The 72,089-nt window shown below is 33.3% G+C and overlaps 2 protein-coding genes, 1 long non-coding RNA gene and 1 other non-coding gene across 5 annotated transcripts; 1 reads left to right on the top strand and 3 right to left on the bottom strand.

Moving 5' to 3' along the window:
* Positions 1–27,652: 27,652 nt before the first annotated feature.
* LOC103490533 (uncharacterized) lies at positions 27,653–31,553 on the bottom strand. The gene is made up of 3 exons (XR_007824814.1): positions 30,346–31,553; positions 28,585–29,398; positions 27,653–27,868 (listed from the first exon to the last, which is right to left on the bottom strand). It is a non-coding gene; the product is annotated as an uncharacterized LOC103490533 (long non-coding RNA).
* A 19,252-nt stretch (positions 31,554–50,805) lies between these two features.
* On the top strand, positions 50,806–54,945 carry LOC103490531 (mannan endo-1,4-beta-mannosidase 2). 2 transcript variants are annotated; one of them, XM_051079141.1, is made up of 6 exons: positions 50,806–51,208; positions 51,330–51,688; positions 52,447–52,644; positions 52,892–53,014; positions 54,019–54,230; positions 54,348–54,945. In XM_051079141.1, exons 2-6 carry the CDS (start codon positions 51,332–51,334, stop codon positions 54,751–54,753), a joined length of 1,296 nt encoding a protein of 431 aa, XP_050935098.1. In that variant the 5' UTR covers positions 50,806–51,208; positions 51,330–51,331; the 3' UTR covers positions 54,754–54,945. The 2 variants fall into 2 exon arrangements, with proteins under 2 accessions (XP_050935098.1, XP_008448293.2); XM_008450071.3 differs by having other exon boundaries at positions 50,807–51,688.
* A 518-nt stretch (positions 54,946–55,463) lies between these two features.
* On the bottom strand, positions 55,464–61,514 carry LOC103490530 (callose synthase 12-like). The gene is made up of 2 exons (XM_008450070.3): positions 55,941–61,514; positions 55,464–55,842 (listed from the first exon to the last, which is right to left on the bottom strand). The coding sequence occupies exon 1, from the start codon at positions 61,243–61,245 to the stop codon at positions 55,942–55,944; it is 5,304 nt and encodes a 1,767-aa protein (XP_008448292.1). The 5' UTR covers positions 61,246–61,514; the 3' UTR covers positions 55,464–55,842; position 55,941.
* Positions 58,221–58,301, bottom strand: LOC127144115 (small nucleolar RNA J33). The gene has a single exon (XR_007815736.1). It is a non-coding gene; the product is annotated as a small nucleolar RNA J33 (small nucleolar RNA).
* Positions 61,515–72,089: the final 10,575 nt, after the last annotated feature.

Below are 72,089 nucleotides of genomic sequence, written 5' to 3'. Positions count from 1 at the left end.
CAGTTCCCCATTTTCCATGCACCCAGGTAGTACGAAGATGTATCAGGACCTGAAGCGAGTTTTTTGGTGGCGTAACATGAAGAGGGAAGTAGCAGAATTTGTTAGTAAATGCTTGGTGTGCCAACAGGTTAAGGCACCAAGGCAGAAACCAGCGGGTTTATTACAACCCTTGAGCATACCGGAATGGAAGTGGGAGAACGTGTCCATGGATTTCATTACAGGGCTACCGAGAACTCTGAGGGGTTTTACAGTGATTTGGGTTGTGGTGGACAGACTTACTAAGTCAGCGCACTTTGTTCCGGGTAAATCCACCTATACTGCTAGTAAGTGGGCACAGTTGTACATGTCTGAGATAGTGAGATTACATGGAGTGCCAGTGTCGATTGTTTCTGATAGAGATGCCCGTTTCACTTCCAAATTTTGGAAGGGTTTGCAGACTGCTATGGGCACGAGGTTGGACTTTAGTACGGCTTTCCATCCACAGACTGACGGTCAGACTGAGCGTCTGAACCAGGTTTTAGAGGATATGTTGCGGGCGTGTGCATTGGAATTTCCAGGTAGCTGGGACTCCCACTTGCATTTGATGGAGTTTGCTTATAATAACAGTTATCAGGCTACTATTGGCATGGCACCGTTTGAGGCCCTGTACGGCAGATGTTGTAGATCCCCGGTTTGCTGGGGTGAGGTGGGTGAGCAGAGATTGATGGGTCCTGAGTTAGTTCAGTCTACTAACGAAGCAATTCAGAAGATTAGATCACGCATGCATACCGCTCAGAGTAGACAGAAGAGTTATGCAGATGTGAGGCGGAAGGACCTTGAGTTTGAGATAGGGGATAAGGTGTTCTTAAAGGTAGCACCTATGAAAGGTGTCTTGCGTTTTGAAAGGAGGGGAAAGTTGAGTCCCCGTTTTGTTGGGCCATTTGAGATTCTGGAGCGGATTGGCCCTGTAGCTTACCGCTTGGCGTTGCCTCCATCACTCTCGACAGTTCATGATGTGTTTCACGTTTCTATGTTGAGGGAGTACGTGCCAGATCCATCCCATGTAGTGGATTACGAGCCATTAGAGATTGATGAAAACTTGAGTTATGTTGAACAACCTGTTGAGGTGCTTGCTAGAGAGGTGAAGACGTTGAGGAATAAACAAATTCCCCTAGTTAAAGTCTTATGGCGGAATCACCGGGTAGAAGAGGCTACATGGGAGCGTGAAGACGACATGAGATCCCGTTATCCCGAACTGTTCGAGGAATAAAACTTTCGAGGACGAAAGTTCCCTAAGGAGGGAAGAATGTAACGCCCCGAAAATTTAAGGTAAAATTTTTCTCGTTTTATGTAAAATGCAAGTCGATATAATAATAATATAATATTAATTATATTATTATTATTAATGTTTATTTTATTGGTTATAATATTAATATTATAAATATTATTATTATTGATATTTATTTTAATTGTTATAATATTAATATTATAAATATTATTCTAAATTAATATTAAAGAAATAGTGATATTTCTAAAAGAATAAAATAAATTATCATTTATCTAATATTAATATTATAAATATATTATTATTATTACTTTATTATTATTAATATTATTTATATTGTTATATATATATTATTATTTAAATTATTAATATTATATATTTATTAAGATTTATATATATATATATATAATAAATTTTTTTTAAAATCAAAAACCCTAAAAACGCGCCGCCCCTCCCCCCTCCGTTTTCGCGTTCTCCCTTGCGCAGCCGCCTGAAGCCCGAGCCCCTTCCACCTTCTTCTTCGTTTCGACGGCCGGCGCCGCAGCCATCTCTCTCTCCCTCCCTTTTCGTTTCAGTTTCAGCGCCGCCACCATCCTCAATCTTCTCCTTCTTCTTCCTTACAGCCCTCACCGACGACAGCAAACACCCAGCCCGCCGCATCTTCTTCTTCTTCTTTTTCCTTCACCGCCTTCAACACCAAACAGCCGCCGGCTTCATCTCCGCCACCAGCATCGACGTGAGGGCAAGCCATCGGCCTTCGTACCGCCGTCGTTCGCCGGAAGAGAGAACTCTCAAACCGCGGCTACCATTTTCTTCGTCCAACCCGACCCGGCTCCAAGTCGGCTGTTCAAGCCGAGCCGCCAGCCGCTTCAAGCCGAGCCGCCAGCCGCTTCAAGCCGAGCCGCCAGCCGCTTCAAGCCGAGCCGCCAGCCGCTTCAAGCCGAGCCGCCAGCCGCTTCAAGCCGAGCCGCCAGCCGAGTGAGCCGAGCCGCGAGCCGAGTGAGCCGAGCCGCGAGCCGAGTGAGCCGAGCCGCGAGCCGAGTGAGCCGAGCCGCGAGCCGAACCAAGCCGAGCCGAGCCGAGCCGAGCCGAGCCGAGCCACCTAAGCCTTCTTTCCTCCACTTCGGTTCACGGTGAGTCTTCGGTAAGGATTGTTTTGATGAATTCCCTAATGTTACCTCGTCCGATTTGAGTTTGAATGTTGATTTAAGTTATGGCCCTACTTTTCTCCCTTGAAGGTAGTGCAGAGTTGACGCTTAAGTTCTCGGGTTCCGCGGCAGACCTGATTGGAGATAGCTTCCTTTCCTTGGGTAAGTCAACGGATGACCTTGTGAATCAACTGCTACTAAGGCCATCCACTAAAACCTTCGTGTTTCGTTTAGGTGGATCTGTGGAGCGTAGTTTTCAATCGAGGGGCATAACCGAATTTCAGGTAAGGGTTTTCCTACTACTGGACCCCGAGTCCAGGCTAAAACCGTAGTAATCCACAGGGGATTACACGTTAGTGACTGTACTGAATATCTGTATGCGTGTTGACTGTTAAGTACTGATATTATATTGTGTCTGATGAAAATATTCTGTGACTGCTGTTTGTGGATTGAAATTATATGTTGATGGACCTTAAAGTTACGGTTTAGTATGTATTAAACACTAGGCTGGATGTGGTTCATGGAGTTTGGACGGGAAAGGACAGTGAGTCCGGTTTTGGTTGGTTAGTCGATGGGACCTAGGGTTTCCCTATTGGTGTACGAATCGGTAATACATATAGCAACTGAGGGTTGTAGATGTTTAAACCTATACTATCTGACTGACAAAGCCTATGGCGGGACTGTAATATGAATGCCGTTGAGATGTGACTGATGTAGACAGTTTGGTAAGGGCTGAGGGGTAACGGTTAGCTTCATCTATGGGGTAGTGTACCTTACGGATATGTGCATCCTTCGGGAGCACTAGACTGATATGTGCATCCTTCGGGAGCACTAGACTGATATGTGCATCCTTCGGGAGCACTAGACTGATATGTGCATCCTTCGGGAGCACTAGACTGATATGTGCATCCTTCGGGAGCACTAGACTGATATGTGCATCCTTCGGGGGCACTAGACTGATATGTGCATCCTTCGGGAGCACTAGACTGATATGTGCGTTCTACGGAACCACTAGACTGTTATGTAGGGTACCCCCGAATAGGAAGTTAACTGTTGCTCCCTAACGGGCCCAGTAGTGGGTCCCTTACTGGGTATGTTTATACTCACCCTTTCCTTTCTTTAACTTTTCAGGTAGGGGTACAGCGAGGGGCAGACCGACGAGAGGCAGGAAGGATGCGTGAAGGCCATATGGACGCGTCTGATTTTCTTTCGCTTCCGCTATGTATTTTGTCAGAATATTTTGATTGTGATTTTTGGACTGGTGACTTGACATTTTATTTTGTGACTTTTTGAATTATTTAAAATAGGGCCCGAAACTGTCTCTTGTAAGGTTTATAATGTTTTAATGAATCGTATCTGGTCTGTTTTAAATTTTATTTTGAATGGTCGAGTTTTGGTATTTGGTAGTGACCTCAGCTTAGTCCGGAAAAGTTGGGTCGTTACATATTATTTCGGACACACTAAAACTAAAGCAACTGTTTGATTCATTGAAAAACTCATCAAAATAGACTGCAATTTTGGCCATCCTACCAAAAAATATTAGAACTATATGTCACTAAAAATTTATGTTGTAAATAAGAAAAGGTATCTATATACTAAATCACATAACAAACATATTATATTTTTCGGGTATATTATAGTATATATTGTTCACTTAAAAAATATATGACAAATAGAAGGTATATAATACGAAGTGAGAATATGTATGTATGATATTCACACTGCATATTATAGATACATTGGGAATGTGTATTCTACTGTTTTAGTAGTATTTACTATATAAATATACATTTTAAATACTAATTATTACGAAATATGTAGTTTTCTACATGTAGTTTACAACATATTTAAGATATAAATGTTTGTATGACTAACAACATAATATTACTATATGATAAAAAAAAAAAAACAAAGAACATGACTGAGGTGAAATATTTTTTGTTACTGTATGTCATTATATATGTCTTATCTATGAAGTGGTATATATTTATAAGCAATATTACGGAATCAAAAGTTAAAACATTCTAGGTAAAGTATGATGAAATGGAGTGACAAAAAAATATGAGGAATTGAGGAAAACAACTAACCGAAAGTTTGAGGAGAATGAAAGGACGAAATAAACTGAAAAATTGATGGACGAAATCGGAAACAGTGAAGAACGAAATATATATACTTGAGATTTATCGGCGACGGAATCGGGCTTGCTTGAAGATACGGAAATTGATTGAATAAACTACCGAAATTGATGAAGCAACTCGTTGTCGGCGCCGAATGAAAATTGATGATGTTTTACGTGGCGATGAAAATAATATTGATGATTTATTATATAGTTATATTTAATTAATAAATTATTTCCATATTAGAAGAGATTTTATTTGATAATAATTGCAAATCTACAGTAAATGATAACGTAATTTTGAATATAATTAAAATTGTATATTAATTAATAGCATAAATAAGGAAGTTATAAATTACACAATAAATTCAATATAATGTAAATAATGAAATATTTTGTATTTAATTTCAGAAATCATATAGAATTAATAATTATGATAATGTTATAATTGTTCTAATAATATACAAAATCCTAGTCAAGATAATAAATTTTATTTTAAAACATTTGTGAAATTTCCTAGTAAAACTATGCCTTTTCTCTAGGTAATTCTTATTTATTTTTGTGAGAAGAAAGTAGAATTTTGAGGCCCATGGGCCGATGGCCAACGAAGGCCCTCAGATAGTCAACCAACAAAATGAGTAAGTACATTACATTAGGAACAACTCCTTTCCGATCCACCCAGTTCATCAACCACATCATTCTCATGTTTAAGCACAAGTAATCGTTTATGAACATTGACTAATTAGTATGGTTAAGGTTCCCAATTATATTTGAAATGTCTTTGATTATTTATCATCGGGATACAAGGGAAATCTTTGTATGCCACATCAACATATCCATACTCTAAATGACTACTCAACTGAAGAAATAAAAAAAAATATCAGTCATATAACTTAGGCTCAATTACATAACAAATTTAAAATTACCCTTTTTTTACATAAAAAGAACGTTGAGCTTCAAATTTAACAAAAATAACGTCCAAATGACGAACAGTATCCATATTTATGATTAATATTATTAAAAAAGTGAAAGAATTTTGTAATGACATAAATATGAAACAAAAATGAAAATAATTCCCTTACTGAGTTAATCTCAAATTTGACTTTAAGTAATTATTATTCATTTTAGTTTTGAGGATTTAGTGTGAGATAATACATATATATTTTATTAATTGTATGAGATTCAATTAATTTTAAATATTTGGTTTGTTTTTTATTTCTCATATAAATTCTACTTATCTTCATTTTTTTTTTTTTTTGTCATTGTTATATGACTTTTTACATGATTTTTTTTCTTTTTTCTCATTTCTATGTTTTTATGTTGCTCGAGTTTAATTTTGTAAAAATGTATGTACGCTTTTTCCATTTTTATTTTTTTATTCAAAAATTCTATAGTTTTTCAAAAACATACCGTTATTTATTTATTGTGTTGGAAAACATATTGAAAAATGATATATTGTAAAATTGTTATATCATGTTTATATCAAATATAATTATAACAATTAGAGATTTTTAGTAAGTTACATATTAGTAAGATATATATTTCAAGTACTTCCTTATATATACACATGTATATTTAATTATTTTGCATATATATCTCATATTATATAATAAACAATTGTAATAATGTTGTACATAAAACCTGAGATATCTTGTTGTAAACATGAGTTGTACCTTGGACAAAAAGTACTACTTTTTAACTTGTGTTTACGTCTGTTTCCAAGTAAATTTCGTTTGCGATGGTCTAAACCATTTGTAGTCAAAAAGATCTTCCCACGTGGTGCTGTGGAGATCACATCGCTAGATGAAAGAAATGTGTTCAAGTTAAATGGGCAAAGTTCAAGGCATACTATGAAGTTGAAGATCGCATTAAAATCTCTATGTGGACATAGCATAAAAAGCCTTTATGTACATTAACTTAAACGCATTGATCCTTTTGTACATTCCATCGTGTTTGAAAACATGTAATGCAAATGTATTGTTTTTGCACATCATTTTATTGCTTTATTTTTTCTTTGTTTCTTTTCACTTTCTTATTTCTTTTATTTCCTTTCTTTTCTTTAAGGTATTCCTTTATCGTTTTATTTACTTCTTTCTTACTTGCTTTCTAGTTAGATTTGTTAGAACTTTTGTGTCTGTAAGGAAAAACGAAGGAAAGTTGTATACGAGCAAGAGAGTGTAACTTGTTAGAAAGGTGCGAGACGCATAATTAGGTGATAAGACAATCAGTTTCTTGCCTAAAATTTAGTATCGCCTAGGGAGTTATGCCTCGCTTGGTGGAATTCAAAGCATTGCATTAAATGCAACAGTCATTTTTGCCTTCGAAGGGACGTGTCGCCTCAATGTCAAACTGCAATCAATGCTCTGAAATCTAATGATGATACAACCGTCACTCCTCCCTAATAAGTAGCAAAGAGAAACCCTACGAAACTTTTATTTGCACCCTTGCGCCTCACATATAATTGCCTTTTTCTCTCAAAGTTCTTCAAGCCTTACTGAAAAACTCATACCCATCACCATAAGCCTCATCAGAATCTTCAAAGTCCTAACCTAAACCCATGGTTGAAAGACAAAAGACCAATCCAGAAACCTGTTTAGTTTACAAATTCCAGAAAAGGAATGATGAACCCTTAAACCCACCATCCACCAAAAAGCCAATCGCCGAAAAAACCCATCCTTACCCCAAAAACGCCCAGAATCTTCTTCATAGAAGCCTAGACTTGAGGGCTCTACGAGGAAGAACACCATCAAGCCCATAACCACTTAATACCCTTCCCTTATTCGCTTTGATAGACTTGGTTCAAAGCAAGCCCAAAGATCTTTAGGTAAATCAATGTACCCATCACATTTGCAAGCGAATGGATAAGGCAGAAGGAGAAAATTTATAGAGGGCTAATTGATTTAGACCATGTAATGAAGGAAAAAGATGACCTGGTAAACCTTCAGTTGAGTTATACTAATCTAAAGGACGATATGGAGAAAGTAATAGTGGTCATTAGAGAAACAGAATAAATGCCTGAAATAATAATGAGAGAAGAAGACTCAGCGAAAGTCTTAAAGTTCATCCAAGACTTGGAGTTGGCATGCCAAGAAGAGACGAAGAAGAAAGAAGAAGAATAGATAAAAAGAATAAGGGAGGATGAGGAAATAAGAAAGAAAGAACGCGCAGATAAGGCACAATTAGTGGAAAAAAGAAGGAAGAGGGAGGAAAACGAGGCGAGGAAGGTCAAAGAAGAGGATGACACCATGCGTCTTCGCCAAACCTTCCAAGAGAAGAAGAAAAATATAGGGTCCCTGGCAGGGACAAAAGAAATATTAATAGAGATCCAAATGACCAGAAAGAGAAAGGAGGAAAAGAAAAATGAAGCCTCATGAAGTTAGGTAAGCAAATTGACACTTTAGCGACAAAGGACAAGGTCGTAGAGGACTAAGAGGTCGATTGCCTAGAAGTGGCAGTGGCAGAACTTGATGAAGAAATAGCAAATATGAGTTCTTTCGAACCAAGGCTCTCGCCTGAAAACCCAAAGTTAAGAGACGTCGCACCACTAAAAAAGAAAACAAAGAATGGACCATTCAAACTTGAGGAGGCCCAACAAGGCAATGAGATGGACGTTCAAGAGATTAAAAAGCCGATCAAAGTGGAGGAAGGGTTATTCCCCTTTAATAGAGTCCTACATGATTTTCTCTATGCACTCATCAAGACATTTGGGTGAAGTACATTCTTTGAGAGAGAAACGAAGGTCAGATTGGGTATTGTAGATATGTTCTATACGGCATAGTACCATCTAATTGACCTCAATACAATGGTGGATGGAGAGAAGATTTCTTTCAGCGTAGAGGTAATAAATAAGTTATGTGGTCTATCCATTGAGGCATAGTACCCTAGACACAAGATGATAAATAATCCAATAAGGGGTATCGCCAAGGAAGTGTTGAAGACCATCGCGTGGCTAGGCACGAACTGAGAAAAGACACCAATTGAGGGGCTTTAACTTTATCCACACCAATTGACCACTAAAGCTAACTTGTGGCTGTTCTTCGTGAAAAAGAAGATCCTTCCAACACGGCACGATAGCACTGTGTCATTTGAATATGCCATGCTGCTATAAAACTATTTACTGACTTTACAGAACAAATCTCACCAACCTTTTTTGAAATAAGCACTTTATTTACATTGAAAATTAAAGAGTAAGATTGTTCTAGTAAGCATTTTACAGAAATCAAGTTCCTTTTGTATAGAATATCCTCACTCTAATGTCTCAACATGAATGATTAGGATCAAATCATTTGTAGCACTTTAGAACAATTGTAACTATAAAGCATGTCGTATTCGTAGTATCATCAGAATAAGGTATCCAACCTTATCCATCTACTACAGACCATTTAGGTTATCACTTAAACATGATCCACTTGTATGTCTCCACATACATGTTTAGGTTACATAAGATAATCTTGGATGTTAGTTTATTGGTTTTGTGGGTTAATGCAACTTAATGTCAAATAAAATAAAACACTTTATTTTATTAGGTAATTAAGATGCTTGTATAATACAATTACAAACTTCAAGATCACAAGATTCATGGCATCAATCCCAACAAACTCTATGTGCTCATGTCAATATAAAGCGTGCCAGACATTGAGTATTTTCCTGTCTAGGCTAGCGCATTGTAATCGGATGCGTGAGTCTGCCAACATTTCTGCTAATTTGTCAAATAACTAATGTTGAACTTGTTTGTCCGTTTTGGTGCTGGCGGCACGAGTTTTCCACTCCTATAGTCCAAGTGTTGAGTATTTTTGACATTCAAGAATGAAGAATGAGTTGAGCTAATATGGTTTTGGCATGAGACCCTAATGTGGTTTTTGAACTTTATATATGTTGTCATTGTATTCCCAAAATATTTTCTAAAAGATGTCATTCATCAGGCTTTTGGCTTATGATTTAAGGGTTTCTTTCCCTAGGTAGCGAAGAGTTTTCAGTTAAGTGTTCTATGAAACTGTTATTGTCATTACCACATAGCTTTCTTAAGTCCTTATAATTTAGAGACAACAACGAATGATAACGAGAGTAAGGTTTCTTATTCTCTACAATTCTAATTTTAATTTTGAAAGCATGCTTAGCCATTAATTTATTTTATAGTAGGTTTATCTTTCTATATTTGTCAATGTATTGGTATTTCTAAATCCTCAATTAAATTAAGTTTAAGGTTCTGTAAAAGTTTCGGCTACTTAAGAGCTTTAATCCCTTCAATAGCACCTCTTGAGCTCGAGAAATTAAGGAAGCAACATAATGAGTTGTTGGATGTTGGATATATCCAACCATTGAAGGCTCTATTTTGTGCATTGGTTTTATTTCAAAGGAAACATGATGGATCACTTCAATTGTATGATGAGTATATCTCATTAAACAAGATCATGATGAAAAATAAGTATCCAATCCCACTATTGCCAACTTATTCGAACAACTTGGAGAAGAAAGATGGTTTTCCATGTTGGACTTGCAGTCACGATACCATCTCAAGTGAGGATAGCTAAAGGAGACATTGTGAAGACTACATGTGTAATGAGGTATGCCTCTTTTCGAATTTTTAGTCATGCTTTTTAGCTTGACCAATGCATGTGGTTTTGTGCACTTATGAACAAAGTGTTCCAACCCTTCTTGGATTACTCTCTCGTGGTGTACTTAGATGATTTTGTGGTATATAGTAATCATTGAAGGCAAGTTTCCCAAGTATTAATGAAATATAAACTTTATGTGAAAAAGAAAAATGCTCATTTGCCAAAAAAGAGGGGTCTTTTCTTTGGGCAAATTGTGGGACAAGGAAAGTTACACATGGATGAAGCAATGATCCCATCCATTAGAGAATGGGAGCCACCGAAGAGAGTTCTAAGGTTGCAATAAAAAAATTTGGTCATTTTCTAGAGTCTATAATATTGACAATTTTTCGTACGTTTTGTGTATTCCATTGGTCTACTCCTAATGAACTCTCTTCACAACCAATAGTTTAGGTAAATGTATTAGGGATCTTTCCAAAGATATGGATACAAGTTTCTAAACCTAGAATCCATATGAATTACCAAGGAAAATGACTAAAGCAAAACAAAAAAACCTTTCCACAACCACTTTGGACCACAAAATAAAAACTAAGTCTGAAGTATCGTTGCTTAGTTTTTTTTTTTTTTTTTGGAAAAAACTTCAATTTTCCAAAAATAGGCTCACTTTCTAACTATGAGCGAATTTTAAGAAGCTCTTGAAACTGGGTAAAAGTTAGTCATTTTCTTAGGCTATATCATCAACAATTTTTCGTATGTGTTGGGTGGTACCTTATTCCATCCCTAATGTGAGCTCCCTTCGTGACCAATAGTTTAGGAAAATGTATCAAAGATCTATATAGAGATATTGATGCAAGTTTCTGAACCCAAAATCTTTGAATTGCCAAGGGGAATGACCAAATTAAAACAAAGAAATCCTTACACTACTACTTTCGACACTAAAATAAAAACTGAGTCTGGTACATCATTGCTTAGTTTTTTGAAAACATAAATATTTAACATTCCACAAAATTGGCCCATTTTCTAACTATGAGTGAATTTTTAGGAGTTTTTTTATACTTCTCAAAACTTGATCATTTTTTTAGGCTATAGCATTGGCAATTTTTCGTACGAGTTATATCTTACCTTGGTCCACACTTAATGAGCTCCCTTTGCGACTTATAGTTTGGTAAATATGCTAGAAACCTTTCCGGGGATATGGACGCAAGTTTCTGGGCCCAAAATCCCTGAAATTACAAAAATGTAATACAAAAGAAAAAACAAAGAAACTGTTGTATTGCCGCTTTGTACCCCAAATAAAACGAAGTTTGAGACATCGTTGCTTAGTTTTTTCTTTTTCATTTTTTTTTAAAAAAACTTCAACATTTACAAAATGGGTCTATTCTCTAACATGGAGTGAGATTTCAAAATTTTGTTGAAACTAACCAAAATTTTGTCATTTTTAAAGCTATAACATTGAAACTTTTTCATACATTTTGGGTGGTACCTTGGTCCACTCCTAATGAGCTCCTTTCCAACTTATAATTTAGATAAATGTATTAGAAACCTATCTACGGATATGGAAGCAAGTTTTTGAACCCCAAATCCCTGAATTATCAAGGTGTAGGGCCAAAACAAAATTAAAAAAATCGTTGGACTACCACTTTAGACGTCAAAATAAAATTTGAGTTTGGGACATCGTTGCTTATTTATTTATTTATTTATTTTAAAGAAACTTCAACATTCCACAAAATGTGCTCATTATTTAACTACAAATGAATTTTATGGATTTTCTAAACTAGCCAAAATTTGGTTATTTTTTGGAGGCTATAACATCGGCAATTTTTCATACGTTGGGGGTGTTTCCTTGGTCCACTCCAAATGGCTTCATGTTAGATTTTATGTCAAAAAACTTATGATTTGTAAATGTTAAACTATCTATTATTCAATAAAGTAGTTATTGAGGCATTGTTCAATAAATTGTCATTGAATAAGAGATTTGCTCTTCATAAATTTAGAATCTAATAAACAAGATTTCTTGACTATAGTATGAGTACATGAACTTTATACAGAGATTTAAACGTAGATCAAGTTCGAGTAATAGTTTATTTAGCCTATAGTATAGGAATAAGGTTGGGCATCTTATTCTAAGGACACTATAGATATAACCTTCTTTATATTTAGTACAGACAATGTGATCATGAATTGTTCAATGGAAGCATGTGAGTGAAAGCGTCATATGTAAAGAGTCTGCATAAGATCTCCTATAAGACATGAGTGATTAGCTTATCAGCGCTAGCCAAATAGACTTCCCATTTTAGGGGTAAAATCGAGTGGATAGTTGAGGAAGTATGGTGCAAGACAAAATTCACCCCTACTCACTCTTAGGATCAGTAGATAAGTTGTTACCACAAGTGTTGCATCCAGGTCTTGAATAAAGGGGCCCCTTCCTCTCATTGGTCCGAGAAAGATTCGGTTTAATAGTAGAACTATAAACCAATTGTTCATTAGAAGATCAATGTAGGCTTGAGGAACAAGATGTAATCTCCGAGGTAGATGATAAATTGACCCATCCGAGATTACGAACAATCTATGACGGATTGAATTACTAATCAGGGTTATATCATGTAGATGAAATATATCTACGGTGAGGAGATGTAACTACGACCTATAGTGGATGGTCCCGATTAGTTAACAAAAGTTGATTAATTCGGTTAAAAGAGTTTAGTCGATTAATCTTATATCGCTGAAGCTCACAATCTGTATGTTATTAGGTCTCTCTACTAGCTCATTGTGGAATTAAACTTAGAACAGTGTTATCGAGAAAATCAAATCGTTTAAAGTGGCTGAGAAAATAAATTGTTAGTAATATTTGATATTATTAACAATTATGAACTGAGAGATAAATAAGATTTTCATATCAGAAAATTTGAATACAAATTCAAATTAAGTCAATAAGATTGATCAGGATTCATGGTGAAAATAATAATATAATGTTTATTAATTAAAATTTTAATTAATATATTATTTTGTTATTATTTAGTTTTAATAATTTCAAATTAATTAATTAGATTAATTAAAAGAAGTATTTAATTCATTTTATTTAAATGATTTTTCAAAATTAAAAAAGGGTTTTTTCAAAAGTATAACAAACAAGTAAAATATTTACACTCTATATAATAATTTCGAAAACAGAGAAAGCCTACAAATCCACAATGAGAAATACCAAAATTACCCCAATCAACAAGTGATTAATCAATCACACGAGCGTGTGAGTAATTTTCTTCTAGACAATTGTGTACTACAATCTAAATGAATGGTCTGAGATCATTTAGATCATGATATATGATCGTGTATTCTTTTTAACAATAGAAAAAAGCTTCAATTTTAAAGGATCGTGTTGACCATGCTAAACGACCGTGTTGACCATGTTAAATGATCATGTTTACTATCGTAAGCAATCATTTAGATCATATCAATACGATCGTGTAGTTCTTTTTAAACAATGTGAAAATGGTTTCAAATTTAAATGACTGTGTTGACCATAGTAAATGATCGTGTTGACAATGGTAAACAATCGTTTAGATCATGTTAAAATGATGTTTAAATGATCTTAATATTCCAAATATGAGGAAGATGAAGTTAAAGAATCATGCCGAAAATGGAAAGATGAAATAGGAGATTTACGATGATTTAACAAAAGAGAAAATCGTTTAAAAATAGAAGAAAAAAATCTAGAAGAAAAGAAATCACAGAAAGAAAGAAGAAAAAGAGAGGGAAGTGACACAAGGGCAAACTTGAAATTATAAAAGTAGTTTGTTTGGCTTCATGGATTTTTGTATTTTGTTAAATAGATGATAAATATTTTTTGGTTTTGTTACATTAATGTAAATTAACAATTAAAAATGTCATTTTTAAAAGTCAAAAGTATTTTGTTAGATTTCTGTTTTTGAGCGGAATGACAATTAAGCTATGTGATTAATGTGTTGTTTGTCGAGAAGTTCAACCACCAAATCCACTAAATTAAATACATGTTAAGTATCAAATTGTGATTTGCAAGTATTTTGGTTATTTAATACACAATTTGATTGGGTTTAGGATTGATCAAACTTTATGAATTTGACCAAAAAAATATTGTTCATAAATACTCTCACTCAAATCTCACCAAATTTATCATAAATTTGATCCCACAATAAATTTTAAATCCCAAGAATAGTAGACAAGTTCCTTGGGGTGGTCAACAAATTGATTGTGCTCAATTCTATCAACCATAGAGATATATAAGTGTTTTTTTTTTTTTAATTCTATTTTTTCCCAAATTTCAACATGTTTTAATTCTAAAAAGTCATGTAGATTAGAGTGTTTTAATAAGATCCACGGCTTTCACTAGCATGTTAATTTATCATTGAATTGGTATCAGAGCATGCATAGAACAGTCAATTGAGTTTTGGCAATTTTTGAACCTTAACTTGTTGCTTAAAATTGTTATTACCAAATTGTAAATTGACTCAAATGTGTAAGAAAGTATATGTAAAAGTTTAGAAGTCATTAGAGGTGTAAGATAGCCGAATTTGAAGCTTGAAAGTTGATACCCATGGCTGCGAAAACAGGGGGAAAATAATTACGGCACAGTTTTTCAGTTTTTGCTTGAAGAAGATGAAGGAGATTGGATTCGTTTCACTTCTTATAGGCTGGTTCTGTGATTTTTTAAGCATTTTAGGTGTGGTTTGAGTTGCTTTAGGTTGGTTTGAAGCTCTTAGAACCCAATTGTTAATTACTATTATAATAATTTTAGTTTTTGCTTCATTAATTTGTCCAAATGGATTCAATTTTAACTTATTTAATTAATTATGCATGGTAAAGGTTAATTTTCATAAATATAACAAAACGTACACTGCCATTTTTTGCAGTCCAGGTAACAAAATAAAAGGGTCAATGATATTTTCATATATTTCAGGTTTGTCTTTGAATATTACCGACAATTTTTCACTTCTTTTTCTTCTTCTTTTCTAGGATTTATTCATCTCCTTTTCATATTATTAATTTCTTTATATTATCAATTTCTTCGTACTATTACTTCTTCATTTCCCACTTATTTTTATTCTTGATTTCTTGATTTCCTCTTCTAGAATCTCTTTCTTCTTCGATTTTTCACTTCTTCAAATTCTTACTTCATAAACAATCTTTGTCATCTCTCATATATTTCCTCTTCTAGATCTAAATGATATTGATTCAATATCGATCGTGTACCAAATATAAAAGACCTTGGTATACACAGTTTTTAACAAGAACCATTTAGCTCTTGGTACACAATCATGTACAAAATGTAAATGATATTAGTACAAGATCGTGTACCAAATATAAGAGATCTTGAACAAAAATTGTTTAGCTCTTGGTACACGATTGTGTACCAATATCTAAATGATTTTGGTTCACGATCATTTAGAAGAAGAATTACACGCGCTCGTGTGGCCAGCGTTGATACTACCTACAGGATCATGTATCATTTCCTACACGATCACGTATCATGATCATTTACAAGAAACATTACATGTGTGCGTGTGTCTGATTAATCGTGTATTGACTATGACATTTTTTTGTATTTTCCATTGTAGGCTTGTGGGCTTTTTTTGTTTTCGAAACTTTTCTATAACAATATAAATATTTTTTCGATTTATTATATTTTTTAAAAACCTCCAATATAAATGTATGGTTTAGTTATCTTTTGTGCATACAGTATGTCTTATAGATTTAAACCCACCATAAGACCAATGTTACATGTAATTATAATTGTTATAACATATGTAGTATGCATGCTTTAAGTTTTCATAAAATATGGATGAAAAAGTTATGAGATAATCAATATATCCTCTAATTAATTCTAAAGTAATTGACTGATGTATTAGCTAGAGGGACAATAGACATAAATAACACAAAATAATTTGGTAACCCAGTTCGGTAAATAGAATCTACGTGTAGGGAGTTGAACATAGATCAGATGAGTAATATTATTTAGATTCATGTAATAGATATACATCAATACAGTAAGTGATATTCGACTCAAGCATGTGACTATTAAATCACTTAATGACTTAAGAGTTCAGGTTCACTTTGAACATATGAGTGAATCTACTTGAAAATGTCTTCATACTCCCCCTAAATTGAAGATGATCTCTTGATCATTACTTCTTCTTTTATATTACTCACCATTTAGTCCATCGCAGATCAACATGTTGAGACCATAGATAGATAAACACTATCTCCTTCCGCTCACAGCTATTGCAATGATAGTTTCAACTAGCAGCACCAAATATTTTTTTCATCAATCGTATCGAAACCCACAAGTTCCGTAGTGTATATGTATATATTTCCTCCAGAATCATCTAAAAAAGATATTGATACAAGATTTATAAAATAAAGGAATAATTTCATTTTTTTTAATTAAATAATTCATTAAATAAAAAAATAATCTCATTAAAACTTTTTAACAAAATCAAAACAGTTTGATATGATTAGTTATATATTTAGTGAATGATGTAAAATTTTATATTTTATTTTTATTTTATTTTATTAAAACTGGTTGAATAAATTAATTAAATGTTGATAGTTAAATTAGGGAAAGTTGAATAAATATTGTAGTTTTGGAAAATAATTATTGATATATTGTAGTTTTGAAAATATTTAGAAGAATGTGGTAGTTTTAGTCTCTCTCTCCAATCTCTTGGGTTGAACCCAAGACATTGCTAATACTTTTTTTAATTTAAATTTCTTGTTTAAATTTCTTGTCTCCCTTTGTATTCATTTTAATAGTTTTGTCAAACAAATTTAAATTTTGTTATTGCTCTTCAATATTTAAATTTATATGAATATTTCTAAATAATTAAATAATTAGATGAACTGTTTTTAATAACGACATGTAATTAAAAAATTAAATGTAAATTAAAATAATATTTAATAACCAAATTACATTTATTTGATTGATAAAAGAAAATCAATGTGTTCCACAATCCAAACGTCGTTGATTTCGAACTGGTTGTCGACTCGACTCCGAACTCTATGTTGTTTTCGGTCCTCTTGGTTCTCTGGTTCTTGTTGGTACTCTTGTTGATCTGATACATCTGCAGGTGCTTCATGATATAAATATTCGTTATGTTCCCCATAGCCACGTCCCTGTCCATGCATTTAAGAAGTTGATAGACTGACATCCAAATCTAAACGATTTTTTTCAAAATTTTGTATATGATCGTTTAGATTTGGTTACACGATCGTTTACATTTGGTATACGATCGTTTAGATTTGCTGTTTTGTTACATTTGTGTAAGTTTCCCTATGATTTAATTATATCACTCATTTAGTATTAAACTATTGTTTGATATAAATTAAAATAAAATAGCATACCGTGAACAAAGTGCTCGTCTAGGTTGTAGATGATCATTTTCATGTATAAGCTGTGGAGCTATTATGGGAAATCGTTTGCAAGCCCATATTTGAAGAAGTATCAATAGACCAGCAATGTCACGAACATCTCGCTTCGATGTTTTGCGTAGTTGCCTATACAACCATGCCAAGCACGCTCCACCCCATGAGTATCGACCTGCCTCATGTAAATCACCCAATAATGGTATGAACATCAGATGCACAAAACTACCTGTTTTATCAGAAAATAGACTTCCACCTATTAATTGTAAAATGTATGCTCTTGCATATCTAATCACGATTTTCTCTTCTACATCGTCATCAGGTCCTAGAAATTGTGACGCCAACCACGTGAGATTTAATCTTGATCCCTTTATTCTATTAGCAGGTGGGGCCACACCAAGTAACATCTGACATAAATTTATCCAGTCTTCATGCACTTGACTGATAACAAGTTCTCCATCGACAGGTATCCCTAACAATACTTTTACGTCCTGCAAGGTGATAGTGCACTCTTCAGTGGGCATATGAAAAGTATGCGTCTCCAATCTCCACCTCTCAACGAGTGCAGTAATAAGGTGTCAATCCAATTGGATGAAACCCAATCTAGCCACCCCATAAAATCTAGATACTTGGAGCAGAGGCAATATGTTACGGTGAAGTGGGATATTGCGTTGGACTACTGCCTCTCTATGTATATAATCCAACTCACCTACCGTTCTATCATTCCACACAATTGAAGATCGATGAAAATATTGATCATATAGAACATTAGAATCAATCGGTCCTGGTTTTAAAGTCATAATCTACATAGAAAATATTAATTAGAAAGTAAACAAGTAGGTATAACAAAAAATGCTACATAATGGATTATATAAAATAAGTTTATCGAACTAGTTGGTACACAAAAAAAAATTAAGTACACAATTTCTTAATTATCAAGTGCTCGTCTCTGTAGCAAAGGACATTTCCTTTGATTATGACCTCGTTGACCACAAAATCCACATTGTACTTGAGAACTCGATTTCCTCCAATCCATCTTTATGATATCGTGAACTCTTCAGTCGATCGGGATTTCTCAACAATGATGGGTCAGGATGTAAGACGGGCATAACAGGTGTGATCTAGTAATCTTCATGTGGTACTAGCTGAAACTGAGGAGAGTAACATGAAACATACGTTGAAAGTTTGTAGTAGTTCTCAATGAAATCTTTGTAGTTCATGTTAAATCGTGAACAAACCACCATAAAATGCGAACATGGTATGCCAACAGCTTACCATTTGTTACATGAACAGTATCATTCTAAAGAATTCAACCTTAATATTTGAATATTTTCTCCTTTCGCATTAAGGCTATGGCGTCTGGTTTTCACATGAAACACGCCTTCATGTTGATCATATGATTGCACCTCATGTTTACTAGATCTTGCAGCTCATTTCAAGATTTTATCAAGTGCGTACCTACAAAGTGACTTCACTTAGTACCGTAGACTTATTCAAAACTAATTGCATGTTATAAATTATTACCGGGTGTATTTATCTCGACGTTCCAATGAAACTCTGATTTCTTCTCTTCTTTTCTCAAAATAATTGACACATTTATAGAATGTTGCTTGAGCAAGAGCATTTATCGGCATCATTCGAGCTCCTTTTAGGACTCCATTCGTGTACTCTGATAGATCTATCGTCATCCATCCATACCTAAATCCACTGTCATGTGCTTGAGTCCATTGCTCAATATCAATGTCGTCAAAAAAGCTCAAATAGTTGCTGTTAATTTGTCTGATATCTTCAATTGCTTTATTAAATTTTCAAATTTGGAATTGACATCCGGCATGATATACATAATTTTTAAATGTATTAAACTTAAACTTTTTATTGAAGTTGCCGACAATATGATGCAAACAAAACCTATGGTGACACTGAGGTTCTGTCTATCCGTTTGTTGGATTGTTTACAGTCGATATAATGTCAACATGTCGATCTGAAACTAAACATACCTCATCATGGAATACAACTTTTTTAAGGTGCTGCAAAAACCACCCTCAGGAATTTGTAGACTCCTCATCTACAATGGCAAACGCAAGTGGGAGAAGATGTTCGTTTGAGTCGACAAATGTCGCTATTAGCAACTTGCCTCGATATTTACCATATAAGTGAGTGCCATCTATCTGAATAATCGGTTGACATCGATTGAAGACTTCTATACAATGACCAAATGCCCAAAATACAGAAATGAGAACAACATGCCCTTCAATGTTTGTGTCACGCATGTTCCAGGATTAGTGTGTTTAACCATATACAGCCATTTGTCAAAAGTTTATATGATTCGTCCTAATCACCGAACACTTTTACCACCGCTTTTCTTTTACCATCCCATGCTCTGTGATAAGGAACATGATATCCAAATTTTGTTTTCATGTCGGACTGTAGTTATGTGATGCTGATTGAAGGTTTTTCTTTTACAGCATCACAAAACTCTCGGGCCATCATTGAAGAATCAAATTGTACATGACTCTGACTGAGTTCGAAATAAAAACACGTGTGTTGCTCATGTAATTTAGTAATCTCGAACATACCATGTGCTTTTTTCTTCGATGCACGAAGCCTCCACATGCACCCTTCTCCCACTTCTTACATTGAATTGCCCAGATAGTCGGTGTTGATTTCACTACCTCATATGGTGCATGATTCTTAATGGCAAAATATTTTACCATATGTTGAAGTGTTTCTTTATCTTGACATGTCATTCCCTTATACAGTTCTGAATTGTCAACAACCACAGGGGCTACAATCGGATCGTGTTCACGAATACTATCTATTACATCTATATCTATCTGAGTGAGTGTATTTGATGGTAATTCATGTTAACGACCATCAAAGTCAAACTCTTCAAACTCATCATCTATTTTTGTTCGAAAGTCCATATATTCATTATTAGCCACCATTTCTTCATCGTCATATACCGACGATGCAACTAGTTCAGAGTCAGGGACAATAACCTGAGTTCGATCTTCGAGCTGACCAAATGGCTTTGAATTTAGGTTTATATCCAAACCCACTCTACTCACATTGACATAGAGATGCACCATGTTCGGGATTGGCATTGCAATTGAAAACATAGTTTTCATTGCTTGTTCATTTGGTATTGGGAATGACATAAACCTTATTAGTCCCGAGGGAGTTAGATTTGGATGTCTATATATAATTTCTATATCACTTATACGTATATCTATACAAGCTTATGGTAAAACCTCCACAAGCTGGTTGGTCATAATTGATTCCATCAATACCATCAATCATATTATCATACATAAACAACATAAATCCCAAAATTTTGTACGTCATTTTCTAATAAAAGAAAAAAAACAAACAATATATTATAAAAATATATAATAACAAAATTATTTTTGATTATTTAACAACAAAATCTAATAAAGTTATGTTTTACAAAATTATGCTTAATAATTAAACATAAATCTAAATCCCTTAAATTTAACAAAATCTAACAAAAATTAAAACAATTATAACAAAATTACCTTTAATTATTTAACCACAAAACTAACCAAATTTAATGTTTAACATAACTAATAAAATTTAACAAAGCTTAATTAATTAAATATAAATATAAACCTTTTTAATTTAACAAAATCTAACAACAATTAAAATAATAATAACTAAATTATCTTTAATTATTTAACAACAAAATCTAACAAAATTATGTTTAATAAAACTAATAAAATTTAACAAAATTATGCTTAATTAATTAATCATAAATCTACTCGTTAGATTTAACAAAATCGAACAACAATTAAAACAATAATAACAAAATTATCTTTAATTATTTAACAACAAAACTAACAAAAATTAATTAAACATAAATCTATAACCATTCCCTCTAACAATAATTAAAATAATAACGATAATAAAATTAAAGAAAAACATATTCTATCACCGATGAGGGAGATCTCGTTCTTTGTTGGAAAGAAAAAGAAGAAGATAAGTAGTTGTTAATCCAGCGGAAGAAAGAAAAGAAAATATGTTGGAGAAGAAGATTGGAAAGAGATGAGAAAATACGTGGGGAAGAAGAAAATTGGAAGGAGATTTAAAGAAAAAAAATGATCACGGGTAATCTTTTTTATGGAATGGCCATAAAAGACCATCATGCAAGCAGAGGCGTGAGATTCGGATTCATTTTTTTTCAACGTAGGTCTGGTCTTGAGACCAGACCTTTGTTTTTTTTTTTTTTTAAATATGGAAAAAAAATCGTTTATACCAAATTTTGAAAAAAAAAAAAAAAGCGAAATGATTGTATATCAAATTTTGAAAAAAAAATAGATTTGGAACCCCAAATTGTCTTTCTTATTTTCTTTTTTTTTTATGCAGATGGTGTATAAAGAATCTTGAAAAAATTGTTTAGACATTAGAGTAACCAAAATTAAAAGATCGTGTATAAAGAATATTGAAAAAAAATCGTTTATACCAAATTTTGAAAAGAAAAAAAAATCGTTTAGATTTGACACCCCAAATCTAAATGATCGTGTAGCCAAATCTAAACGATCGTATACCAAATTTTGAAAAAAAAAATTAGATTTGGAACTCCAAATCTAAACGATCGTGTAGCCAAATGTGAACGAAACAATTGTATACCAAATTTTGAAAAAAAATGGTTTACATTTAGGGTAGGCAAATCTAAATGATCGTGTAGACAAATCTAAACGATCGTGTACCCAAATAATTAAATGATCGTGTACCAAATCGCGTTACCAAATATATTACGCGCATTGTTGACGAGACATTTTTTGTATTTTACACGGTGTCCTTTCCAAGGTCTGGTCTTAGACCAGACTTGTTTTCTTTTTTTTTTTCTTTTTTCTTTTTTTAAATAAAGGAAGGTTTGGTCTTCAGACGAGACCTTTGTTTTTTTTTTTTAAATATAGGTCGGATGTTCGACACCCAACCTATTAAAAACCACAGTATTATAATAAATATTTTTAAAACAACTATATATATCTAAATATTTGTTTTATTTAGTATATTTAAATAAAAGAGAAGAAGAGGAGTAAAAGGGTGTGTTGTGACTTGTGAGTGTTTATTTAAATTAGAAATTTCATATACTAACTTAGAGTATGGAAATGCGGTGGGAACAGCACCGTGTTAGAAAGAGTGGTTCACCTGGCAAAGAGCCCACAAAGGCCCAGAACTCATCCCAATCCAAAAACGAAAAATAGTAGTTTATAAACTTATTGAAACAAAACATCACAAATGTGGTTGAAATTAAGAGTACTTTCTCACAAATATAATAAAGCGGTAAAATATTTACATCATATAAACAATTTTAAAAACGAAAAAACCACACTTGTCATGAAAAATACTAAAAATACCCCGTCAACAATGGGCGTAATATATTTGGTAACACGTGTAATATATTTGGTGTACGATCATTTAGATTTGGCTATTGTTTGGTATACGATCATTTAGATTTGTTTTTTCAATTCTATCGTCTAATTTGGTTACACGATTTAATTAATTGGGTTGTACTATCGTTTAGATTTAGTTACACGATCGTACTTTTTTTTTCAAAATTTAGTACACTATCGCAATATTTTTTTAAAGATTTTTTATACACAATCTTTTAGATTTTGTTACTCTAATCTAAATGGCTAAACGATTTTTTTCAAGATTCTTTATACACGATCTTTTAGAATAGGGTAAGAAAAAAGACGATGCACGATTACTCAAATCTAAACAACGTAAAAAATAAGAGCAAAAAAGAAAGATGAAAGAAATCCCAGTAAAAAAAAAAAGAAGAGTAAAGGAAGAATACCATAAAAAATGGGGAGAGAGGAGAAGAAAGATGAAAAAACAAACTTGAAATATTTAAAAAATGGCTAAATTTAGGAGTCTTATTAGGATCGTAAATATTTTAATAGTTTATTATATTTATGAAAGTTTCCCTTAATTAAATTTATGTTACGTCCCAACAATTCAAAAACATACATTCTCAACTGCTTTAACTACCAATATTACTATTCTTCTTCAAGTGTCAACAAACTTGAAATAATTTGATACATTGTCCTAAAATTTTAATCAAAATGTCATTCTACATTGTCTTTTAAAATAAGGTTTTATATATTTCCTTTTTTTTTCCTTTCCCTCTCAACTTTGGTTCAATTTTTTGCAACAAACTCTCCATGTTTTCTTTCTCTAGATCCTTTCTAGGTTCTTTATTTGTTGTGGGGCGTCTAGGGTGCATGTTTGGAATTAAATGCCTTGGAATTGTTTGTGAGCTTATCTGATGGGATTCTGATACTTGGAAATCATAGATGTCAATGTTTGAGGTGCTGAATTTAAAAATCTGGATTTCTGATGCTTGTGTTTCAGGAGCTAGTTTTGAATTACTAGGTTTAGCTAATCTATTAAGTTTTTCTTTTTTTTCTTTTTCTGATGTACATCCTAAATTTATCATGCATCAAATTTTTAATTGATTTTTTTTCATAATTTGTATCTCTAATTCAATTTCTTGACTCTATTGATCTTCATGACAATAATGTTAAAGTGAGAAATTTTAATATTCAACAACAATTACAATTGCATTAACATGAATGGTCTAATTAGGAATATTACAAACCATTTACAAAATATAATAAGTCAGGTAATTGAAGAGTATACGAAAGTTTCAGTTAAACAATATTAAAAAAGGTCTAATAGGTTTCAAAATGAGCATAACCAAAAGGAACATGTAAAAGTGAAAGTCAAATAGAGTTACATTTAGTCATAGTTATGGTTGTTTTCCTATTATATGCATGGAAGGTATTTAAAGCCACTTTTATCATAAGAGTCAAATAAAAATGTGATTTTTTTACAAACATTTTTTTCTTAGTCAATCCAAATAAGTCTTAAGTCTTCTAGCTAAATTGACCAACGAAAAAAATGAAAAATGTTATTAAACTAAAAAACTGTGTTATATGTGATATAAATTTACAATTTCTAGTATATTACCAATATATTAATATTGGATTTCTACTTAAGATTATAATAGATAGGTCATCAATTTTCACCTAGGAAAAATATAACAAAATAAAGAAAATATCCTAGAACGAAGAAAAGATTAATTTTAAACAAAAAAGAGGAAAGAGATATTTAAAAAAGATATATAATTATAATTATTATTTAAAAAGAACTCCACAAGAAAAGAAAATAGAAGAATGAAAAAATATGTATTCTAAAAATATTATTATGTTTAAATCAAATGCATATCTAGAATGATTTAGTAAAAAAAAATTCAAAATTTTATTTTTATTAATTTTTCAAGGTTTGTAGCAGTTGTTGGAGTTGGTGGCCGAAAGTTCGTTGGCGGAGTTGTGAAAAATGACATCCGATGGTTGGCCGGCAATGGTCACCAAGGGTGGTGTTCGAAGTTGGTCGACGAAATTTCTAGATTGAATTAGAAAAAAAAGTAATCTATGGGCTTGAATAGTGTTTTACTATTCAAACCCAAGGAAAATAGTGTAGGAAACCTTGGGGAAGACGGTTGTTGATCAATAGTGAAAATGGTCAACGGTCAAGGGCCATGGCTATTGGTCATTGACTATCACTACGACCAGGTACGACATCAATAATTAATGACAACAATTGGTCGCTATCAATCAACAAGATGTTCACTCAAGGACAGTGACGTTCAAGGTTGTTGTAGGTCACCAACAATCAAGATGATTGGTCACCGACGATCGATAATCAATGATATCAAGACGATCCAAAGGCGACGATCAAGATGATCTGGAGCCGACAGTTAAGACGATCGATCATCATGACCGTCGATTGATCATGATCGATCGTCATTGTTGATCACGAACTTGGCTTGTTTTGTTGTTAACCATCATCAATGATCGTTGATAAGAGGTTGAAGTGAAAAATTTTCTAAAATATATGACATTCGATTAAAAAAATATATATTCCAAACCTATAGATTTGGTTTCTTAATCCTTGTAATTTTATTTCATTTCAAGTGTCCAAAGAGTTTAGCTTCACATGTCAAACTCTCCTAATTCTGAATCCATGGAGGAAATAGCCCACATACTTTGCCTCCAACAATAGCACACACAACAACGAGGAGAGTTGTTTCTTCTTCCTTAACAACACACAACAATTAATGAAAATAAACAGAGTTTTTCAGACTCCAAAAAACCAAATGAAAAGACAAAACGAGAAAGAGAACTAAAAAGTTTTTTAAAATTAAACCAGAACAATTGCGTATAATAGAAAACGAATCTGATCAAAAAGAGAAAGACTTAATTATAAGTGAAAAAACCATAAAAGTAAAAAAGATATTTCATAAAACAGGAGAGATTAAATTTCATTGTTTTAAAAAAAAAAATTAGGTCTATCCGTACAAAACGCCATCAATCATTATGTTAACAAAGACGTGTGCTCTCATTGTGTGCAACAACGAGTGGTCCAATAACAATTATTATAACTTTATGGACATCAATGCCCATAAACCTCCACTCACTAATTTCACACCACCTTCATCCAAACCCACTATGAAATTACCCTCTCCCTCAAGCCCCACCAAATAATACAACTTATAAGAACAACACCCACCAGCAAAATTAATACAACTTATAAGAACAACACGCACCAGCAAAATTAGAAAAGAATCAAGCTCCTCGTGATCAATGGAAATGGCAGTACACAAAACAAGCCAAAAGGAAGAAAGAACAAAGGAGCCATCTTGGAGATCACCAAAACTATGGCCTCTAGTTCTACTACTTTTGGGTTGTACTTTTGGTGCCATTCTATTTGGTTTAGTGCACCAAAATAGTAGTACTAGTGTGGTTGTAGTTGGTGGCTTGTTGGTTTTGGCTGCGGCGGCGGCGGCGGTAGTGGTTATTGTTGCGGCAGGGTTGGTGACGTGGATCACAGTTATGGTTTTTTTATGGTTAATTGGGAGGTCGAGACGGAGTTTGGTGGCGGAGGGGAGGAAGATTAGTAAAGAGATAATGGTGGGGTTTGCGGTGAGGGTATTGTTGAAGGAAGGCAATGTATTGGGTGCCATTTCAGCTGCTGTTTTTGGTTACGTAGGTCTTTGCATGGGGTCCATTATTATTTCTTCCAACTCCAAATTATTTTGGTTGAAATAAAATGAAACAATATATTTAGGATAATATGAGGATATTGGTTAGTGGATAAGGATCAAGTTTGTTGGCGTTTGGTGGAAGATAAGCTTTCTTCTTCTCTCTGTCCTATCTCCAAAATTATTAGGGTTTGTTGGATAACATTTTCATTTCTTATACTATTTGTATTTCTTTTTTTTTTTTTTTTTTTTTTGAAGAAACAAGCTTATTTGATATATAATTCCTTATGTTTATCTTGTTTCAAAATTATTAGACTTGTTTGGTACCAACAACCTAGATTTTGTTTTATATTTTTCAGATTTATTAAGTTTAATTTAGTGAATTAGGATGTGTTTGGTAGGTTATTTGAATTCTATTTTTAAAAAATGTTTACGATTATATGTTCATAACCTTGTATAGATTTTGAATTTAAAATTTTTAAATCTAGAATTGTTGGCACTTAGTTCATTAAAGCTTCGAAATTAATTTGTTGTTTATTATAATTTATTTATATTCAATATTAAATATATGTCATAGTATATAAATAAAGTTTTAGGTACTCTATTCTAGTGACACTATGGATACGACCCATTTTGCACTACAAAAAAAAAAAAAAAAAGTGCATGATAGCTTACAAAAAATGCTATCATAAATCTTTTATAGCGTTTTACAAAAGGTCGTGACAAACATTATAAAAAATCTGAACTTTTTATAGAATTTCATAAAAACTATAAAATATAATGTTTGGGTTTTTATAGCGTTCTCAAAAAGGTTGTGAAACACCATTTTAAAAGCATCCTTAAAAAGGGTAAGATTGGTATACAGGCTATGAAAGGTTTTGTACTGGTTTTGTATTGCAGAAATAAAAAGTTGTTGATTCCCTATGCATTTACTACCCATATATATATTTACTTAAATCTCTAAATAAAAGTTAAAGTAACCCTGTAATGGTAATATTTTCATCGCATTCATAAATGATATTCAAAATGATGTTCATGGTTTCATGCATTGTTATTGTTAGATAATACAAGTCAAACAACAAACAATAATCCATAAAAATAGGGTATTCGAAACAAAATGTACATTCATGTGAATAAGTATTTACAAAAGATTCATATTGCCCCCATAAAAAGAGATATAGTATCATCAACTTAAACATAAGGTTGATCCAACTTATCATCCATTGGTTACAAAATTTGTTTTGAAGATCTTAAATAACTCAAGCTTTGTTACGTCGTGGCGATGAAATTTCTTGGTTGGAAAGTCATTCTTTTATCGACCTACACAAAGTTGTGGACAAGAAATAAATGAATATAAAAGTATATACATAAAGAATTTAATAGTCAAACAAAGCCATCATATTAAAATAAAAAACTAAACTTAACAAAGTATGAACAAATAACATTAAAACTAACCTTAACAAAAGGAAGAAAGAAAGAAAAAAGACCATCGCACCATGGTATGTTCAATGGTTGCCAATGGTAGAGATAATTTCATATATACAAGTCCCTTGCTTATCTATTTTCCATTAGCGCTGTGTTGTAAAATAATTTAGTTTATGGACGTGCCATTGAATAACAATATAGGCTCAAAACTTTAAATTAGTTTTTCTTTGCAAGAACATACATTTTTTCCCTAAGCAGATTTGTCCTCCCTATATCCAAAACATAATTAGACCATATCAACACCATTTTCCATTTCAAATACTTCGCTCCAAAACTTAACTTCTCTTTTAACCCATATTTTAGGACACTTAAGACCCAACCCGGACAAGGAACTGCTCTAATACATTGGGAATGAAAAAGGATTGTGAAATTCTTGCTTAGAGCAAGATTATTCAAGTGAAGAAATAAAAAAAAACAACCAAAGCATGAATAACAGAAACAAAATTGTCTCATAGAGACTTCATCATTTTTCGAAATCTTGAACAAATTACAGCCTACCTGAGCTCTATTCCTTCAATTTAAAAGTACTGTAGAATCAAATTTAAACTCACCAAGAACGTTTTCCCAGCTTAAACTCCTCCAACAATACCACCATAGAAGCTAGAGCTCTAATAACCCAAACCTTGCTTCTGCAAACGATATATCAAAACCATTTCCCCTGAAACTACATAATCACTCAAATACTTGGCAAAAACGAGAGAATAGATAATCTTGTCTAATGAAAATCAATACCGGTGAAAGACAAAAAAGTGTAACCAAAATCCTCGTTTTCTAAAATTTCACTACTAAACAAAATAAATTGTTGCATCCCCTTCTTTTGCTTATGTTCCAAAGAACAATTAAAAGATGAGTCCAAGGAAACAAGAAAAACTCTCTCCCCCATCTCTAAATAGAAATCAACAAAGTGTCAAAGATGAAAAAGACAGGAGGGGTGAAGATGTCAAAGAACGCAAGAAGATTGATAAACTAATAGATCGCAACACAAGTGGACACAAAAATTGCAATGAACGAAAATGACAATCACCATTAACAAAAGTTTAGAGCCCAAAACTTAAAGCAAAGAGAAAAACTATACATGAAGCTTAAATAATTAGTACAAACTCTAACATTATTGTAAAAAATTCCAACATTACTGACAAAAATGTAGTATGAGATGTCAACAAACCTAACAACTTAAGATGTGTGGTTTTCAATAATTAGTTACTCCCTAATAAATTGCAAAACGGAACATCAAAACTTTTCCTCTAAGTGAGTCTTCAACAACTTAAGAACTCACATTGGCTTAATTTCAATGGTGCAGCAGATGTAGCAAGATCCATTGTCTCCATTTTTTGAAATGTTAAAGTCTATAAAGCACAAATCATTCTAGAAAATACATATGTCACAAAAATTAAAAGATAGAAGTGAAACTTTAATCTTCACAAGAACAAAGAGGACCCAACCACTATTCATAGATAAGAAATGGACACAAGGTTCCACCATACACAATTTGTTTAAGTAGCACAGAAACATGGTTAATAGAAGTTCTTAGTCATTAAGTGAGTTTACTTTACAATGTAAACAATAAAAAAGAGGATTCAACCACTTGATGCATACATAAAAACAAATATCATAATAAGGTGCTTTTCATCAATTTTTTAATCTCACGACAAAATTGTCCCAACAAACATGGGTATATTATCCCAGAAATAGTATAAGATTTATATACAAAGTGCATTAAATATGAACATATTGCAAACGAAAAGCATGTCAAACATGCAAAATAAAAATGTAGCTTCATCCAACCTTTAACTCAAAACCCATTTACTCTTACATTTTATAATCAAATTTAACACACTTAAATTCCAACCCAATATATAAGAACAGCTAAAACGAGGTTATGGTTAAGAAAATAGCCAAAGAAGTGTCCAATTCAAAGAATTTATCATAGTAAAGGCCTCTAATGGGAAAGGTAGAATCATACTTGAACATCATGCAAGATTCAGGATATCTCAATTGAAAGAATAGAATGGCGAACTACAAACAAGAGAAAAAGAACTGTTGTGCAAGATATACAAGAAATGCAAATAGCACGGAGACAACCCTCATTAACCAAATGTTCTTTGGCAAGATCGTACATTAAGTGCTATAAATTGGCCGAGTAATGCAAGAGTGTAATCATAGTCAAAACCATACACTTGAATGTTATCTAAGCTCACATTTTCGTCACATAAATGCCTAGACAATATTGACAATGAAAAAAAAATCAATCAAGTATCATGAGAATACACAATCTAAACGTCAGAAGCATCAGGAAAAGATTAAGAAAAAACCTTCAGGTTCAACTTCAGAACTGCCCTGAGCACCTCAGAAATCTTGAGTAAGCTAAGTTTAGCAGCGTCAAATTCCTGACGAATCTTTTGGAGTTCCTCATGACCGCATTCCACCTAGTTCCCGTGGTAAAGTCCTCCAATTCTCAAACAAAATGGTAATAGGTCTATCTCTTACACTATATTTGACGAAAACAACCGATTAAAGGAGAAAGGGATGCAAATCGAAAAGAAGAAAAGATATACCTTGTGGAGCTCCAAAGCCAAAGTAAAGCAGCCACCAAAAGCAACTTATAATCAATCCATGAAAAAAATTATAGAATCACAAAGAAAAAACAAACCCTCTTTCTGATTCAGTCTCACAACCAGTTTGATTTTTGAAGTGTGGTTCGAAGTTCTACATATTCTCACTCAAAAACAAATACATAAAAAGGGAAGAGAAATGCATGTAGAGACGACTTTTCCATCTTACCCAAACTCTGATAAACACCAATATTCAAGCAAATAAAAACGATCTCATTACTCAATATTGCATAAATGACAAAAGGAACAAGAAAATAGGAGACTTTAAAGAATTATATGAACAAATTTAATGAGAGAAAACCCCGTTGAAGCATAAACCCATCACCAACAAATCTTTGATATTTTAAAAAAGTTAATCTAATTAAATATGTAAAGCTACTTGGGGCTACAAGGATAAATGCAAGAAATTGGAAAAGCTAAATCATAAAAAATGAAAGGATGAATTGAAATAAGTGAATGAAAAAGGAAGTGTGAAGAAGAAATCGGGAAAAGAACAAACCTTCGCTTACTACTAAATCCAAATGGTTATGCTACGGGTCTTGGAGAATAGAAGAAAAGAGGGGGAAATCGGATACAAGGCGAGGTTCCAGACAATGGAGAGAGGCATGACCGGGCGTGGGTCTTGCAACGTCGAAGTTCCAGACGATGGAGAGACACGTGGCCAGTCGTGGGTCTTGCTACGGTGGAGGTTCCTGAAGATTGGACAGAATTTTTGGAAAATTGGCTAAATTAATACACTTTTGGTTTTAGGCTTTAAGAATAACACACTCCTACAAAACCACGTAAATTGTTTTCTCGGCCAACTTCGACACCTAAAATCTGTACAAAGGTTTAAAAGGTGGTTTCTAACATAATTTCTCACTTCATCTCAGTCGGACTCGGCATCAAGATGGAAGGTTTTGTTTTTAAATTTCAAAATAAAAAGTATTCTCAAATGGCCAAAATATACTTGGGAGTCCAAATATTTGATAGTCAAGAACTTGTTTACTTCCAAAATTGAAAAAATTTAACTAATTCTTGCATTCCAAAATTTTAAAAAGTCATCACCATGGCTTAAATCAATGAATTGTTGAATGAGATCCAAGATTTCTTGTGTTTCATTTGCATTTTGTGGGATAATCTCAAGGACGATTTCACCCATGATTGGACCAACATACATCACATAATGCATATAAAACCCTTATCTCGAGGCATCTCAGTGCTCTTGTACGAAATACCATAAATATGATGAATTCATGTTGTTCTCAATCGAGATTGACTCGAGATGGCATCGAGATTTAGAACATATGACTTATTTTTTCTATGATGTGTGTTTTCTATTTTGCAAATGCCTCTTGTCACCAAACTCAATATTAAAGATTTCTTCCTAGCTAATTTGACATGTTGTTCACACTTAGCGAAGACTATCTCAAATATTAAAAATAAGTTAACACCTAGGTAGCTTTATAATTTTGGAAAAACCGTCTATGAACTTAAAATCTAGTCATAAATTATGAATTGTTCAAAGTAAATCGTGTTCATAGATTTAAGCTTGAGAATGACTTTTTGAAATTTTGACATGCAAAAATCAATCAAATCTCTTCAATTTTGGGAGCAAACACATTTCGTTTTAGTCGAAGTGAGCACAAGGTTAAGGGTTTACAAATATCAAACGTTCAGGCTTCCAAGGGTATTTTGTTCAATCGAGAATACCCTTTATTTTGAAATTTAAAAACAAAACCCAAAATCTCGGTGTCGAGTTTGGCCGAAATGGATTGAGAAATTAAGTTGAAATGATTTTTTAAGATTTGAGAAGAATCTTGATATCGAGGTTGGCTGAAATTAACCGAGAAAAACAAATTATGAGTTTTTAAAAAGTATTGTACTTTTCAAATGTAAAATCAAAAGTCTCTTACTTCTTGCCAAATTTTTAGAATTTTGTAGGTCGTGGGTTGCGTACATTTAGATGAAAGTGAAAGAGGAAAAAGAGGCGTGTTTTGGAGATTGATTTTAGGGAAATTTTCTTTTCTCAATAAAAGAAAGAAGGTGTTGAATTTCCCGCATAATAATTCATGGTTTTTAATAACCTTGTGTAAAAAAGGTATTACTCAAAGCAATGGAAAGTCTTATTTGTTGTTGAAGCATTTTGTAGTTGAACAAAAGATTTAAGTTGTTCATATGGAAACATGTGGATAGAGGTATCCTATACAAAGAGTTTGTAAAAGATTGGGCCATGCCAAATATTTAATATCCCTTTATAAATTTGTTAGTTGAAGATGTTAACATTTCAAATGATGATCATATAAAACTCAAATATCTGAATTCTGAATAAGTTATGAACTTTGTCTTTGAGGGCTTATCGTTTAATTTGCATGAGTAAGAAGACCCAAGTGGGATTCAATAAACCTTCCATTTTTTGGGTATTAAACAAAATACGGAGCTAGGAATATAATTTCATAAAATTAGAAATTCACTCCTTCCCACATGGGATAATTAGATAAGTAGTTCTCTTCTCTTAAGTGTTGATCTGAAACTTGAATAGTGCGGCCTCGCTCCCTTACTAAACTGAGAGGGACTTAGTTTATGCATGATTGGATCATAAACATAATTGTCATGCCCTATACCAATTTACTTGGTAAACTTATCTTATTAACTCAAGTCCTTTAACAATCGTTTAGTTTTTCAAACCGATCGTTTAGCTCCTTGGCCTATCGCTTACCCTTTCAACCACGATGGCTTAGTGTCCTGAACCTTATCTGTCTACCCGATCGTTTAACTTTCTAAACAGTCACTTACCTCTTACAACCTAGAGAAGGAAATAAACGTAAGTTTATGACTTAGCGAGTGATATTTTTTAAAACTTTTTGGGAATACAATTCATAAATCATTCTCATTTCATAACATGTATTCAACATTTTATTTTTCATTAGTAACAATCAATAAAACACACATTAGTCATCTACATTCCTTTTCACCAAGAACATGAACCATTCTCGTGCATGGTGATGTCCTTTTCATCAACAACATCCCTGAGAATTTCTCAGTTCATTCCTTGTTGCTCATGCTTCTTGGCGCAATACACATCTTTTATGCATTGTCCCACCTAATTCCACCATGCAGGCTTTTTCTACATGGTTGTCTTTACCCATTGTGATAGAAATATGACTAATGGTTTACTCACAAACATAGCATACAATACAATCAATAAACATGAACTTTAACTTTGAAACATAACATTAAAGCTTTCTTTCAAATCATGCTTTTCTGTAAACATAAACATGCATTATATGACATATGAAACATGAGGCTTGGAAAGAAAAGCTTTGAAAACTATAATCATTTAGAAAAATCACTCACGGTTCTCATTTACACGATCTCTCCTTTTCTCTTAGTAAAATCTCGTAATAATCCCTCTGTCCTTTTGTCCTCTTCTCTTATTAATACTAACCTTAAGTTGAATTTGTCATCCCTTAAACTCCTATAATTTTACCAACTTTTGCTTAATTAAGTTCTGAGTCTTTGCATGCCATGATATTTGGAAACCACCCCACTGAAAATAATGATTATAATGCTTTGGTCGACATAACCTTGAGGACTTCTTCAACCCTCCTATATGATCGTTTAGATTTCCACTTGATCGTCCAACGATCTACACAATCGTTGTTTAACCCCTTATATGATCGTTCAATATGCCCTTTACATGATCGTTTTTTATACAATCGTCTATCTTTCTTATATACACAATCATTTAGTTTCCTACACGATCATTTAACAAAAATATTATTAAAAAAAAAACTTCTATTTAGGCACAGGTCTTACAATAATATTATGCATTAGAGAATCAATGGTACTGAAGGTGCAAGATATAACTACAAAGATGAACATATAGATTTGACATTGACGAAGAGCCCTCCTTAGGACTATATTTTGGGAGTAAAGTATTACTTTGGGTCGGGGTATGCGTAAAACATGCCTTGTGAATGTAAATTACACCCTATGCTCCAAAATCATGTGTAGCATTCATAAATCAATTAATAGCATGCTTCAAAAAGTCAATTAATAATATTTTATATTCAACCTAATATTGAAGGGGTAATGTAGTTGGCGAACTTTGTTGTTTGTTTTTGTCTAGTGTATTTCCTTTATTCGTTTCTTGTGGGGAGAGAAATGAAGTAATGGTTGTGTCTCCGCAATGCATTTAAATGGGTTTGTAAACATGAAGTTCCGTTTGAGTGCTTTTCGAATCGGTGTTTACTAATTAAATATAGGAGCTTCCAAACGTACTCATTTACTTACATTTCAGTCTAACTATATAAAACTAATCTTTTACATTTAACATATTTTTCGGGGTTACGATATTCTTTTTTTATTTATCTATATTTGCAATTTAATAAAAAAATATTTATATATATATATGTAACCCAATCCAAAAATATTTTCATAATTTCCAGATTTGTCCTTGAATATTATTTGCATATGTTTCATCACTTCTCTTTTAGATTTTCTTTTTTCTATTTTTAAATGATTTGTTATTACGTTTAAATTTCCTATTTTATCTTCACCATTTTCGATAACATTCTATGAAGCTACTTCATCTTCTTCGTATTCGAAAATATCAAGATCGTTTAAATATCATTTTGGCATGATCTCAACGATCGTTTACAGTTATCAACACGATTGTTTAAATCTGAAGACAAATCCCATCATTTTGATTTTAAAATTAAGTTTATTTTTTAGAAAATGATTGTTTGTATTTTTCTTCAATTTTAGAGTTGAATTCTTACCCAAAATTTGAAAAACCAATTTTAGTAAAAGAATATTATGCTTCATTCATCCTTAATCATCTCCTTAATTTGTGCCTTTTAATGGTAAATCTAATTATCCCTTAATAGTAAAATTCATTCAAATGTACTTTTATATATATATATATATATATATATATAACTAATTGTAAAATTTGCTATCCATCTTCCTCTAAATTTGTTGTTTTCAAATATCAAGTAAAATTTTAAAAACTAATTTTAAAAAAAAAATAGTTTTTGAGAAACTTGTTTTTTTTCCTTTTAACTTGCTAAGAATCTAACATTTTTTACTTAATAAAGATAAAAGAAAAAAAAAAGTAAACTCATTTACACTTTAAAAAAAAAAAAAAGTCAAAAGTTCAGATCATTACAAACTTTTTAATTTTGAAGTGCATAATGATCTAGACAGTAGAGGGAGGTTTCTCCACCTTCTTTTTTTCAAACTTATTAAGAATCTAAATTTTTTTACTTAATAAAGATAAAAGAAAAACAAGCCGTGATAAAAACAATAGTAGAAAATATATCTAATTTTTAAATAAAAATATAACAAAACAGAATTTTCATTATTTCATTGTGAAATCTAATATAACTTGTTTACACATATTTTAAATAAAAAAAAAAATCAAAAATTCAAACCTTTACATTTTACGGACGATAGAATTCTATACTTTCATTCACGTCAACAATTTAGATGATAGAGGGAGGTTTTTCCATCTTTCACCTAAATCATTGAAAAGAAAAGAAAAAACCTAACATAGAGCTTTTATGTCTTAATTCATAAATATAGAGCTTTTATGTGTTAATTAATTAATGTAATTAAACCAACCATATTATATAGGCAGAGGTAAGAGAGTAGGTCCACTAATTTCAATATTGATTTAACTCCGTGACCTAATTTTGGAAGCAGGGATTTTCATAATTGTAGCCAATAATGCACCTGTGTTTAGGTATATATTAAGATTAAGATCAGGCAACCAAATCTAATAATTGTTTGGTTTAGCATTTTAATATATACATATGAAAGGATTCCCTAAAGTGTTATATTTTAGAATAAAGTTTGGTACAACTTCTATTTTAATTGTACGTACTCCTCTTTGTTATTAGATGTTGTCGGTAGCTTTTTCTTAAAATAACTATCACTTACTTCATTGTTATTCAAAGAAACCAAAATAATCTATTAATTGATTGGTTCTTTCACTTTTACATTATATCAAGGAAAGTTTTTAATTTTTACATATAATATATATATATATATATATATATAGAAATAAAAAAAGATGAATTAGTTTTATGTTCAGTCATCTATTAAAGAGACAATTTTGTTGACTTCAAGATTGGTTTTGACCCTTGGAAAAAAAACATTTAATATATATATATATATATATATATATATTCTTTATATTCTTTATATTTTAAAACACAAAACATTCTCGTAATACCAAACCAATAAACTTATGAAGAAAAAGCGGACAGAAGAGCTAAATTTTAAGTGTTAGATCAATTAAAAAGAGTATAATATTCTTTTATTAAGAAAAAAAAAACCCTTTCAATTTAAATACTTCGAAAGTAAATATAGAAAATAATCATTTTTATTTAAAAAGGTTTTTCTTTTAATGATAATTAAGACTTTATTTGATTTGATATCAAATGAGCTTAATTAATATGACACATTCTTCCGTAAAGACGGTAGGTCTGATTTATGTCTCAATAATTGTGTTAAGAAAAACTACTCTCTTTTGCCACATAAAATAATAACAAAAATATAATAGAAAAATTAAAGAAACCAATAAAAATAAAATAACGGAAACACAAGGATTTACCGGAAAATCTCCCAACTTGGAGAAAAACAACGGCCAATTAGGACAACAAACTCCCGAATATCTCCACAAATATGATATGATATTTCAACTTTAGGTATACATCCTCATAGCTTTGCTTTTGAAATCATCCTAAAAAACATTATACAAGCGAAAATAGTTGTTCTCATTTATATATCCAAGACCATCCCCTTATCTAACCAATATGGGACTCTGATCGGAATCACATCTACTTTTATGGTGGAGTAGGTTATAATTTTGACTTGACAACTATGATTGTCAATGAAGTCAAAGGATGTTGTACAAGTTGTGGGTTCTTCAAAAATATTGCCAAGGTGGAATTTGTTAGGTCTTTTGGCAAAATATTAGAAGTTTGGCTATCCAACATAAAAAAGATGTAGAAAAATCATGGGTTTGTCCTACATTGAAAGAGTTTGGGAAAGTCATAAATTTTTTTCTACATTAAAAATGCTTAGGAAAGACATGAGCCTATAAAAGAAGCTGATGCCTTTGGTTTTTAACTGTCTCGGTAAGAAACACTAAAAGTTTTAGTATGCTAACTCTAATTAAATTTCTTTTGTATTCTTTAGTTGGAGTGCAAGAAAATAGTGTGAGTGGCAAAAAGTTTTGAAAGAGTGTTCTTGTCATTGGGGTCGGAAGAGAGAATTATTCTTTGTGGTTTTGGCAACTTTTTACATAGTAGATTTCTTTCTTGTTCATGGTGTTTCTCAGAGTTTGGAGTTTTTCCCATTAAACTTTGTGCTTTTTAGTTTTTTATTATTTTATTTAACTTCTCTATTATATTTTTGTTTATTGTCTACGGTAGAAATGAGGGTTTTTTCCAACAAATTGTATAGTGTGTCAAAGAAAAATGTTCGATACACTTTCAACTCATTAGTTTTGTATGTTTCCTAATTATTTATAGTTGTGAAAGAAAACCTTGTTTTTTTAGAATTTAATTAAAAATTAAAGTTTTTCTCTCAAAACAATAAAATCATAAATAAAAATTTGAGAGAAAACAAATAGTTTTTTATAAAAGAAATTAAAATGAAATTGTAATAAACCATGACATCAAATAAAATCATCTAAAATTTCACCAAACAATGAATGAGTTGGGGGTGAGAGAATTTGAACTTGGGACTTCTCGTCCTAATTTGAATTACCTGGAATAACCACTTTGGTTCAAGTTTACATGTTCTACGTACCTCTAGCTTTGGGTGTGCCACTAAAGAGATTATCTTTGATCGATCCATTCGGTAAGTAAAGTAACTTCTTCATTACCTTGAATTAGAAAAAAAGAGCTTCAATGACAACTAAAATTAAAGCAACTACTTAAAAGAAATTCCTTTTAGGTCGAGTGTTTTCCTTTCTCAATTGAAGATAGAATATTATGGAAAGAGTTGGAGAAGGAGGACCAAGTTGACTCTAATCGAAACTATGACACTTGAATCGGAACAAATGAGGCTTCAAGACCTAATAAGATGAAAGGGCTTTCCTAAGCAGCTAGACCAAGTAGTTCATCCTACAAGTATAGGTTAGAATCCAACTATAACTAAGAAGCGTCAGTTGGGTTAAAGAAGTTTTTCTACTTAGTTTCATTTGTGAAATGGGTTGAGAATAATCAACAAGTTTATAATAAAAAAAGATGTGCATGGAAACAACTGGGGCACTCAATCAATTTAGTCATCCAAAAAGAATGAAGTGACAGTCTCAGTCCCTTAAAAGAGATGAAAGAGAAACTGAGACTTTCTTCCTCAGGATCGCAATAATCCCCTTTCGATTCTTCTTTCTTTTTCACACTTTAGAATCATATTAGAGAATGAAATCGAGATGAAAATTATACAACATGTCATAATTTCATTGGATTCAATACAGTATTTTGTACAATCAGAGTTATGAGACAAACTCCAAAAAGAGGTAGTAAAGAGGATGAGAGTACGAGAGGGTACACCCACCAACGCATCATATGAAGTAAACAACTACTTAAATCACTCATTGTCTATTAAGTTGGAGGGAAGCCCCTTTTTTGAGCCACTAACCATCTATGTTTCTCTTGTATTAGTTTTTGTTTGTTCAACTATCTCTATTGCCTAAGGCACTTTTCTCTCGATCTTCCTATTTCACTCAAAAATGAGAATGTTGTCTTTTCTGTTATACCTTGATTTTTCCATATCGTATCATAGTTCTAAGGCTAGTCAATCCTACTCACTTGTCGTTCTAGAAAAAAGATGATAGGTGTTAGATGAGCTAAATTTTTATTGGCTAAATAAGAGTTATTTGGGAGTTACAAAAGTAACCAAAAAAAAAATTATAAAAAAATTGTAATTTTAGCAATGGTGTTGTGTCTCTGAGTGGACTCTCCTCTTATTATAAGGGAGATATTTCATCCATCGGCACAAATTTGTTTTAATGAGAGATGTTAAGTTATTGTTTCAAAAAGAAATTTGATTTATCCATTTTTTTTATCATGTCAATTCTACCCTTTTTGGTGGTATCAACAATATATCTTGTATGCTTTATGTTTCCTATATCAGTTAACCAATATAATTTTTATTTGTTATATCATTCAATGATATTCTTTTAGTAGATATATCAATTATACAATTTTTTAATATACCTAGCATAGTACGATTCGAACCGCATGCCTCATGATTATTAATATACTATTATGCTAATTGAGTTAAAGTCAACTATATAATTAGTATATCATATTTACCTTTCATTATACCATTGATGCACGTATACTTCATGTGAGACGAAGAATTCGTATCAAATATCGATACTTTCAAATACTTCTTAGCTATGTATCTAACATGTTGATTTGACGTATCTGTTTCTATATTGTCATACTTGGCATGCGATTTGACATATCTGTTTTTATGTTTTTGACACATGATATGACGTATCTATTTTTATGCTAACTTTTTTCTAAAGAAAAATAAATAAATAAGCAATTCATCTAATATTTTTCAACTCAAACTAAACAACCTGTTTAAAACTTTCATTTCCTCGTCCAAAACTAAAAGGAAAAAAAGTTAAAAATCAAATCTTAAAATCATTTGATTGTCTTCATTGCATTTGAGTTTCCATACAAAACGTATAACCTCTTGAATATCTTTAACAATTTAATTAATGAATGAGCAATCATTTATTTATATTCATAATTTCCTTTAATCTTCTTTTTCTCGGATTAATTTGTGTCTTTTTCTATTGCATTCTATTGACTATTATACTTCAGTATTTTTTATATTGTCTTTTTTGTTATACTTCAGTGTTTATATGGTATTTCGTACTATTGTCGTTCATTTGACACTTCATGATTTTTCATAGATTTAGTGGAATTACATTTAGTATATTTATTTTAAATTTACTTATATCCTAAATTTTTTATAAGAAAAGAAATGTACTTTTAAATTTATCAATATCTTATTTGTTAATAAGAAATTAGCATATTGTTAAGTCTTATCATATTTGTATCTCTATTTGTATTTATGTCTTTGCTTCATAGAATACCAATTTATTTGTTAATAATTGTATGTGTGCCCTTGTTATTATAATAGATTTAATTTAAATATTCTTTGTTTATTTGTTTTACGATATTACTTTTCTAGTACATCAATATCTACTTACAAAGTTTCGAATCCTTTTTTTGTAATCATTCCAAAAAACATACGTCAACAAACTATTGATACACTTGAAAAAATTGAACGATGGACATTATCTATAGATATATTTTCAAGAAGGATGTATTGATATAATAATGATACATCAAAGTCATATTTAAAATAAATTTTGAATAATCATTGATGTACTATTAATATATTATTGAAATCTACTTTAAAATGACTCTAATTGATACACTATTTTTTATAAGGTAATTGATATATTATCGATACATTGGTGCTAGTAAACTTGAAATGAATTTAAAATGAATTGTAATATATATAATACCGACTTATGAATATATACTTGAAATGATTTTAATGATTATTAATTACACAATTTCAAACTATTTATTATTTGTTTGGTAAAAGACACAAAAATAAAGAAAACAAAAAAAAAAAAAAAACAACAATCCAATGTTAATTAATTAATTAATATGTAGTTCCCCTTTTGAGATGTGATTGTGGACATTTTTTTAAAAGAAAAAGTAAATAATAAAATAAAAGATTTATTTTAAGTTTCGTTTCTGAACAAAAACAGTGCTTAATAATTACCCACTCACCCAATTATATCATTTTTGTCGGTTCCTACTTCTCTAAATCGAATCTCATTAATAATTTTAAAAAACAACCACTCAAATCAAATCCATCACAAAATTTAAAAATTTGTCCAAAATAACCCATTTTCGTTTTCACTCTTCACAGGTAGGGCCCTTTATATATATATATATATATCGCTTTATACCCTTCTTCTTCTTAGACAATCTCGAACAAGATCAAGCTCGAGATTTTAATTTAGAAGTTGTAAATTCAAACAACAAATAATGTGAAATGACAAGAAATCCTTTATCTTGTAAGAAAATGTGAGAATATCGATCAATAAGTAATTGATGTGTCGTGATGAACCACTAACTGTGGTGTTAATCGTGACGTTGATTGCTCCCCAAAGTTAACACAACTTTCCAGTTTAGACGTGCACTTATCAGAAACAAGGAATAGAAACAAAACCATATGAAATGCTCAAAACTTTGGGAGAATGCGGAGAAGAGAAGAGAGAGTTGGAATGAATGATTTCAGTGTGTTGAAACTAAATGAATTGCCTCTAATGTATAGAGAACCGAGGATGGCAGGATGTGGCCGAGAGTGATTATTGAAAAAGTAAGGCATAAAGCAATCGTCGGAACAAGATGACACGCACACGTTGAATGAAAGAATCGGGCGGAATAATTGTGTAAGAGGTTGACACTCGTCCAAGTATAGACAATAAAAAATTACATCCTTTTTCGTGCAAGTGTTGTAACCTAAGCTGACGGACGGGCGAATGCAGCAATATGCGTGTGATGACAAGGTTATACTATCACCACCAACTTAGTTTGAAATCCGCTTTGATGCCTTAGGTGTATATACCCACTTTCCACTTCAAAGATTAGCAATGTGGGATAATTATCTTAACTTTGCTATTTGGGCCAAAGCCCACATGTTATTTCTAACAATCCCCCATAAATGACTGTAGCAGCAAAGTTGTTGAGTAGGCGAAGAAGAATGAAATTTCACTCAAATTTGTTCTAAGCATAAATTGGACATTAAGCGTAGACATCAATATCCGAAGATTTGAATTGATGCGTAGTGAAGTAAGGCAATGACCATGTTAAAGAGAGTGAATTGTATCTTGAACTCCCTGTAACATTGGTTGAGACCCTTACGACACGCTTTATCCCTAGTTACGGTTTTGTTTTTGCAATGTAAATTTGTGTCGTTATAGCCATGCACATAGAATGAACCTCGGGTCATCGTGAGAGCTCTAGAAAGAAACCTTTAAACTTTTTCATAGAAGGCGACCCCATCTTCACTATCATGTTACATGTTCCATGAAGTTTGCCAAACCAAACCACTCTAAAAGAGCTATAGAGACTTCATTATTATCCATACCAACTATAGACCACTCAAAGGTTTTTGTATCATCCATCAAGTCCATTTAAGGACTGTCCACACAATGGGCTATGGACCATCAAGTCTATTGCAATAGACCACCCAATACCAAGTGTTATGGATCTCCGAGGGCTTTAGGCCCATGTTCACTAAGGAATCTATAACCACTTTCCTTGTTAGTCCTTTGGCTAAAGGATCAGCTAGGTTCTTCTTAGATCGAACAAACTCTAAGGAAATAGTTCCTTCCTTTAGCAGTTGTTTCACAGCTGCATGCCTAAGACGTATATGTCTTCTTTTGCCATTATAGACACTGCTCTTGGCAATACCTATAGCAGCCTATGAATCACACTGTATGGATACAGACACAGATGCCCCCCACAATGGTACATCTCCTAGTAGGCTTTTGATCCACTCAACCCCTTGTCTTGCCAACTCTAATGCTATAAACTCAAATTCCATAGTGGATCTAGCTATACAAGTCTGTTTCGCAGACTTCCAAGATATTGCTCCACCTCCGAGCAAAAATACATACCCACTAGTAGAGTTAACTTTATCATTGTCTGTGACTCAATTTGCATCATAATATCCTTCTAATACGATAGGAAATTTGTTAATGTGCAAACAATAATTTATCGTCCCTTTAAGATATCTCAATAGATGGTGTAAAGCATCCCAGTGGTATCTATTAGGATTATGTGTATATCTACTCAATCTACTGACATCATATGCAATATCAAGTCTAGTGTAGTTCATTAAATACATAACACTACCTATAATCTTTGCATATTCGGGTTGAGACACACTATCTCTTTTATTCTTATTAAGATGTTTACTAGCATCATAGGAAGTTCTTACTGGAGAAACATCAAAGGAATCAAATTTCTTTAGTATTTTTTCCATGTAGTGAGATTGACACAGGGACAAACCGTTTTTGTTTTTCTTGATTTTAACACCAAGAATTACGTCTGCTTCTCTTAGGTCTTTCATTTCAAAGTGTGATGAAAAGAATAACTTGGTATCATTTATGAAATCCATGTTTGTTCCAAAGATTAACATGTCATCAACATATAAACATATTAATATGCAATTAGCTCCAAATAATTTTGAATAAACACATGTATCTGAGAAATTTACTTTAAATCCATTGTTTAACAAAGTATTATTAAATTTTTCATACCACTGCTTAGGAGCTTGCTTGAGATCATAAAGAGATTTTTTAAGTTTACACACTTTATCTTTTTGGCCATGAACTTTGAACCCTTCTAGTTGTGTCATATAAATTTCTTCCTCTAAATCATGATTTAGAAAAGCGGTTTTTACGTCCATTTGGTGAATAAGAAGGCTATGTATGGCAGCTAATGCAATCAAGGCCTTAATTGTGGTTATCTTAGTTACAGGAGAATATGTGTCAAAGTAGTCAATACCTTGCTTTTGAGTATACCCTACCACCACTAATCTAGCCTTGTATTTTTCTATTGACCCATTTGGTTTTATTTTTCTTTTGAAGATCCACTTACACCTAATTAGCTTACTTCCCATGGAAAGGTCCACTAAGACCCATGTTTGATTCATGGTCAATGAATCCAGTTCACTTTTAATGGCTTTTTTCAACACACTTGACTTTACCGAGTTTAGGGTCTCTTGGTAAGTTTTAGGATCCTCATCTACTAAAAATAAATTCGTGAAGTTACAGTCAACTTCATCGTGCCTTTCCACTATAAAGGTGCTTAGGAAATCTGGACCAAAACTTTTCTCAGTTCTCTGTCTTTTACTTTTCATAGGTTCTAATTCACATCCTACGTTCGAAGTATTAACAGTTTCAAAAACAAGCATTTCATTAACAACTGAAGGGCTTTCAGGATCATGCATACTTCTAGATAGGCAAGGAATAGACAGAGATTGCTTTAATGGAAACACATGCTCAAAGAATTCTGCATCCCTAGATTTATTTATGGGTTTATCATTTAAACACATAAACCTATATGCAACACTATTTTGAGCATAACCAATAAATATGCAGTCAAATGTTTTAGACCCTACCGTAGATTTTTTCAATGCAGGAAATGGTACCTTAGCCAAGCATCCTCAAACTTTAAAGTAGGAGAGATTTGATGCATATCCTTTCCAGAGTTCATAGGCAGTTTTGTCTAACTTTTTATGGGGAACCCTGTTAAGAACAAAACACGCAGACAACATAGCTTCCCCCCACATATTATCAGATAAACCAGAACTTAACAACATGACATTCATCATTTCTTTAAGAGTTCTATTTTCCGTTTTGCTATGCCATTTTGTTGTGGTGAGTAAGGAGCAGTAAATTCATGAATAATATAATTTTACTCACAAAATTCGTTAGAGTTTTATCAAATTACTCACCATCTCTATGTGATCTTAATCTTTTTATCTTTTTTTCTAACTGATTTTCAGTTTCTGCCTTAAATTTTAAAAATATGCTACCAGCTTCATCTTTTGTTTTTATCAAGTAGATCTTAGTAAATCTAGAGAAATCATCAACAAAAGATACGTAATAATTTTTACCATCTTTACTAGTAGTGTTTTTAAAATCGGTTAGATCGGAATGAGTTAATTCTAATAGTTCTGTACTTTTAGATTCAATTGGTTTGAAAGGTTTCTTAAAGTATTTACTTTCTACGCAGACATGACATTTACCAGTTTCATGCGATTCAGAAGCAATAATAAGTCTTAAGTCCTTAAGCTTCCTAATTGATGGAAATTTCACATGTCCTAGTCTACTATGCCATAAATCAACAGATTTAACTATGTAGGCGAAACTAGAATCATTTGCATTCATAGAAACAATATTAAGTACAAACAAACCATTGGACAGATACCCCTTATTAAAAAATTCTCCATTTTTTGTGAGGACAACCTTGTTACCTTCCAGTACAATCTTAAGGCCTGTCCGATTCAACAGACTCCCAAACACCAATTTCCTACGTAGGGAAGGGACATATGAAACATTACTAAGAGATAGGGTTTTTCCATAAGTTAATTTTAAAACAACCTTCCCTTTCCCGATTACTCTTGTAGTAGCTGAGTTTCCCATGAATATGCATTCTCCAAGTATCTTTGTAGGGAGAAGTTCTCGATTGGTGCAGAAGTGTCTCGAGGCTCCAGTATCAACAATCCAGTCAATCTTGTTTTCTATCAGGTTGACCTCTACAACAGATGCTATAACCTCGTCATCTTGTTCTGCAAGATTGACCTGAGGTGTTGGTTACTGGTTTGGTCTCCCTTTCCTTTGATTGCTTTGGTGTGACTTGTGTCCTTCCTTTCTGCAGCCATAACAGACTAGCATCTTCTTCTTGATTTGTCCCCAGAAGCCTTGAACTGTCTCTTTTATGAGTTTTTCCCCTTATGCCCTTTATCCTGCTTGGTCCTATCTCTGTTTACAACAGAAGATTCAACTAAGTTAGCATTAACTGAATTTAAATTTTGGAAGGCTAACTTATCTTTTTAGTTTGTTGGCTTCTTCTGTGCACATGTGACTGATCAGTTCCTGAAGTTTCAAATCCTTCTTCTTGTGCTTCAGGTGACTTCAGTAGTCATTTCATGACGAAGGAAACTTCTCGAGCAAGACATTAACTTGAAGTATTTTACACATCTTCATGCCTTCAAATAGAACATTTACCACCGGGTATTCGTACTCATGTATTTGTTCCACAATTGGCTTTACGTCTGTCAATGGAAACTGCAGTCACTTTCAACAACGTATTTTTTCTGTCCAGCATCATCTCCTTCATATCGAGATTCTAGGGTGTTCCAGATGTCCTTGGCAGATTTTTAAGCCACGAACAGGTCGAACATCGGGTCTAACATGTGGTTTAACAGATGCCTGTGAACAGTCTTGTTGTCCTTTGCATACTTTTCAGGATCAATCACTTGGTCCTTCTTCACTTGGTCAGCAGCAGTAGTAGAAGGTCCTGTAGATGATTCTGAATCAGAAGGTGCTAGAGTGGTTACTGAAGGATCAGACGATAGATCGACGGTGAGAACATAGTCGACTTCTAGCTGCTAAAAAAATCAACAGTTTTGGGGACCAACCACAGTAGTTTGTTCCGTCAAGTGGCTCTAGCTTGGGCAGATCAGGTAGAACTTTTTTAGAGGTCTTGATCGACATTGGATTTTCTTTCAAGATGTAGGAAAATAGGAGAATATTGATAAATAGGTAATTGTTGCGACGAACCACTGTTGTGAAAGCAAATTCAGCTGACCGTGGTGCTAATCATGATGTCGGTTGCTCTCCAAGATTAACACAGTTTTCCAGTTCAAACGTGTACTCGTCGGAAACAAGGAATAGAAACAAAACCATATTAAATGCTCAGAACTTTGAGAGAATGTGGAGAAGAGAAGAGAGAGTTGGAATGAATGATTTCAGTGTGTTGAAACCTCTAATTTATAGAGAACTGAGTATGGCAGAATGTGGCTGAGAGCGATCGTCGAAACATCATGGCAGGGAGTTAACGTTGGAGTAGGACGACGCGCGCAAGTTGACATGCATCTAGGTGCTTGGCATTGAATGTGTATGGGATAAAAAGGTAAATTACGAAAAGTATAGGCAATAAAAAATTATATCTTTTTTACACACAAGCGCAATTACCCAACCCACCAACTTAGTTTGAAATCCATTTTGATGGCTTAGGTGTATATACCTACTTTCCACTTCAAATATTTGCAATGTGGGACAATTATCTTAACTTTGCTACTTGGGCCAAAGCTCACATGTCATTTCTAACATATCTCACATTCTTCAATTTGGATCCTCACTTCGCTTGTGTTCTTCGTGATATTCTTTCAAAAATCAAATTTATCCCTTGTGATTTGCAATCTTTAAACGTTTATCCCCTACGTTAAGCTTCTTTTTGCAAAGGTATTTCACCCTTTATTGTATTTAGTTTGAAATATTAGTTTTGATATGGAATGTTAGCATTTGTAGAAGTTATTTGTGATATCTAAGAAATATGGACTATGAAGTTTGGTTTAGGGTATTTTTTTAGTTTTCTTCATATACTTTGCAATGATTTTCTCAATATTTATGCATTTTACGCTTGAATTTATGTACAATCTTGGGCGAAATTGTATGAATTTGCACTAAAATTTAGTGGAGGTGTCGTGATTTGGTTGACGCATGAGTATTTAGCTCCATTATGTTTAATTTTTGGGGTATATGTGGATCGAGAATGTTTCGAGATTTTATAGAGAATGGAGCTAAAAACCTCAATCTCATGTTTTCAGTCTATCGAGTTCAACAACAAGGTAATATCATTGTCCCAAGAGCTGATTGTGGTACCTTGGCAAAGGACCACACAGGAAAAAGGGGTCCCACGAAAGATATAGAGTTTAATTATTGAACAGGCAACTTGGACGAAAAAGAGAGATAGTGAAGCAATTCAATCCGATGAGTAAGATTCTTGTGAAGTTCGAGAAACAGTTCTCACCATATCTGTCGAATCCTAAGAATGTGAACGAGCAAAGAAGGACTATTTGCAACCTACAGACACTCAAGTAGTTCATGCACCTATTGGTGCACACCACATTTACTAATAACGATGTAAGTTAAATTGATTGTACTGTAGTTTTATTGTCTTTGTCTTCGTAAATAAATGTTTAATTTTATGTGTTGCGACAACGAACACTCCATTTTTTTAACTTAGAAAAGAAATTATTAGCAATGTTGATCTATCACATCTGAAGAAGAAATCATTACGGTTGACAATACAATCACGATTAGCATAATTGCTTTGTATTTTTTTTACTTATTTTGGAATTTTTTTCAAACGATCGTCTTCTTTAACATTTGGATCTTCATTTGCATAATTTTATTAGGTATAGTCCGGAATTGTATAAGGAGATAAAGAGGAGCACTAAGTCAATAAATGTGGAATACACTTGAGTGAAGGATGTAACTGTATTTAAGTACATTCTAGAGGAGTTGTCATATCACAACACGGCCCGGATGGCTATTGATTACGTCTACTTGTCGTACAACATTGGATTCTCGTAGTGCTGGACTTTGTAAGGGGTAGATCTTGATATGGGATTCCTCCAACGAGCTGACATTCGATACTGAAATGTCGAATGAGCTAGATAATATGAGGACTATAATCTCAGCTCTACTTAATAGGTGCAGTGTACTAGCTATGAAGTCGACTTTGCCCATGACACCATGACCACTATGTCGAGTTAAGAATGCACAACAACAATCGGTAGAGGATGGTTGTAATATATATTTTACTAAATTTTTTAAATATGATGTCACCCTTTCTTCGTTAGATACAATTATGCCAGGTAACATCCTCTTGTTTTGTCGTCTACTTACAATTCAATTATGGGCCAATAAAACCTTTTTGTAGTTATACTTGATTGCATATTAAAATAAACTGTGGATTTATATCTCGATGCAAATTATAATACTTTCAAATTTTACTAACCAACAAATTAATTTAATGTACTTCAAAGTTACATTTCCATGTGCAATACAATCCAAAATTGTAATTGAAGTTCTAACTTAATACTACTCAGTATGGCATGAGATTTTCATGTGTATGGCCCTATGTTGTCCGAGAACACATGATTTAGTCATTCTATATTAAATCTCAAGCCGATTGTAGCCTGAGATTGATCGAGATCACTTAACTGAGCATCCTATATTTAATCTTGGGCCACTTGTGGCCTGAGATTGATTGAGACCAATAGAACTTGATCATTTTGTATTAAATCTCCAAATCATATACATAATCATTATTATTAACATTAGAATCCAATATGCCTTCAGGTTCTTTGTTAACCAACGCATTTGTGTCGTTTTTCAATTCTACTAGGAACACATTGTTAGTCAATGGACTCATAGATCAAACTTTATTCAAACTCATATTGTATTCGAGGATAAACCAAAGCTTAGATGTAAATGGATGAACATTTTTGGTCATTTGGATAGGAAATGACAACATTGTACACATAGATTGGTGGGCCGCTATTTGTGAATTACCTCAGGAAAATAATGATTAATGAAGGGAATAAGCGTTTTAAGGATGCGAATGTAATGACGATTAATGAAAGAAATAAGCATTTTAAGGATGCAAATCAAAGTGTGGAAGCTTGAATTTGACAATAGTTTCAGGTACAACTCAGGTGAAGTAAGGACCTAGATTAGCTTTGGTTAGGTAAAGGGTTTTTTTTTTTAAAAAAAACAAGGGAATTTTGCCATTTCAAGTATTTAGTCATTTCAAATACTAACGTTTGAAATTAAAATCTTATGGTCGATTTCGATTGAGATTAATCCAGGAGAAACACTCTTGACCACAAAAAAGAGTATGCTAGTTAAGAAAAAAAAAAGGGTGAAACCTAGATTAGTTTATTTTGGACAAATTTTTCCACAAAATGCCTCCCATTTCAATTAACCTATGAAAATGAAACAGGAAAAAGATGGAAAGTATCATTAATCAAATATTACTTTTGTACTAATAAAGAAACGCCAGCTTTTACTAATCCACTTTCTAACCAATAATTACAACATTAATCACGAGGATTTGTAATCAACGTTAATATCAATCTCTCTTCCCCAATTAATGGTTGCCGCTTTCATTAGTTTCACCATAATTAACAATGCTTAAGAATTTACTAAATAAAGTCCATTGTTTCATTGATGGATTAATTAATTCTTTCCATCGACTACCAATTGCAAATGTACCATTTTTATTGTTTTTGTTTATTTTCTGATGCCCAAGGACTTAGATTCTTTGATGAAATAGCTTTAAGAAAAAATGGAAATGAAGATGGGAGACAAGGAAAAACTCTAACATGTGAGTGATTCAGAAGAAGTTTTGTAAGAAGTAAGATGATCTTTGTCTGTTTATTAAAAGAAAATTATGGGGGTTTGAAAGATTTTATCAAAAAAAAAAAAAAAAAAAAAGATGAATATTTTAATCTCTGCTGGTTTTTGTTGAAAATTTGAAAATAGCCCATTTACGTGTGTTGAACAAGACTGTTGCTTTTTGGGGTCGTGAGAGAAAAGATCGAAAGAAAATAAGCGGGTCTGTAGATCTAATTAAACCATCAAAAGATACCAACATTCTACCATACTCTCTCAACCTCTTTTTTCTTCTTTTGCTTAATCTCTCATTAATTTTTGGGCGACAAGTGTTGGTGTGGTTTCTTCAATCTTATAAATTCATCAAAACCAATGATTGATTGCAATTAGCTTCAACTGCGAGTGTTATTAGTATTCAATCCTTCACGAACAATCGTTGGCGTACATTTGTGGTAGAAATAGGGATCTGGGTATACCATAACATCGTCTGATTTTGCCGACATTTTCGTTCTTTGTGGTTTATTGTTGTAAAATCGCATCTGGGTATGAGTGGTTCTTTGATTTTCTGTGATAGATTGCTATAAACATTGAGTTTTTTTTTTTTTTTTTTTTTTTTACAATCGTTTCGATTTGCGTTTTGGGTTTTCAATCGCCCTGTTTGTAGTGATGGCGGGGAATGGGTTGTTTTACCCGATTCTTGGATTCGCATCTTGTTTGGCTTTCATTTACTTGTCGTTTGGAGATTTGAGGATTGGGGATACTAAAGTAATCCCCATAGTGGATTTTGTAGAGAGGAACGGAACGCAGTTCATATTAAATGGGAAGGCGTTTTATATTAATGGATGGAATTCTTATTGGTTTATGGACCATTCCGTTGAGGAATATAGAAAGCCTAGAATCAGGGCCATGCTGCAGGCGGCGAGGAAGATGGGGCTTACAGTTTGCCGGACTTGGGCTTTCAATGATGGTGGTTATAATGCCCTTCAGGTTTCTCCCGGCAGGTTTAACGAGCGAGTCTTTAAGGTATTGATTGAGCTGCATTTTCTGAGATTCCTGCTGTTTCTGTGATTGGATTCTTCATTTATTTGATTCTACTCTTAATGCTTTGGTTTTATGTTCGTAATTTGTTTCTTTTTCTGAAATTTTATGGTAATGTCTGTTTTAGAGAGAGATGAGCGATTCTGCAGGGTTTGAAAGGTTCCATTGGCTATGCAAAGCTTGGGTGCTTCCACCGACAGAAAAACTGTGTCGGTAGTCATAAAACGATGCGGAATTAGTTTGTGAATCGCATGATTTTCTTGGAAAAGGAACAGTAGTTCTTGCCATTATGGTTAAGGTGAATGAATTATAGTGAAGACAATAAATTATCTGTCAGTTCCATGTTCGTTACCGGTGACTTTTGGCATTTAAAGGTGGATTAATTGAGTATGATTTGAATTCTCATGTTCTTTAACCCCAATCAGAAGCATTATAACTTGTATTTCTGTGGATGATCAATCTGGTTTTGTTTGTTATCTTGTCAATATAGTTTCAAGTTCATAAAATGAAGACTGGAATTCATGGAAGAACCAGAAAACTCTCTATGTCCATCTCTCTTTCTCTTTTTGAGAAATAAGGAAAGTGACACATTATCCAAAAAATACACAAGAAAACACATACGTTTGTATATATGTTTTCCATAGCAATTGTTTAGTTTGATGACATTCATTTTTTATTTGCGCAAATGCATATGTGACGTGCTGTTATCAGCTTAAGTTTTAACTGGTCCTTCCTGGTGGCAGGCTTTGGATCATGTCATTGCAGAATCAAGGCAGCATGGGATAAGACTTCTACTTAGCTTAGTTAACAACTTGCAAGCATACGGTGGGAAGACTCAGTATGTGAAGTGGGCATGGCAAGATGGTGTTGGTTTAAGCTCTTCCAATGATTCCTTCTTCTATGATCCATCGATACGCATTTATTTTAAAAATTATATCAAGGTACATTCCTTATTTATGAATGAGTTTGTCCAATATGTTTCATAACATTGATGATTTGGTATGCATCCTGAGCTATACCATGGATTTTGAGTTTATTGATCCAATTGCTATTTGTCATTGTATAAGCCATTAGTTCTCTGGATGAAACAAAAATTCTTACCCTCGTCTTTGCTGATCTTACATTGCTAAATCCTACCTTATGGTGTTTTAGTGGTTCTAATGTGCACTATATTTTTCACTTTGTCAGACTGTCCTGACAAGAAAGAATTCTATCACTGGAATTGAATATAGAAATGATCCCACCATCTTTGGATGGGAATTGATTAATGAGCCACGTTGCATGACCGATGCTTCAGGCGATACACTTCAAGTAAGTTTTAAGATTTTGATTCTTCTGATTTCTGAATGCTGAACCAAATGAGAATTGGAATAAATGGATTCTGGTATACTCCTCAATTAAGTTGTAAGATTTTGATTCTTCTTGCTTCTAAATGTTAAACCAAATGAAAACTAAACCTCACTCAACTTACTGTACTCCAGTTTGAGTCTTTTCATAGCTCACTATTGTAATTTTGGGATTGTTACGCAACTTTTCTTTCTTACAAACTTTTTCTTGTGAAAGTTATGAGCTTCCTACTTGGTATTTCTCAACCTCGACTTTGCTTCAAGTTGATTTCTCTAAAGGAAAATTACGTTTATTTTTCACTATGTTTTAAGTGAATTTTACCATAATTAACTCAACGTTTGAAACGAACCTACCAATCCCAATGTGGAATATATATTTATCATTTAATGGTAGAAGCAATATTAACAAATGGACTCGTTTAGACCTTGTGTTTGATCCTAATGTATGTTTTTCGAGATTTTTGTATGTATGACCCAATCCTATAGGCACTAATGTAGACCCAATCCTAAATAATCAATGAAAACTAACCTTCTGTTGACATCACATAGCACACTATCGCATTAGAGACATCCCTCCATTCGCAAAATAGTCGTTGCCCTAACGCAATTCATTTCAATAGCAATGTTCTTTTAATCAACAGTTGTCCAATCAGCAATGATCTAAAGAAACATAATGTTGAAATGAATATCCGTGACTATTTTGCGATGGATAAGATGTCTTGTCACAAAAAGAAGTTTTGCGCTTTGTGATGTTAGTTGTCGTTTTGCGCTTTGTGATGTTAGTTGAAGGTTAGGTTTCATTGGTTTTTAGGATGGAATCATTTCACATCAATGCCGCCTCCAGGATCGGGTCATCAAATCTCTTGTTTCTCTTCCCACCCCCCACCCCCCATCCCCAAAGGAAAAAAAAAGGAAAAAAGATTGTTTCTAGACTATGCATAAGCTTATACTCTGGAATAAAATTTGCAGGAATGGATTGAAGAAATGACAGCTTACATTAAATCGATTGACAAGAAACATCTACTGACTGTTGGGCTGGAAGGATTTTATGGTCCAAATAGCCCAAAGAAGTCTACTGTGAACCCGGAAGAGTGGGCATCAAGGCTTGGATCAGATTTCATCCGCAATTCTGAGATCCCACACGTGGATTTTGCCTCTGTTCATATCTACCCCGACCATTGGTAAGCATCCATGAACCTCAGTTTAAAACTTGGATGGCAACCGTCAATGATTCTACTTATGTCCATGCTCTTAAACCTGTTATTTATATAACCACATAAACATTCGGTGTCGATTAGGTTTCACGATCAAGATTTTGAAGATGAACTGAAATTCGTCTCCAAGTGGATGCTCTCCCATATTGAAGATGGTGACAAAGAGTTGAAGAAGCCAGTCATGTTTACCGAATTTGGACTGTCAGATCTGAACAAGGGCTTCACCCATGCTCAACGGGATAGTTTTTACAAGACTGTTTACGACGTCATTTACAAATCTGCCAAGAGGAAGAGATCAGGAGCTGGCTCTTTAGCATGGCAATTCCTTGTGGAAGGAATGGAAGAGAGTAACGATGATTTCGGGATCGTCCCATGGGAAAGATCATCGATATATCAGCTTATTATAGAGCAATCATGCAGGTTGGCAAAAATTGGTGGAGATACCCAACAGCTAAAAGCATTGAAGTATGTGTGTGCTCAGAGATGGTGACCTGACTATCTTATTTGAGAATTCAATTTGTTCACTTGCTGCTATTTTGCCTCTCTGCCCTTTGTTTCTTCTGTTGATACATATTCAGAATAGATTAGTTAGTTTAACATATAGTATTGAGTTTCACATGAACTGCTACAAGCTGTAATGTTTTTTGAGCAAATATATAAGTCATAAATCTATTTTATTTTACTTTTCAAGTCCTCACCAAAGCTGCAAATCTTACCTTACTAGCATACAATTTTTTGTCAAAATGCTTCTGAGCAGCCCTCTCTAGCTAGAGCTTGGAAGCTTAAAGTCGTGTCTGCTATTAACTTCTTCAGTCTGAGAGGGTCGGAAAATTTATCGACATCATAGCTGATTGCCTATGAAAATTTCTGAAGAATTCTTATGTTATCTGGGGATGGTAGAACCATTGAACTAACGTGAACATGAAAATCAGTAAAAGAAAAATTGTAAGCCAATTTTCATGATTAAAAAAGAGAGGCTGCTGTAAAGTTACGCAAAACAAAAATTTGATTAAAAAAAAAACGTATTAAATCCTAAATTGCTAATGTTTTTCTTGGTAAAAGATGGACCTTTTTTTTTTTTCTCTTTTTAAGCCAAACGATAATAATGTTCATTCTTTGGACCTCGTGAATATGTAAAAAAGTTATAAATAATTCTCCAACATAATTAATATTTACAAGTTAAAAATAGAATTGGTTGGATTGGGTGCAAAAATATATGTATAATCTCAATAATATATGTTCCATTTTTACATCAACAATTCACGACATTTGCGAAAGAAAGAATGTCAAAAACTACAGCAATAATCCAGATCAGACAAAACTATTACAAAGTATTCTTCTTTGGGAGGATATAATACATAAAACTTCCTCCAAAATTACCAACAAATTTACCGATGAGACTCTGATCCGGACACAAATTTGAAACATGAATCAAATATAATCACAAGTAGAAGAGTTCACATCTGCTTCAGACTATGCAAAGTGATTCTGGTGTTCGAAGAACATCAACGGATTAGAGCAAGATTTCAAAGAAACTAAGTTGTATGATTTTTCTACATCTGCTGCTGACGCTCTAACCCTGAAGTGAATGACAATTTTATATTATCAGTTACCATTGCAAAGAAACTAACCAGCTGAGTAGAGATGGTATGCAAACATTGGAGATAAAACAATTACCTCAATCTTGATCAACCTTGGATTTCTTTCCAGTAACAATCTGGAATATTCGAAGCCCTCTACTGAAAGCTTCGTTGAATAAGATCCTCGTCTGCATTGACTGAAACCCAGGTAACCAAGATAGCACTGCAACAGGAATCATGACAATCACTCCGAACAATATATCGTAGAATCGTGCCACAGCAATAACAATGTCCCAAAGTATGGTTGAATGGAGGAAAGGACGGAGTACTTGGGCAATCAGCAGTAATCCCCATCCCGTGGGAAGAAATGCTAACAAACTAGTGAAGACATCTCTGAATTTGAATGCCGTGAATTCAAGCAACGCGACTATAACGACTATTGCAAGTATAATAATGAGGAATTGGACAAGCCGATAGTAGATGTGCTCTTTTGCAGCATATTTGTCACGAGCATATGCTACAACAACATAAGTTGCCAAGGCCACGAACACACATATCCAAGACAACAGGTAAACAGCAATACTTGTACTGCCAGCAGAAATTCCAAGCTGATATACAATACCATACTGAAAAAAGAAGAATCTGAGGTCTAAGATCACCTCCAGCACCTTTCCCCAAAACCCAGTTGTCTTTAGATGATCCTGCTCTTCATACCACCATCTTTCCCAACTCTGTTCAGCTTTTGCAAATATGCTGCCACGATACCATACCCAGTTCATGAACTCATCAAAGTCATATACAGTCTTCAACCAATCAAAACCCGAAGGATTGAAAACAAATGGGGCCATCAACCATGAAATTACGAGGAACCAACTCGTGAAGGTCATGGCAATATAAACAAATGTGTCCGAAGATACTGCACTATGTGATGCATAAACAGTCAGGATCAAACCAAGTTCAATTGCTTTAATGAAATGGCTACGAGCATAAAGCCTATAATTTTCTGCAAAACTCTTGTGCTGCACAACAAAACCACGGCCTGTAGCTCGATATTTCGCACCACCGTGAAGAATTGTTCTTCCAAAATAATGAGCACGAGTTCCCATTGAAAATGTGTAGAATATAGATGAAAGCTGGAGTTGCATGGTCAAAAAATCCCAGATCGATTGAAGGAAGCCTTGTTCAAGCGAATTCTCTACTATCATTGGCAGCGCAGTGAAAAGACCAAGTTGGATTATGAACTGCTGGTTCAAAATTGTAGCAAGTGCCCCATTATTAGATTCGCTCGCAATAGCATTTTCGATGCCACTAAGAGCAAGATAAAGTCGCCCCCATAAGAATGCATATACAGTTAATATTACCATCGTTGTATTGAAAAAGAATCCGACAGTAGTGTAGAAGAATGATAGCATACGGAAGAAGTCAAGCCTGTGACCCAATCTGTATACATCTCTACTAAGAACTTGCTCCCCATTTCCACTAGCAACCTTGGCTTCAAACATGGAAACCTGATTCAATCCAACATCCCTCCCCTTGCCTACTTGGATGTATTCATGGTGTGTAACATTTCCTCCCCGCAGCGTACAATTAAAACCAGCGAATATGTCCTCACTGATGTTAATTACTCTGGATGCTTTACTAATTCCACCTCTAGTCAAGAACCAAAAACGGTCGAACACATCAGGATGGCCATAATGCATACGAATCTTTAATGGGTTAGCTAAAACCCGCTGGCCCAAAGTGACAAAACTAGTTTCCTGAGCTGACATAAACCAAGCAAGTGATGAAACAGAACCAGTAAAAATATGCTCTCTGACTCCCAAAATAGTGGGCTTCCTAATTCCATAATTACGCCTATATTCTTCCAAGAGATTTCTCATTTTGAGTGCCTCCTCAAAATAATTGTCTTGGTTCATATCAATTGTTTGTACTGCATCACCACGTGTAAAGATAATAGCATGGTTTTGGTTCTCTGGCTTACCCTCTCCAAGCTTCAAGGGACCAGGCAACTTTATCCTGTAAATCTCCACTTCCTTCTCTAGCACATGATCATATTTTACCAGAACCGAATAGTACTCTTTCTCTTCTCTCCCAGTCGAAACCTCATCAACATAGGCAACTCGTAAGGCCTCATTGGTTTTCATCAAATATAAAATTTCCTCAGCATGAGGATCTTTTTTGGCCTTTTGGGTCCCGTAGATCTGGCAGGCAACCACATAAGTATATTTCATCAAAGCAGTCCCATACTCATGGCCTTTAAAAAGCAAACTAACTGAACTGCCCATTCTACTTAAGCTCCTAGATGGGGTTGACCTATCTGAGGCAATACCGTCAATACTACCTTCTCGTCTCATAGAATTAAGTTCTTGTGATCCCTCCCTAATGTCCATCTCAGAAGCAGAATCCAAATATGCCAGCATTTTGAGAGCTCGATAATAATACATCATTCCTCTCACAGTTCGGGTTAGTGTCTGACCCCTGAATGAAGCCCAAAGCCTAAGATCTCTGAGCTTGGTTGTCCAAATTTCACCGTCTTCCACCATTCCTTCTCGGTGCATACGTTCCAGGAAATTTTTCCATTCATCAACATAAATTGTCTGCAGATAATAGAGAATCGAAATTCCATCTTCATTTTCAGTACGAAGCTGTTCTTTGCTGTATAGTACTTCCTCGCTATAATAGGGGGTCAAAACACTGAAAGCCATCATTTTCTCAACTTGAGGAGCATGAGGAATGTTCATGAATAAGGAGTTGCTGAAAAAAGCAAGTCGACGCCTTGCCTCAAGATTTATTGGTATGTTATGCATAGAGTCCCGAGAAGTAAGAATAGTATGCAAACGACGAACCTGGCGGTAAAAGCTCTCATTACTAACATCAGGAAACTGAATAGCATTTTCGAAAAGAAGTCCAGTCGTAGAAGTTGAGTTACGGAGAGCCAATCCATCAATTATTAGTTGATCACCTGTTCGCTTCTCCTTGAAGAAGTCTCGAGTGGCAATTTCATAAAGGGCCTGTAGAGTGTTCACAACTTGGTTGGTGTCTTTCTTAGGTTTGTTCAATAGTTCAGCAAGTTTGATCAACTTCGCATGGAGGTCTGGTAATGCATTCATATTGAATGTTTTTGTGAACTTTTCAATCTCGATAGAGTGATCAATCTCTTGGAACAAAACTGTCATAATTGATTTCTCTTCACTATTATGCTTAAGAATCTGAAGTAGCAAATGCTTGATGGATTCATAGGCTTCAATGACTGCGCATCGTCTATACTCATTCTTGCATATCTTATGCCAGAGCCATTTGTCAGGAGCATCTATCAATTCCTTGGCCTGACTGAGTGCAAGCAATAGCTCATTGCAGAGAAGGAAACATGGCCAGCGAATAACTTTAATACTCCAAGAATTTTGGGGCAACTCCAATAGCTCAACCTCACGATCAGAGATAATATCTTCTTCCCTGAAAATAGTTATTATCTCATTCCATATTATAGCAAACTTAGTTGCCTCAACCTGGTTAGATTCAAGCTTCTTGTAAGAGTGGCCAAGACCATATCTAAGCTTCAACCGATGAATAGCATCTTTAAACTTGCTTCTCAGTGTCCCCCTGGCATTCAGAAGTTGCTCTTCAGGCATTAGATTAAATTGAATGGCACTTGCAAAGAACTGGAACCTTAGCCTCAACTGTGGCATATTCCGTATTTCACCCAAGTGGTCTAACAACCCAACAGCTGCTCCAACGAAAGAGGAGTAGATTGAATACCAAATCTGCAAATCCATGAGGTAGATCAAGACAACAGGAAGCCAAAGTAATACGACGGCAAATCTGTTACTCCCCCTAAAGAACTGATGCCACTCATAGGGCACATCCCCCAAATTCAACAGTGCTCTCGTCGGACCCATCATGGGCTTGATCTGAAGAAAATAACTGAAGGAGAATTTTGTAGCAAGCACCAGAATCCAGAACAAGCTGTACTTAATATTGTCCACTAGGCCTTCCCTCAGCCCACGGCCAACAAAAGTCCTGCTCTGAAACCACCAGGACAACATATAAAAGACCTTCCAATTGGTCTCTTCCATAAAATTCCTGATCCATGGAAGGAGAAAAAGAGCCAAAGCCAAAACCTCTGGAGCAATAAAAACGCCGGCTGCAATAAGAAAATTGCCAACATCCTTGTTAGCCTGTGCAGACCAAACTCTGTCTCGACTCCTCTGCGACCAAATCCTTACATAAAAGACTACAAACAAAATAGTCCATGCTGCAGCAACAATGGATTTCATAATCATCCTCACTCCAAGTCCCAAAGTTTCCCTTGAAACCAAACTATACTGCATTGCTGCATCAAGCAATGAATTCAGAAACCTCAAGCCACTCCAAGTGAAAAACACAGACAGAAGCTTAATTTGGACATCTCGCTCCCTCAATGAAAACCATGGCTGCCTCCCGTCCCAAGCAACAATAATTGCAGCCTGTAGAAATAGAATTAACATAACCCATAGACGATCAAAACTTCGAAACAAGTTCCAAAAAGATCTCTGCTCTACAAACCCAGTCTTGCCTACATGCCTACTCTTGCTAGAAGTCACAAAGAAGTTACTACCCACATCAATGGGCCATTTGAGTTTCTGAAAACACCTCTTACTCCAAAAGTATTCGTTAATATCGTCATAGTTCCTCCAAACACGATGTGGGGCAGTACCATTTTTGCTACTCTCAACCTCAGCTTTTATGGTCTCGTAAATGGGTTTGACAACACAATTTAGGTAAGCGTTTTCGCCAGATATAGAGGGCAATATAGGCTGTCCAGTATTCTCATCAATATAATCCTCCAAAATCTTATTCAATTCCATAGCCATGTTATGGAAGATATAACAAATACATTCAGGAATGAAGCGTAAATTTGCGGACTCACCCCATATCAGCAAGTACAATGAAACGTAAAGCAATTCCCGGCGCTGATCCGCCTGACGACGATCCGAGATCCAAATGTTAGACTTCTTCCCCAAGTAGGAACACCAATTAGTGTAATTCTTCAACAGCTTCTTCCTGAAACGCCGCAAAACGGTAGCATCGAGAGTGTCGATATTATCGGGGGGAGGGGTTAAACGCATCTGAGCATTAGCCAAATGAAGCACAATATGCTCCCGTTGATTCCGAACGTTATCCTTCTGAAACCCAAAAAAGAGAGCAAGCCAATCGAGAATATCCAAGTGAGGGAGCCATTGAACATACGGCGGCTTCCTGAGGTCACCAACTGCTCGCAGGGCAGCAGTGGCAGCACGCACCTCTGGAAAACGAAGGGAAGGGTGGTCAGCGAGGAGATTATGGATGGGTATTATATTGTAGGGTTCATTCTCGTCCGGCGTACCAGGACGCGGCGGTGGGGGAGGACGGTGGCGAGAACTCATGACATGAAAATGAAGGTGAGATTGAATGAAAGAAGTGATTGTGATTCTAAAAAAGGGTTAAGATTTAGGGGAACCGGAGAGGTGTTGGAAGAGAGAGTTGGGGGGCTGGGAAATGGAGATGAAAGGGTGGAGGAGGAGACGCAGAAGGACTGAAGAAGAAGAAGAAGAAGAAGAAGAAGAAGAAGAAGAAGAAGAAGCAGAAGAAGAAGAGGTCTGGCTCTTCCGCGTTGCCGTTTTGTTCATCTCATGTAGTCGTTTCGTGTGATTTTCCTCCAATATGAAACTTGGAAATTATTTAAATTTCTATTATTAGTGCTCTCTTTCCTAATTTTGAAAAAAAATGCGATTAATGAGCTGGATTAAAAAAAAAAAATTACCATCATTTTAAATTTTATATGTTAGTTTAATTGAGTGTATTTGTAGTTACTCTATAATTTAATAAATCTCTTTTTATAATTTGAAATTACGGCATAGAATAGACACAAGGCATAGCCAAGTGTCTTAGGGGACAAAGCAAGGTCTCTCTTAGAATTGGTATTCATAAGAATAAGGTGAACTTTTTTGTTTTATTAACACAATAAAACATAAACTTCCAATGCTTCAATTATATTTAATCATAATTTCAAATTTTAAAATTAATGTTAGAGGTAATTGTGTTTCAATAAAATATTTACAAACAAACACTCTACTCCCCACTATTCCTTTCTATGCTATTATTATTATTATTATTATTATTATTATTATTATTATTATTATTATTTGTTAAGTACGATTAAGAGTTGGAAATTGAAACTTATTACCTAAATTGGGTTAAACTCAATTTGGCCTTTGTTTTTTTTTTTTAATTTTATCTTCATATCAAACACTTGTGCATACTTCCTCCCTGTTATAAACTATTTGGAGAAGATCATATCGTTGATTTTCGGTGCATTTGGTCTTATCTTTTAAATCTTTTAAATATCAGAAACAAAAATCTTCCCTCATTGAGTTTTTAAAATGTATCATAGACATTGAATTAAGAATAAGTTTTAAAGGTTCATGACATTATTTTAGGAAGCATTTTTAAATATAGCCAAATGAATCGAAAATTTCAGATTTTATCAAGGATATATACCGATAAAAGTTCTACTATAATTTATAAATGTTTTCAATAGTTTTGTCATTTACAATAATCTTCCTTATTTTAATTATTCTATTAATTTCATGTCATTTTAAATTAGAAAAATAACTGAGTAGTTTTCAAATATAAAAAAATGAACCAAAGTATTTACAAACGTCACAAAACGTCATTGTCTACCAATGATAACTAGTGATAGACCTTGATAAAGTACTACCATCTAGCACTTATAACATTGGTAGATATTAACCGTAATTTATGAAGATATATTATTGTTTATTGCTAATAGATATTTAAAATAACTATCAAAATAATTTTGTAAAAAAAAATACTTTTTTTTTAAGAATAATTTTTTTAATATCAAACAATAATTTAAAAAATAAGAATAAAATGACATTGCAGACATTTTTAGAAGTTGAAAAAAGAAAAGTTAAGAAATATATTAAAAGAATGAAAGATTGTAATTCATAAAAAATTTAGAAGTAAAAACGTAAATTAAAAAAAATTAAAGATGAAAGAAAAACACAGTAATTTTGTGATTTTGTTGGGTTGTTAATTACAATAAAGATAATAATGATGGAGAAAAAGAAAAGGGATAAAATTTTGTTGGGGGTAATCTTGGATCCATACTTTGATTGGAAATGAGATAAATGAAACGAAACTAAAAGTAAAGTAAGATTTAGGAATAAAATAAAAAAGAAGAGAAGCACAAAGTCCCAGAGAAAAAGAGAAAAAAAGGAAAAGAAAAAGTTGGAAAGGAAGAAGATTTCAAAGCCTAGGAATTGGAAATAATATGGGCATTGAAATGTTTAATTGTATTTAAGAAAAAGAGATATAGAGGTGTCAAAAAATGGTTGGGTGTTTGGAAGAAGGTATTTCTTTCGAGAAGGGAGGTTGACTAAAGGAGCCACTTGGTTTGAAGTTGCAAGTTGCGACCCATTTGGACACACCATCAATCAATTAATAATAATAATAATAATAATGGGATACTTTTTCTTTTTCTTTTTTCAAATTTTATAGTTTCCTAAAATTTAGCTTTGTGATTAAGGCATATGTTATTAGGGCCCACGCATGGTTCCTTTCCTAAGTGGACTCTTTTTTTTAAAAAAAAAAAAAAAAAATTATTTATTATAATAATATATAAATCATTCTAAACTTGGTGGAGAATGGAAAGTGGGGACTCCTTTAAACATGGCGGTCACGAGCTTGTCACGTGATCCATGTAAATGTCTCATTCGCATCCATAGTCTTTCATAATCCATCTTTTGTTTTTTTACTGTACTACAAAATACAACCTTCTAAGCTTTTAACATTTCTGTTTTCTTCGAGAAGTCAATAATCGATGCCACCCAATCTTATATTTTACTTTTCTTAAATACTTTTAGACAGATGACAATGAAAACAACAACAGGGTAAGAAACATATCAATGAGTCGACAAAGGAAGAAAGTAGGGATCGTGTAAACCCCCGACTTTCTATCCTTATGTTTTTCTTAGAATACTGAAGCTTGCTTTAGTTATGTTGTTTAATTTATTAGCTAGGCAAACCATGTTGGATTTTAAGGAAAGCGAGGATGTGAGATTGTTGAAAGGCATGAACAAATTTGCCTCAAGTGTTATGTAGTTTGAAGCTAAGTAGGTGGCCAAGCAAGTGTAGCAATGTGTTTAATGAATTGTAGTTAGGCGGCCAAACAAGAAAAAGAAGTTAAAATTTAGCTAAGTGTTGGCTAAGCGAGCAAGAGAATGCTATGCTACCAACCTTGTCAAAAGAACCTCCATGTGATTAAGTGAGGTGTTGGTGAGACGACAAGAAATGCCCACACGTGTGTCCTAAGCGGCCAAAGGCAAAAGAGTTATGCAACATGTGTTAAGAGTTATTTGTGTGAATGTTGAGTGCCTATACAGCCAAGTTAGGTTTATGCACCTAAACCAACCAAAATAACCTCTATACAACATAGAGAAAATGAGCCTAGGTGTTGAGAGGAAACTGTGCGACCAGACAAGCCATGTATTAAAGACTTTGTGACAAGGAAGCAAAAGAACAATGTGAACTAAGGCGAAGGCCATGCATTTAAGAGTGTGTTGCTAGGCTTGAGGCATCAAGGGAGTGTCTATTGAGTGGAATTACGTATGACCACACATGCAATAACTTAAAATTTTGACAAGTAAAAGCTGGCAAGTTGAGGTCATGCAAGACTCTCTATAAAAGATTAACTTCAGACCACAAGTGCTACCATTTGTCTCATGAAAATCCAGTTATTTTAGTTTTAAATGAACCCTGAGGGAGTATATATAGCTTTTTAGTGAGGGTTGCCGAAGAGAAAGCAATTTAGGAAGAACTTTGCTGGTTGAAGTGAAGCTCAGAAGGTTTATTTTTTAAGGATTCTAGAACAACATTCAAAGATTAGAGTCCAACCAATTCAATACTTGGACTTTCTATGAATTTTTTAGGTAAAGTTAAGAAGATTTCAAGAAAGTTTGAAGAAGGAACTTTCTTATTTTGATAAAAGAATTGTTAGTTATGAAATTTTGAAGTTAAAGATGATTTCTTAAAATTACTCAGAAAGTCTAGGCATCTAGGCAGCAAGGAGCATTCGTCAAGCATCAGAAGGTTGTGCATGTGAAAGGCGTGCTGGTGAGGAATTAAGCAGCGCAAGGCAAGCCCAACTCATAGCCAGATAGCAAGGTTTGCGCATGCAAGCCTATGCGCACAAAAGACAAGCACACGATAGGGTTGAGCAGCCATGGTAAGGACATGGTGTCACAGTCATGTTTTTCTAGGGCTATTCTCAGTGGCCGCATGCTTGCTCTCATCTCATTTTACTATTGCTTTCATCGTATTTTAGTTTCTTTATATTTTATTTGGAAGTCACATCTCGCACATTAGCATATGCAAGCCAGTCACATCTCTTTTTGTTCAGAATGTACTATATGTAGGTAAGACTTAGCATCATACCTTCATACCCACGAGTTATAAAGTATAAAATTTTCGTTGTCCCTTATTGCTTATAACCTTATAATGACTTTTCTTTTCTCAAATGTGCTTTCAAACGTTTGCGAAAAGCATTTCCTCTAAACTTGTTTTCTAAAACATTTTCTCAAGAATGAGGGTGAAGGTTGTAAAATACGTCTTTGTGCCATTGGTTATTTGGATTTGGATTGACTGAGTCGTTCTCGAGTAGAAACAAGTGTCGTACAATCACCTTAAGATGCTTACAAAAATGTGCTATGACACGCAATGTGTGTCTTGTAAGATTAGCACACGACACTTTGAAACAATTCGTTTATGATAGTTTTACAAAATAAAAAAATATTAACAGTTAAGCATGCTTTAAAATTAGATTATATATAGAGAGAAGAACTATGTATCTTGGAAGAAATTTTTCCTAATGTCTTCTTCCAATTTTGAATAATTCAACGCAATCAAACACGAAAACGTTCTTGATTTGGAGATTGAACACTACCAATAAAGCCTTCTCTGGACACAACCTTGATTAGGGATTGTATATGAAATCTTTCTTCTTAAGAGCACTAAAAGAATTGCCCTTATGGATAGCTCTACCTTCTTCTCCAGAGATCTCTTATCTCCTTATTGCAAAATACGTGGAAGGAGTTACAATACTACTCCACTTGTGCAATTGTAGAGGAGTTAGTTGTATTAATTTTTTTAAATAATAAATTTAGTTAATTTATAGGGTTGTTTTTTAATAAAAAAAATATATATAACAAATCGATAAAATATTTACACTGTATACTACAACTCTAAAAATAAAAAGGAGTTTAAAGGCCCACAATGGAAAATACCAATAAATATAATAAATCGATTAATTAACCACATGTGCTTGCTAGTAATCTTCTTCTAAACGATCGTGTACTACAGTGTAAATGAAAAATCTAATATTATTCAACTCACGATACACGATCGTATAGTTCTTTTTTAACGACAGAAAAAATGTTTAAAATGTAGACGATCCTGTTGACCATGACAAACAATCATATTGACCATAAAAAACGATCGTGTTAATTATAGTAAGTGATCGTGGACCCCAATGTACATTATCGTTAAAAATTTCAAATCGAGCGATCGTGTTGACCATGCTAAACAATTGTGTTAGCTATGGCAAATGATTGTTTAGATAATGTCAACACGATCGTTTAGATCATTTTAAACGATGGAAAAAAGACTTCAAATTTAAATGATCATGTTGACTATGGTAAACGATCGTGTTGACCATGCTAAATGATCGTGTTAACTATGGCAAGAGATCGTTTGGATTATGTCAACATGATCATTTAGATTATTTTAAACGATGATAAAAAGACTTCAAATTTAAACGATTTATTAACCATGGTAAACGATCGTGTTGACAATGAAAAACAAGCGTATAGATCATGCCAAAATGATATTTAGATGATCTTGATTTTCTCAAATATGAGGGAGAAGAGTAGCTTCAAAGAATCTTGCTGAAAATAGTAAAGATAAAATATGAAATTTAAATGGAAGAATGAATCGTTTGAAAATAGAAGAAAGAAAATCTAGAAGAGGTGATGAAGAGAACTGGAAGAGAAAATGAATAAATCACAAAGAAGAAGAAGAAAGAGAAGTGACGAATCGTCCGCAATATTCAAAGGCAAATATGAAATTTATGAAAATATTGTACCAACTTCATGAGTTTTTTGTTACACGAGTCATAAATATTTTTGTGTTTTGTTACATTTATGAAAATTAACCATATTAGTCAAATCTAATTCAATTAATATTCATATTAAATATCTTATATTTAATAACATGTATCTCACATACATTTCTCTGATAATCCATAGTTTTAATATGATCTCATTCATTATTGATTTTAACCTATAAATTTAGTACAAATTCTATCATATTAATTTAATATTTGAGTCGTCATTCAAATATTAATGCTCTTTTATTATAAAATGTAAGTATGAATCTAATTGAAATTAACTTAATGTAATTATATATTACATGTATAGTATACAATGAATTCCCCAAAAGGATTTGAAAACACTTCAAAAAAGATTTCAAACACTTAATTCCTTGTGTATACTATTATGTATACTATTATGAGCTAACATAGGGATTTCATGGACGTACATTTATAAGCTCTAATGATGCAAAAGTAATTCATTAAATTCTTTAATCAAATTAATCAACGTTCATTTATTATAGATAATTTCACTAGAAACTCGTAGTTACACTCTTACGAACTGTAGAATAATTACATGTCAACAATTTAACCATATTCTGTAAGTCAATCCTTTACGGTTTGTTCTCTTAACTAAAGTTGGGTCAAATTGTCATTTTATCCTTGTAGTTAGGGATGTTTAAAAAACGGTTAAAATTCGAACCAAACCGCAATTGAATCGAAACCGAACCGAAACTGAATGCATGTGGTTTGATTCGGTTTCATTTAAATTGAAACCTCTTCTTATGCAGTTCGATTTGATTTTAGAATTGGTTCGATTTAAGAAATTAAACAGATTCTAAAACCGAACCGAACCACTTTATTTAAAAAATTATATATGCAAATAATTAAATAATTATACATAACTAAAAGTAGAAGCTTTCATCCCGGTGGCACTCGGTGCCACTAAGGCCTGAGATCCAATAACTAAAGGCAGAACAATATTTATGCACTTTGATTTTGATTTTAATATTTATGCATAAGTAGTTCGGTTTTAATTCGGTTTTATTTATATATAAGTGGTTTGGTTTCAATTCGGTTTGACGCAGGTGAGTGGTTCGGTGCGGTTTTAGCTTCAAATCGAATCGAACCAAACCATGAACACTCCTACTTGTAGTTACTCTTTCTCCTTAAGTACCACCAATCATCTAAAGAACAATTTGTTTACAATCCTACCATAAACAAAATCTCTCTTAGATCAGTGAGAGGGTGAGGCCTCATTGTTCTAGTCTTGAAATCAACACTTAAGGGAACAATCTATCTACTTTTTTTCTTGTGATACTATGTTTCTAGCTTCTCACATGACATTGTTCCCAAAGATGGTAGGCAAATTGAGTCGGAATTAGGACCACTCTTACCCAACAAGTCAAAGAAAAACCTTCATGAGCAGGAATTCATAACTCGCTTAGGACTTAGATTGTACTACAAGGTTATCGATCAAAATATTTATCTCTATAGTTAACAACATTATAACTAGAGATTTCATATTGTGGGTCCAATCTCATTGCACAGAATACCCACACTCACATGTCTTTGATACATTAATGATTTGGCTCAAATTGTTTGTAATATTTACAACTTTTGTAACGTTTACAAAGTGCATCGAATCTCAAACATAAGACACACAACCTTATCCATATATTATAGACCATTCAGATTATTCCTTGAAGTGATTTCTAGTATATCGACCCCATACTATTTAAGTACCATGAAAAACAACAATATTCTTAATTTCTTATAAAAAATCTAACTTATTATTAAATTTAGGCCAAAAATGAATTATTATAATTTAAGGTTATTATAATTATGTTATAATCATTCGTGTTTTAAATATAGATTATTTTAATTAAGTTAGAATGATATATGTTTAGGGTAGAAAAATAAATACTAAATAATAGTTAGTATAATTATTATATGATTGAGAATATTTAAATAGGATGAGAGTAGAAAAATGGTTATTTTAAATGTAGAAATAGTTAGTTGGGAGAAAGGGAAAGAAAAGTGAATGAGATGTGGAAAGAAATGATAGGAAAGTAGGAAAAGAAAGAAGGTAAATAATAAAGATTAAAACTGGAGGCGTATATATGAGGTGGGGGAGGGAGGCGTATATATATGTGTTTGAAAATTCAAATTCAAAAAGCAGTAATTGAAGAATAGAAAAGTGGGGGGAGGGACTCCGTAGCTTTTGCGGTATGCGAATCAGGAGATCCAGATTATCCAATCTCAGCTTCAACCTTACGACACTTTGACCTACGCAATCTACAACCATATCTCCCCCTTTCCCAATATTATACCTAAATAAATCTAAATTAATTACACAAAACACTTTCATTCTTCAAAACAATACCAACGCACTCATCCTAAAACCAACCTTTTTAAACCAACCATTCCATACAAATATTTCATTTTTTTAATTTTCTTTTTATCATTTATTATTTCCTACTTTTATTGTTTCTTTTTTCATCCTTATATATATGCTTTTGGGTTTTTTTTATTTTTTTTTAAAAATATAACAAACCATAAAATATGTTCACTATATAAAACGATTTTGAAAACGGACAAAATTCACGGACTTACAATAGAAAAATACAAAAATTACCCCAGTCAATACGCAAATAATCGACCAAACGCGCGCAAGTAATCTTATTCTAAACAATCACGATACATGATCATGTAGGTAATGATACATGATCATGTATATTATTTTAAACGATGGAAAAAAGCCCCAAATTTAAATAATTAAATAATGAACGACTGTTTAAAATAGCTTGAATGATCGTCGGATATTTATGCACGTTCATTTATTCTTAGAGAAGCCCAATAGAAGCCAAACTCAATCACGCATAATTACAAAAATACCATCCAAATTAACACAATATAAAAAGGCGAAGCCTCTTTTTCAGAATTTTTCTTTTCTTCACATTGCTTCGTCTTCTTCATGTCATTTTCATCGTACATCTTATTCAATCATTCATTTCCACCTACCTTCTTCAACCAAACTTCCAGAATTCTTCTTCGTCTTGTTCTTCCACATTTTGTTCTCCATCAATCTTCCAAAATTTCTTTCCGGCATTCCACTCGTTGCTCAATATTCTATGTAACTTAACCCTAATTTATTTTGTAAATAGATGGTGAGCAAAAAGCAAACAACATCAACTAGCAAAACAATGAAATCTAAAGGAAAGACAGAAGAAAAAGAAATGAAGAATGAAAAAGAAGTGAGAGCAACAAAATAAAATGTCAATGTCTATCTGTATAGTCATCTATCTTTGTCTATCTTTGTCTATCTTTGTCTAAATTTGTGTATCTTTGTCTGAATACTCTATCTTTGTCAATATCAATTTGAATAGTGCTCTATATTTATGTATCCTTGTCTATGTTGTCTATCTATAGGAACTAGCTCTTAGTTTATAACATACTATTTATTATATCTTTTTTACAAGTTAAACACCATCGAAGTGACATAATTATGGAAGATGAATACAAAATTCTTAGAATTATTGTACACTACAATTTAGAAACATCGAATTTGTGACACCCCATCCCGAATCACCTCCTCACTAGGTTCGAGATATGACATGAAGCAATCGACATTGTTCTTCTTCTAACGACACCTATTGACCCTACTTAACTTGTAGCTCTTATCTAGATCTTATATGACTTCAAACATAAAATGCAAAAGAAAATGTCTATACTTGAAAACAATAGTTTAAAATCTTTACAAAACATCCTTAGATTTAACCAACCAATGGACAACCACTCAACAATGTTATATAGGCAAAATGAAATTTAGAGTTCCAACTAAAGTAAAACCAAAACAAAACTCAATAATCTCAAACCCTCATACTAGTCTATTACAGACAACGACAACTAAGTCCTCTCTTAGCTTAATTAAAAATTATCATGCATCATGAAATGAGACATACAATATCTAATCAAACTTCTAACAGAGTAGGCGAAGCTTTAACAGGCACCGAAATCACGATCTCTACCTGTAAGGGAATTAAACATTGAAAGGATAAGCTATAAAGTTTCGTGAGTGATAACTTTTAAAATAAAACATATGTTTACTAAAACAAGTAAGCAACATATGTAATACAATCTTATAAAGTACTTTTCTATTAAAGCAAGTCATGACTTAGAATCAACTGGCTTGGCTTTACTACATTGTGATAGGGCATGCCCAGTACCCCTAATATCTTCCTTTCCGACCTTAACCTTACGATGTAGTAGGGCACACCCAGTACTCCCATCGTCCTCGTCATAGTGAGACACATATGGCACTCACGACCACATTGTTGTCATGGAGTACACTCAACATTGATAACAACATAATCTTCTCTATGCACATAATATCAGTCTCAATCTAAATCATGTATCTAGTATCACCCTTAGAAGTATCAGAATATTTAATCATGCTTTGCTCTTAAGATTTGCTAGCTTAAGTCTCAACTTAGCTTAACTTGCACTTAGCTACTAAAGCTCTTTAACTTGATGCCACTCTTGGATTATGGCCTGCCTAAACTTATCCATCACTTAGATATATTTTCATAAACTCAACGTTCAAATAATTAGCTTGGAAATCTCATGTTCAGAGAACATGTTCAACTTGAATGCTTTTAAACTTGATCATGCACATTAATTTATCAATCTCATAAAACTCTTTCTAAACTTGAAAGTCATGCTTGGTAATACATTTATAACTCAAGTATAAATCAAATACTTTTAACTCAAAGCATGCTATAAATATAACTTAATCAAATGAGTTTAGAAATTTATTTGAAACTCATTTTTATCACTTGTGACTTTTGGCAAGATTCTTGGTTTATAGATTTGCCCAATTTCTTCTTGCCTTGAAAATCACAAGAAAACTCAAGTAAATCTTAGGTTCCAACTAAAGAAGCTTCTTTAACTTCTTTCCTTTTTCTTCTCAAGAGAACTCTTTTCTTACTAACCTTGATTTCTTTGAACTCTTTAGGTGGTCTTAGTTTGCTCAAGACCGATTCTTCAAGTTTACCTTAG

This window comes from Cucumis melo, chromosome 11, assembly GCF_025177605.1.
Source record: "Cucumis melo cultivar AY chromosome 11, USDA_Cmelo_AY_1.0, whole genome shotgun sequence".
Classification (NCBI taxonomy): domain Eukaryota; kingdom Viridiplantae; phylum Streptophyta; class Magnoliopsida; order Cucurbitales; family Cucurbitaceae; genus Cucumis; species Cucumis melo.
This window is presented reverse-complemented; position numbering and strand designations above follow the sequence as displayed.

Bases quoted from the DNA above. Each gene is read 5' to 3' on its own strand.
- LOC103490531 (XM_051079141.1), top strand. From the start codon at position 51,332: ATGGCGGGGAATGGGTTGTTTTACCCGATTCTTGGATTCGCATCTTGT. The intron at 51,689-52,446 runs GTATTGATTGAG...TCCTGGTGGCAG, and splicing joins TTAACGAGCGAGTCTTTAAG to GCTTTGGATCATGTCATTGC. The intron at 53,015-54,018 runs GTAAGTTTTAAG...TAAAATTTGCAG, and splicing joins CTTCAGGCGATACACTTCAA to GAATGGATTGAAGAAATGAC.
- LOC103490530 (XM_008450070.3), bottom strand. From the start codon at position 61,245: ATGAGTTCTCGCCACCGTCCTCCCCCACCGCCGCGTCCTGGTACGCCG.